The 66,884-nt window shown below is 53.4% G+C and overlaps 22 protein-coding genes across 22 annotated transcripts in view; 12 read left to right on the top strand and 10 right to left on the bottom strand.

Moving 5' to 3' along the window:
• The window catches only part of AYO21_10184 (hypothetical protein), a gene marked incomplete at both ends in the record, with an annotated part of 1,728 nt that extends 677 nt beyond the window's left edge, over window positions 1-1,051 (top strand). Inside the window, one exon of the mRNA XM_022660107.1 lies at window positions 1-1,051. This exon is cut by the window's left edge and continues 677 nt beyond it. Within this exon, the coding sequence (XP_022507596.1) occupies window positions 1-1,051 (1,051 nt within the window).
• A 525-nt stretch (window positions 1,052-1,576) lies between these two features.
• On the bottom strand, window positions 1,577-2,205 carry AYO21_10183 (hypothetical protein; the record flags this gene model as incomplete). The annotated part of the gene is made up of 2 exons (XM_022660106.1): window positions 1,577-1,838; window positions 1,910-2,205. The coding sequence occupies 2 exons, from the start codon at window positions 2,203-2,205 to the stop codon at window positions 1,577-1,579; spliced, it is 558 nt and encodes a 185-aa protein (XP_022507595.1).
• Window positions 2,206-2,809: 604 nt separating this feature from the next.
• Window positions 2,810-3,940, bottom strand: AYO21_10182 (hypothetical protein; the record flags this gene model as incomplete). Its single annotated transcript, XM_022660105.1, has 2 exons — window positions 2,810-3,575; window positions 3,633-3,940. The coding sequence occupies 2 exons, from the start codon at window positions 3,938-3,940 to the stop codon at window positions 2,810-2,812; spliced, it is 1,074 nt and encodes a 357-aa protein (XP_022507594.1).
• Window positions 3,941-8,619: 4,679 nt separating this feature from the next.
• AYO21_10181 (hypothetical protein) lies at window positions 8,620-9,750 on the bottom strand (the record flags this gene model as incomplete). The annotated part of the gene is made up of 2 exons (XM_022660104.1): window positions 8,620-9,022; window positions 9,080-9,750. The coding sequence occupies 2 exons, from the start codon at window positions 9,748-9,750 to the stop codon at window positions 8,620-8,622; spliced, it is 1,074 nt and encodes a 357-aa protein (XP_022507593.1).
• A 903-nt stretch (window positions 9,751-10,653) lies between these two features.
• Window positions 10,654-11,887, bottom strand: AYO21_10180 (hypothetical protein; the record flags this gene model as incomplete). Its single annotated transcript, XM_022660103.1, has 2 exons — window positions 10,654-11,822; window positions 11,872-11,887. 2 exons carry the CDS (start codon window positions 11,885-11,887, stop codon window positions 10,654-10,656), a joined length of 1,185 nt encoding a protein of 394 aa, XP_022507592.1.
• A 5,117-nt stretch (window positions 11,888-17,004) lies between these two features.
• AYO21_10179 (hypothetical protein) lies at window positions 17,005-17,535 on the top strand (the record flags this gene model as incomplete). The annotated part of the gene is made up of 2 exons (XM_022660102.1): window positions 17,005-17,187; window positions 17,329-17,535. 2 exons carry the CDS (start codon window positions 17,005-17,007, stop codon window positions 17,533-17,535), a joined length of 390 nt encoding a protein of 129 aa, XP_022507591.1.
• Window positions 17,536-20,811: 3,276 nt separating this feature from the next.
• Window positions 20,812-21,883, bottom strand: AYO21_10178 (chaperone DnaK; the record flags this gene model as incomplete). The annotated part of the gene is made up of 2 exons (XM_022660101.1): window positions 20,812-21,573; window positions 21,653-21,883. The coding sequence occupies 2 exons, from the start codon at window positions 21,881-21,883 to the stop codon at window positions 20,812-20,814; spliced, it is 993 nt and encodes a 330-aa protein (XP_022507590.1).
• Window positions 21,884-22,442: 559 nt separating this feature from the next.
• AYO21_10177 (hypothetical protein) lies at window positions 22,443-23,052 on the top strand (the record flags this gene model as incomplete). The annotated part of the gene is made up of 2 exons (XM_022660100.1): window positions 22,443-22,629; window positions 22,733-23,052. The coding sequence occupies 2 exons, from the start codon at window positions 22,443-22,445 to the stop codon at window positions 23,050-23,052; spliced, it is 507 nt and encodes a 168-aa protein (XP_022507589.1).
• Window positions 23,053-25,289: 2,237 nt separating this feature from the next.
• On the bottom strand, window positions 25,290-27,149 carry AYO21_10176 (hypothetical protein; the record flags this gene model as incomplete). The annotated part of the gene is made up of 1 exon (XM_022660099.1): window positions 25,290-27,149. One exon carries the CDS (start codon window positions 27,147-27,149, stop codon window positions 25,290-25,292), a length of 1,860 nt encoding a protein of 619 aa, XP_022507588.1.
• A 4,946-nt stretch (window positions 27,150-32,095) lies between these two features.
• On the top strand, window positions 32,096-32,404 carry AYO21_10175 (hypothetical protein; the record flags this gene model as incomplete). The annotated part of the gene is made up of 1 exon (XM_022660098.1): window positions 32,096-32,404. One exon carries the CDS (start codon window positions 32,096-32,098, stop codon window positions 32,402-32,404), a length of 309 nt encoding a protein of 102 aa, XP_022507587.1.
• Window positions 32,405-34,362: 1,958 nt separating this feature from the next.
• On the bottom strand, window positions 34,363-34,833 carry AYO21_10174 (hypothetical protein; the record flags this gene model as incomplete). The annotated part of the gene is made up of 1 exon (XM_022660097.1): window positions 34,363-34,833. One exon carries the CDS (start codon window positions 34,831-34,833, stop codon window positions 34,363-34,365), a length of 471 nt encoding a protein of 156 aa, XP_022507586.1.
• An 826-nt stretch (window positions 34,834-35,659) lies between these two features.
• Window positions 35,660-36,265, bottom strand: AYO21_10173 (hypothetical protein; the record flags this gene model as incomplete). Its single annotated transcript, XM_022660096.1, has 1 exon — window positions 35,660-36,265. One exon carries the CDS (start codon window positions 36,263-36,265, stop codon window positions 35,660-35,662), a length of 606 nt encoding a protein of 201 aa, XP_022507585.1.
• Window positions 36,266-37,184: 919 nt separating this feature from the next.
• On the top strand, window positions 37,185-38,258 carry AYO21_10172 (hypothetical protein; the record flags this gene model as incomplete). The annotated part of the gene is made up of 1 exon (XM_022660095.1): window positions 37,185-38,258. The coding sequence occupies one exon, from the start codon at window positions 37,185-37,187 to the stop codon at window positions 38,256-38,258; it is 1,074 nt and encodes a 357-aa protein (XP_022507584.1).
• Window positions 38,259-39,307: 1,049 nt separating this feature from the next.
• On the top strand, window positions 39,308-40,078 carry AYO21_10171 (hypothetical protein; the record flags this gene model as incomplete). The annotated part of the gene is made up of 1 exon (XM_022660094.1): window positions 39,308-40,078. One exon carries the CDS (start codon window positions 39,308-39,310, stop codon window positions 40,076-40,078), a length of 771 nt encoding a protein of 256 aa, XP_022507583.1.
• A 1,009-nt stretch (window positions 40,079-41,087) lies between these two features.
• AYO21_10170 (hypothetical protein) lies at window positions 41,088-42,791 on the top strand (the record flags this gene model as incomplete). Its single annotated transcript, XM_022660093.1, has 1 exon — window positions 41,088-42,791. One exon carries the CDS (start codon window positions 41,088-41,090, stop codon window positions 42,789-42,791), a length of 1,704 nt encoding a protein of 567 aa, XP_022507582.1.
• Window positions 42,792-46,714: 3,923 nt separating this feature from the next.
• On the bottom strand, window positions 46,715-47,649 carry AYO21_10169 (hypothetical protein; the record flags this gene model as incomplete). Its single annotated transcript, XM_022660092.1, has 2 exons — window positions 46,715-47,221; window positions 47,275-47,649. The coding sequence occupies 2 exons, from the start codon at window positions 47,647-47,649 to the stop codon at window positions 46,715-46,717; spliced, it is 882 nt and encodes a 293-aa protein (XP_022507581.1).
• Window positions 47,650-51,422: 3,773 nt separating this feature from the next.
• Window positions 51,423-53,978, top strand: AYO21_10168 (hypothetical protein; the record flags this gene model as incomplete). Its single annotated transcript, XM_022660091.1, has 2 exons — window positions 51,423-52,684; window positions 52,730-53,978. 2 exons carry the CDS (start codon window positions 51,423-51,425, stop codon window positions 53,976-53,978), a joined length of 2,511 nt encoding a protein of 836 aa, XP_022507580.1.
• Window positions 53,979-54,250: 272 nt separating this feature from the next.
• AYO21_10167 (hypothetical protein) lies at window positions 54,251-55,937 on the top strand (the record flags this gene model as incomplete). Its single annotated transcript, XM_022660090.1, has 4 exons — window positions 54,251-54,546; window positions 54,635-54,771; window positions 54,846-55,372; window positions 55,497-55,937. 4 exons carry the CDS (start codon window positions 54,251-54,253, stop codon window positions 55,935-55,937), a joined length of 1,401 nt encoding a protein of 466 aa, XP_022507579.1.
• A 174-nt stretch (window positions 55,938-56,111) lies between these two features.
• Window positions 56,112-57,256, bottom strand: AYO21_10166 (hypothetical protein; the record flags this gene model as incomplete). The annotated part of the gene is made up of 6 exons (XM_022660089.1): window positions 56,112-56,259; window positions 56,368-56,512; window positions 56,618-56,765; window positions 56,826-56,986; window positions 57,073-57,083; window positions 57,165-57,256. 6 exons carry the CDS (start codon window positions 57,254-57,256, stop codon window positions 56,112-56,114), a joined length of 705 nt encoding a protein of 234 aa, XP_022507578.1.
• Window positions 57,257-58,993: 1,737 nt separating this feature from the next.
• Window positions 58,994-59,878, top strand: AYO21_10165 (hypothetical protein; the record flags this gene model as incomplete). The annotated part of the gene is made up of 2 exons (XM_022660088.1): window positions 58,994-59,246; window positions 59,304-59,878. The coding sequence occupies 2 exons, from the start codon at window positions 58,994-58,996 to the stop codon at window positions 59,876-59,878; spliced, it is 828 nt and encodes a 275-aa protein (XP_022507577.1).
• A 4,193-nt stretch (window positions 59,879-64,071) lies between these two features.
• AYO21_10164 (hypothetical protein) lies at window positions 64,072-64,606 on the top strand (the record flags this gene model as incomplete). Its single annotated transcript, XM_022660087.1, has 2 exons — window positions 64,072-64,207; window positions 64,299-64,606. 2 exons carry the CDS (start codon window positions 64,072-64,074, stop codon window positions 64,604-64,606), a joined length of 444 nt encoding a protein of 147 aa, XP_022507576.1.
• Window positions 64,607-65,968: 1,362 nt separating this feature from the next.
• Window positions 65,969-66,829, top strand: AYO21_10163 (hypothetical protein; the record flags this gene model as incomplete). The annotated part of the gene is made up of 1 exon (XM_022660086.1): window positions 65,969-66,829. One exon carries the CDS (start codon window positions 65,969-65,971, stop codon window positions 66,827-66,829), a length of 861 nt encoding a protein of 286 aa, XP_022507575.1.
• Window positions 66,830-66,884: the final 55 nt, after the last annotated feature.

The raw sequence follows: 66,884 nt of genomic DNA, 5'->3' as shown, positions 1-66,884 counted from the left end.
CGCGGAGCCGCCTGATCACATCCAAGCCGCTATCGACCGCATTATCACCGCCGAAGTCTCACAGGAGCGCAGATCCGAACTCCGCGTCATAGCCCAAGAACTCCGCAACCGTTTGTTCTACTTTGTTCGGGCTGAGGCTAATGAGGAGAACTTTATCAAGCCACTTGACAATGCTATCGAGGCCCTGCGTCTCAGGAGCCTCGGTGTCATTTCAAAAGGTGACTGGCGAGTGGATCTTAAGCCAGTGGTGTACAAGCCCCGGAACTACGGTCACGACATTATGCCTAGGAGCCAGCAACGAGAGGTTGACGACGTCTCGGCTCCACTGGGGGAGCGCCAGCAGCATACGCCAGCCAACGACCCCCAGTCATCGAGCATACCACCTTGTCTTCCCCCTCCTCGGTCCTCGGTCAAAACCCCTCGTCCCGACATCTCAATAGGTATAGAAATGACGGCTCTCATCTCTTCTCTCGCAGCGGAAAATCTCACCGAGGAGCAGATCAGCGAGTTCCTCGATTGGCTCCAGGAAGAGATGGTACAGCGTGAGCCAAACGGGCCGCTAGAGTCAATACTGAATCCGGTACCCGGACCACGTACTTTGAACCTCGCCTTCCCATTTTTTGTTGTCGAGGGCAAAGCCTACTCGACAGGCCAACAAATCTACGAGGCAGAGAACCAAGCTTCGGTTTCTGCGGCTTGTGGACTCAAGATACAGCTTGATCTTGAAAGCCTAGTAAATTCCGTCGCAACAAAGTGCGATGTTCTACCTACAATGTCGAACACTGGACCGCCGCTCTTCTTCGCCATCTGCACACAAGGCCCCATCCACGAGCTTTGGGCCCACTGGACTGTAGCTGATGTTGGTTCTCGCAAGTTCGGCTCGAAGCTTTTGGCCAGTTGGAATGTGCTGTTGTTGGACCGGGGACAGGACCTCATGATTGCACTCAATAACATCGGCACTTGGGGTGCAGGGTCGTTTATGGAATCAATCGTGGAGCGTCTGAGGTTTGTGGAGAAGACCATGAGGTCCTGGAATGAGTCCCATGTCTAGCGTTGAGCGTTCGATGAGCGTTTTTTCGGTGTTTCCTGTTACGTCTTGCTTGTATGGTTTCAGATCAGGGAGAGCTGCACAACAGCAGAGGGAGAATGAGGAGGAACTCACCCTCGACACAGACAAGTCCATGGAGCAGGCCAAGGACAAATGACACAGTGGGCCAGGGAGGTGCTGATGGCCAAGGAGGCCACGACACGGAAGGATAATGACTTATGATTGTTTCACAGCGTACTTTTGTAATTCGTTCTTGAAGGCCGCGTCGATTTGGGACGTGCCTTGGGCCATCAACCATTATCGAGGCAGTCACCGCATACACCTGACATAATTCTAGAATGTCTCGGGCTGGAGGTAGGAATCGTAATCACGGCGCAGGGGCCCCTTTGTTATCATTCTAGTGCTGAGGTTCCCGACACCCTGACGAGTTTGCTAAGTTACAGGAATGAACGCCGTGCCCTTCCTTGATGTAGACACCAAACCTCATGATCCCACATCATCCGCCAACGTGATTTCCCGTTCGGATCTTCAGTGCAGCAAACGCTCTGCTCTCAAGCCGATGAACGTCCTCAACCGCTTGATCTTCTCCGCCATGTCTGAACCGGCAGGTTGTAGACCCAGCTGTTGTAGGAGAGCATCCATCTCATCGCCACTCATCTCGTCAATATCTGCAGACGTGGCTGGGAATCCCGGGATGGCGGCTCCGGTTGAAGGACTGACGAGGGGCGTGAGGGGGTCATTTGCCGTCCGAAGGTGGGTATTTTGGACTCTAGCTATGTTGTTGAAATCACTGGAGAGAAAGCTTTAGTGTGGGAACATGAAGGGGTGGGCGGGAGAGGTAAAGAGAATGTAAGTGAGTACCTTGCTGTGATTCTGGTGGCCAGGTTTTCGACGTGTTGACGGGTGGCTGCGAGCTCGTGCTCCATGGCTGCGAATCGCTCTCTGATTTCCTGTCTCATCTGCCCGATCTGCGCGAGGATGGCCTCGTCTTTAGAGACTGCGGGACGGTGTGGAAGTCTGTCCATGTCGGTGGCGGCAAACGTGCAACGATGTCTCGATGTGATATCCTGGTCGTGAGGGTAAAATGTAAAGGCAAAGTGCGATGGTGGGGAACAAGCCATGGGCCCCTCGGTACAGTTGCCTTGGAACTTCGCCATGGGGCGTTTTACCCAGCGCCATCCAATCAGCAGGTGCGTTGGGAATCGCGCAGTGACGCGGAGATGGGAGTGATGGAAATGACGTCGTGAAGGCCACGCGAACCGTGGCGCCACCACATGTTTGAAATCCGTGCCAAGAACAGAGATAAGCGCATATCAGCACGTGATGTTGACCAATTTATCCGGCCGAGTTCCCAAAATACATTAGTGTGGCGGTTCAGTATCGAACCATTCCCATTCGGGATACATCGCGGAAACGACCCGCTGCGCGCTTGAACGGACCTCTCATCAAGCCCTTTGGCGACTGACAACCTCGTTTAGTTAGCGTAAGGTCATTCAGATCCCATACCATGTTGTAGGTGGGCACGGAAGCAAAGGGAAAAAGGCCATAATGGCCGTGGGATTGTGCTGAAATAGCTATGAATTGCTCATTGCGGACTGTCTGGGCTGTCTGATCTATCTAGAAGAGAAAGACTGAGAACAACAACAAGAGTTCTAGTCAACCAGGAGCAGGAGTAGTTCCTTCCCTTTTCCTGCAAGTCCGTGTTGGTCACCCACTCCCCATGATGTGACACACTTGGCGGCATTGTTGTTGATAGATTCCTCAGTTGCGGGGTCTGAGATTGTATCCATGGGTCGGGCTGTTCGAACGAGCTCTTTCCACGGGCGGGCCAGAATCATCAATGCCTTCTCCTCCAGTCCCCATTTGATACTGTTCCTCGGCCACCTCAAGCATGTCGCAGAGTTCGCCGACGGGAATGAAAATAGAGACTTGATCGAGATCGTCAAACGTGCCTTTTGGTCTGCGGTAAGCGAAATCTTCGAGCGAGAGGCGCAGGCCGGCGTTCGTGTCTTGGTTCCTCTGACCATCCTTGCTGCGGATCTCCACAAGCTCGCGTCTTATTCCAGTGAGGCCCCCTTCCGGATTGAGTTTTGGTCTCCAGATCGACAGTGTAGCTCTCTTCCCGGCTTGATAGTCAAAATCGAATCCAACAACGGTACGCACAGCTGCATTTGTGCCCCAGATGTAATCTTCTGCGAGTTTTGCCAATTCCTTGGTGGTTTGAGAGTTGGCCACCTCGAGTATGCAGCTAGGTTTACAGACAAGGTGGTAGACCCATGAACCATCTGGCGAACGCTCGGTGTTCTTCTTCGCAGTCGAGAAAGGAGGCGGATAGTAAAAGGTGCTATGGCGGCGATCAACGATATGCTTTGCGAATTCTGCGGTCGTCGAGGCAATATCCTTTTGCTCCGAAATCTGCCTTAGTTGATATTGGATTTCGAAAGCAGATCGGGCCAGGAAGACCTCGTGCGTCTCGTGATTCGGCATCCTGAGGATGAAGGTACAATCACCTGCAGAATAGTCGTATCTATGATTCCAGGTCAGCGAAAGTTCACGTCAAAATCGCGGGAAAAGAATGCAATACCGCAGATTGTACACCTCAAGGACATCCCTCTCCAGTCTCTTCAGTTCTTCGAAATCCTCAGGAGATAGGTAGTACTCTGACCAGTATGGAGTGCAGGAACTAAGTGACTTGATCTGATGGATGACGTGTGCGAGTGCGGGTGACATGTCTTGTGTGATGGGCGAGGGTGGTGACTTTGGGATACGTGACGAGGATGCGGAACCATCACCGATCGAGCTAGACCGCCGAGTTTGATCTTGAGTAGAAGACTTGGGCACGACATCCTCCTGGGCCGGAGGGCCATCGTGGTTGTTTGCCATCGAAGTCATTGTGCATAACAGGATGGACTGACTGGTGATGAAGTTGGTAACATATTGAGCGCGACAGCTTTGGTTTAAATATTGGTTACTAGCGTCGAAATTCCTTCGGCGATGCACAGAGTCAAGCGCTGCAAGTGTCTTCGGCAGTCGATAGACTCATATGACGCAGTTCTGCACGACATTTCCACCGTCACTGTGATGAGATTCACGTCTTGTCCCAACCAAACTTTCATGGGCGGTAACGGGGACAATGCTTCATTGTCATGCCGACAGCCTTGATCCATGTTCTTGACATGACACCTTTGTCTGGTCACGGTTTGCTGCGTCCGTTGTCAAGGTCTGTTCTCAACCGTGACACAAGGCAACATCATCAGCTTTACTTGGATATCAAGAATCATGCATCATGCTCTGTAAGACAACGTCTACAGAGAATGCAGGATCCGCGAATCCTGTCACGTCCTATCCGTGGCTGGGCCAACCTGATTTCTACTACATTTAAACTGTCTACGTTGGTTGAGAGAGAGTGATCGATCCCTTTTCTTTCCCCGACCCCTGCACCTCTAATTCTACAGAGTTGTATACAACATTGTGACCCTGTAAGCTTGTAACAAGACACATTCGCTCGGCCGGTTTCCTCTCTGCCATTGCCATCATCTTTCTTGTCCGCCCGTTGGATTTCCGGGGCCTCTTTTCTTACCATAGGGCCGGGGCTTCAGAAGAATGAGTTTGCCTGCGGGATTCCATTTCTAGATGCAATTCTACGGGGTATGCGTACGGATATGTGCTGATACTCTACTACGACCTCTAGGGAATGAATGAACTCAGGATAGTGAGCGAACTACGAATTGGGGGTTCAGCACACAGCCGCCATTGCAGTCCAAACAACAACCCCCCCCCCCCCGGCCCTCTTCCCCCCAAAGATTCCGGATTCTCGCTTAACGTTCGGCAGATTCTGTCACTGCCAACCACCATCACCACCGCCACCACCAAAATTCACACGTTGTGGGTGAGACCAATTCTCCTGAGACACGATTCTGACTGACTCCTACTATTCCCGCTATCCCGGACCTCGTCGTCGCCTATCTATATAGCCTGCCCATGATATTAATCTCAGAGATCAAGTCCTGCTGTATCTCAAGCAGGACTCCTGATTAATGACCTTGTCTTGACTGGCCTGCCGCTTACGAACAGATTACACTTACCTCCGCTAAGGACAGGACTTTGTTCAGGAAAGATTTCAGGCAAAGCAAAACGGCCTGGCTATGGTCACTGGGGTTTCCGGATGGGTAGATATACTATCCAGGGCGAATCGATTGGTGGAGGGGTTTCCAAGTACACATTCCCACCTCATCCTCTCAAGGGTTTTCTATCGGAATTGAATTCTCTCGATGTTTCTGTGGTAGCTACAGTAGAAGAAAGTCTGCATATCCCTCCATAAATCGCTGTTAATCCCTCTCTACACGTTATTTCCGTAGTTCCTGGCGCGCTGTCGATGGGAGCGATTCCTATTCCCTCCGGCAGCAAACGAGCAGTCTCCCAGGAGCCGAGAGCTTTCAATAATCATGCCGCTCGGGATGTATGGTAATGACGCTCTTTGACATACTCGTCCGTCCGTCTTGAGGCAGAGTGCCCAGCTCCCCGTAGATGAGCAAAAGATGGATCGAGGTCTTGTGAGTTTGATCCGGCCGAATTCCAGTGAGTGGATATTCAAAGTCCATTTCGACACCGATCAGTCCAAGCCGAAGGCGGCAAGAGCCATGAAGACCGGATTTATAGTGTTCGCAGAGAATCCGGTCTTCCGCGCCTGCCAGATGCTAAGGTTTTGTGCAACTTGATTTCTTTCTGGTGGTCGTATCATTGATTGATCTTCGGCTACCAGTTGACTTCAGCTTCCGGAGAGGCCTCGTGCTGACTCGATCCTTGATTTGTTGCTGTGTTGCATGAACGAATGTCGTGACGGATATATGTCAAACCAGGCCTTAAGGTCTCTTCCTTCGGATTGATATCCTGGCTGCGCAGCCAGGCAACATTTCCCAAAGACCAAAACCTGGTTGCCGGTTCATTTTTGTTCTTGCTGTTGTTGTTTGACGCCGCATCACACGGAGCCGCGTGAAGATGATGCCGGGTGCCAATACTCTCTGCACAGGCAGAGGCAATCCTGCAGAAGGTGTCTCCGCAAGTAGTCCGTGATATTCAGACAGCAGATCCGACACGTCAGATACTTGACCTCCTTTGGATTCTCACTCGCAGTGCTCAAATTTGTCCCTAGATGTATATTTCGTGGCCGCAGCTGCCGTTTCTCCAGTACCAGTCAAAGACGTCGAGTGCGGGCTGCGTCAACCTTTTGATTGAGCTTGACGGCCTCTGTGCATTCCCTGGCCTTGTTTGTGCAAGACGGCCCATAATTGCGGTGAACTCATCGACGAGATCGCGCGTCAACGCCATGGAGCGGTTTGGCCGTGGCTGAAAGTCGATTGTGTCTCGGGCTGCTGGCAAATGCCATAGACAGAAGCCGTGGCCTCAACTCGACTCCCGAATTTGGCACGAATGGCTTTCGGTCGGATCCCGAGAGCACAAACGACCGCAGGCAGGTATTTCTCTTGGATTCTCTCATCTTCGGTCAACACCACCAAAAGTGCATTCGCCCTTTTGATGGATCAGGGTCGGGGCTCTTCAAGGACAGAGGATACAAGCTGAACGACCCGCGCGACTTGCCATGATTGAAGGGCAAAGCACCCGGCCACACCAGGGACTTGAGCAGAGGCTCCAACATGCATACCTGGTCGTCTCATTTGCTTCATACACTGTATCGCGTCCTCCCCCTTTCATTTCAATCTTCGTATGCCTTCCGATCTTCGTCTGGCCTGATGCGTTGGAGCCGCGCGGATCGTTGGTATGTTATGGTCCTCCTCTTGTCTCACTCGTATGCACTCCATCTCTTTCACCTACTGATTTGATACAAAGCCCAGCCGCAAATTGGCTCCAAAATATCACCAGCACAAGACTGGCTCGGCGGGTAGTGTCAATAGTCCCAGTCCCTCCTCTTTGTTCCAAAAGCTGAAAGCAGGTACGTGGATTCGTAGAGATTGAACATCTTTGCTCACGGTCACGTCTCGAAGCAGGCAAGGGTATCGTTGGGTCGAGGAGCAGCGGTCGACGAGGTAGAGGAAATGGATCTAGCGAGAACTCTCCCAAGCGGAGGATGCGTGGCGAGACATGGTGTTGCACTGTGGCAGGCAGGGTTAGTTCGAGGACCACGACGATAATGCAACACAGAAATGTCGACCACGGCGGGACTGTGGACGGGAAAGGGGAACAGGGCGGCATTCAACGCACACGAAAATTGGTGAAGACGATCTCTCGCTTTGTGGAAGGGAAGTGGAGGTAAGAAACTGCGTGATTCGCAATCTGACGGCGGCGTGGGTATCGGTTCAATCCAAGTCGGTACTAAAGCGGTCCGAGAAGGGGTCGAGCTTGACTGCAGCAGCGAGGTATAGCAGTCAAGCAAAGGAACAAAGGTCAAGACAGCAAGGTACGCTCGAGGCGCAGGAACGAGTGTCGAAGGATCTTGTTGGGAAAAGTGGCCACAGACCAATGTTGAGGGATGGTCTCAATCACTGAAGGTGCTGAGGGTCTCTGCAGAGCGCTGTCTGCTGAATATGCATGTTGCTGTATTCAAGTGTCTGCGTACCTGGTCGTTGAGCAAGGCTTTGTTGGAATACCCCTCTCTACTCTGCTCTGCTCTGCTCTCCGCTCCTTTCGGTTCCAAGCCCCTTTGTTGTCCTTGGTAGCGCAGCCTCGTCACTCTCTAACCAATCACAATAACCGTCGGTGCTGGGACCTTTCCTGCTGCGGACAAGTGGCTTTTCAAAACCAATTAGAACCCGGGACCCGTGGACGCCAACGTCCACCTAGTTCCAAACCCGGACAAGCTTGGGGCGCGGCGCCGCACGACCAATGCCTCTGCAAATTAGAGACCAAAGTGGATTTTCACGTGGCCGGGCCAAGAGAAAAAGATATATTTAACCGGATACGGCCATGCCAAGCCAAGCAAGCAAGTCGCTTGCTGTCTGCGCTGCACCGTGCGTTGTATTGTGGTGTGTCATGGGTCGCCCGTGCAACGCCCAATGGCTTGCAAGCCTTGATTGGTCTCGTGGGCCGGCTCCACCCCAAAGTCCGCGTTGGCTGCGCTCCCCATAACCCCCTGGGGGTACATATGCCTTCTCACATAGTGGGCTTTCAACTTCATCGTAATTTGATATACAGGCGGGACGATAGGGCAAAATGAGAAGAGAGAGGTTCCAAAGCCCCTCGACAGCGCCTTGGCTAGTGTTGACGCGTCCTGTGGTGTGGCTTGCAGGCTATATCGGGGAGAACGCAACAAGTATGAAACTGGGCGGCAGTTCTGATAGTTTCGCTATTCGTATCTCATTCTCCCGGCTTCCGTTGCGGAAAAACGTCAATGAAATCCTCCAAGAGCGCATCAACTTGTGTCAAGCATGTCAAATCTCGAGCTTTGCCCCTTCTTCTCCATCATTATAGCTGGTTACAGAGTGTTTGCTGCAGTTCCTGACGAGGGGTTCGGTCCTCTCGACATGGACAGCCTTTCCTGAGATTTGGCATGTGCCCTTCTCGTCCTCGTTGTACTATTGCCATCTCCCAACGTCTTTCCGGTGGCTGCGACCCAGTCAATTCCCTTCAGTCGTGGAGCCTTGGACGAGCTCGACCTCCTTAAACGCGTCTCGATTGTCGGACTCGCTGTTGTCGCGCAGGAGAGGCCTCGGGCAGCGATGCACCACCAGCTTTTCGGATGTTTCTAGAATGCTTTTCCAGCGTCGAATGGCTTCTTCACCAGGGTACAAGGGGAGGAAGTGCAATGGTCTCCGCTTGCGGACGAGGAGATCGTCTTCGGTGAACGACGAGCGGCTAATTTCGAGGATAGCCCGGTAGTCCCACAGCCCATTGTCAGGGCTTGGAGACTTGCCAAGCGTAGAGAGGCAGGGTAGGCTTTGAAGATGTTTGATGTAAGCCTTGTCCTTTTCCTTGGACCTGTAGACTGCCACGACGTATATCAAGTCCGGGGTCGGAGTGCTAGCGATGGCGGTTGTTAGCGACTAAACCCAAATCCTGTCGTTGACCAAGATTCACCTGGGAAGCCCCTCTGCTGGACCACAAAATACGAATTCTAACTTCTCGACCCAGTCTCGAAGCCCCGTCGCAGTCAGTGTCTTCTCAGTAAGAGGTTTGCTGAACAGGTGCGCAGTGCCGAGAAAGTCTGCAAGCTGTCCCAAGTCGCGGTTTTGCAGGTTCCACAGTTCTGAACCGGACCGTCCGCAGAAAGGGACGATGGCAGAACTGTAGAGAACCAGCCAAACGTTCATCTCCCAAGTGAACTCGTCGCAGACAAATTGCCGGATGGGTTGCACAGGTGGCTCCTGAGGCGAGTCCGTGATCTGGCTCATCCTGTCGAGGTTGTGCCGGAGCTGACTGCGCAGCTGGTCTTGTAGCCTCTCCAGGGCATTTGGTCGCTCGACGCCCTCTGGAAGAACCTGAGGAAAGGCCGCCACAAACTCCGAAGTGAGCCCACACCAGCTGATACCGTGTTCGGTGTGTGGATCTTGAAGAGACTCGTAGTCCTCTGTTCCCACTTGCGGAAGCCATGCCGTCACTTCTCTGGAGAGAAGATCTTCCAGCATCCGCCTATCACCGCACTCACTGTGCGAACCCAGCAGTGACGACAGGGTGCACATGACGAGCAAGGACCGCATCAATTTGAGCTTGTTATCATCTACCTCCATGTGAGGCAGGGACGTGTCCATATCTTTCTCCATCTAAGACGGTAAAGGGGGTTAAGGGAGGCGTTGGAATCAGGTCCGATCGAGGGCTTTCTCGATACCATGGATCTCGTCAGTGTTGTCAGGAATATATCGAGAAGCGGACGACTGTTGACTGGGAAACGGAGACTTGGAGAGAGAGGAGCAACTGGTGAAGGAGTTTTGAGGCGGAGCGATGACCGGAAGTGACGAAGGCTGAGTGTCCTGGCTAGTAAGGTGTGAGTAACAACGAGCCATGCAAAGCGGTGGATAACCTCTTGTGAACGTAGATGTCAAAGACACTGAGATGACTCTCCTGAGTCGTGCGGTGGCACCAGCGATGGTGTTTAGGTAAAGGTGAATTGTGATCTTTCTGAACAAAAGGTTGACGCTGGGATTTCAGCCTGTGGGACAGAGTTGGGAGAACCAGGGAACAAGGAGCCTTATTTGGGTGGAGTTTGACAGGCTCTTGTCTTGGTCACCAGGGCGCAGATAAGCTACAAAATACTTTGACAGCTGGCTAGTCTTGGGTACATGGTGTTCCCGCTTCTGCGGGTGGCTCGGCCTCTGCTACGTCAATGGATGGAATCAAGGCCAATTGTACAATGATGAACGATATGCCAGTTGATTCTTTCCATGTCTCCGCTTAGACCTGAGCCGATGTACCTCCAAGCCGCTTCCAGACGATGTCCATACCCATCTTTCGAGTATGAATGCTAACTAGAGGGGAATAACTCACCGTTCGGGAGGGCGGCTCTACTCTTATCATGAAGAAGATTGCCATCAATGGTCTTGACTAGAATTTGAATATATAACAATCGATTGAAATCTTGCGCAGGGCTCGATATCAAGGGTAGAAAATTAAACATTCCAAAGTTTTTTATCCCACATATGTCTTTACTCGACCATCTACATCTCCACTTCATCTACTCGGAATATCCAGGCATTCGTTTGGCGGACAGATTGTGCATCTGTCGCCTCCATCTCTCGACCAGTGAAGGCAAGGTCAGTATCGGCGATGCTGGGCAGCATGAACTCATGTATATCTAGAAACTGAGCACCATTCACTGCATCCAGCATGTTTGTTGCTGGCACGGCTGGCCATGGCCATCCAGGATATGAACCAATATTTGGATCAGTAAACGGACCAATAGTGAGATCGGTATTTGACCCAACATTCGTATCAGTATATGAGCCAGCATTGGAATCAGGACATGAGCCAGTAAATGCCGGCCATGCAACAGGCTGCGCTTCTGGAATGATCGGAGGTGCGTAATAGGGGACAATCGAATAATGGTCATCCGCCGCGGCCCCCGAGTATGATGGGACGTAGGCTGTTTGGTGGAAGGACGTGCTATCGCTCGGTGCGCCGGATTGAGCCAAGTCGACGTATTGTTGTTGGAGAGGCTGAACACCCAAGCTTTGGTCCAGTACGACGCTGTTGGCGTTGGGCATGGCGTCCAATCCGGGATAGTTGACACCGCAGTCCAGATTCGGGGCAATAGTCGAATACCCATTCGCGGTTGGGGGAGTGGGAAAAGGCGGAGCCATTGGAGCCCATGGTGCAGACCTACTCAAGGTGTCTTCTGCAAGGCCCACGGCGAACCCACGAGGCCAGCACTCTTGTTTTGATGCTTTGTCTCCGCATATAGTCTTGATCTCCCTAGCGATCTCAAGGGCTTTTGCGGCTCCTCTCGACCAGATTCTACCCCGTAAGACCAATGAGAACAAGAGCACCTCCAGTCTCAAGTTTTCGGCGCGACTGATGTTTTCAGGAACTTGTTTGACATTCTCTTGAGTTTTTTCCAAGGCTGCCAGACTCCTTACCAACTTCGCCAAGCAATCGTCATATTCGTCGAAGGGGGATGGGACATGACAGGCCTCGAGGAGAGTCGTAGTTGTCTCGAGTTCAATCTTGTAGAGTTGACGCACGTTGACCGGCAGTTGCTGCTTCGATGGGGGTGTCACGGTTGGTTCTCGAGGCAAACATGATGGAAGATTCAGCAGCAGGCAAGATTTGACTTCGGCGCCGGCCAACTCCCACCAAATCTGGCGAAAGGGAGGGGATGCTTGGTAGTCTTCGTTTTTTTAGCCCCATAGTATCCATCCATTAGACCATCCACTCACCTTTTTCTAGAGCCATCGCCTCGCGAACGAGGGACCCGAGGCTAATCCAAGCCTTTATCATGTCGCCGTAATCGGAGGACCTGACCGTATCTCGCACCAATCGATACCTCGAATAGAGACTCTTGAGCTTGGGGTCTCCAAGCGGGTCGTTGTCTTTGCTGGTACTACACTAAAATGATGGTCAATCGCGTCGTCTCCCATGATTCTGAGGTATTAAGCTCACGGGAACTTCATAACCGCATGTGTCAATGATCTCCTTCCTCACGCAACTCTCACAAGGTTCGCCACCGCTGCACTGTTAGAGTATCAACATCTCGTCTCATCAAAGGGGCGAATAGTGTTCATACTTTGTGTCTGATTTTTCTGCAGGGCTTGCAGGCTCTCCCGCAGCGCTGAATCTTCCAGGTGGCAAGCATTTCCGATAGCCAATGTAGCGATATGAGGCTGGGAAGAATAGGGACTGTGGGATAGAGTCTGGGTAAGAGCGGAATATATTCAGAGGCAGATATACGCAGCTGTGCGTCCGGGAAATTGCAGGGTATTGGTCTTCTTCTCGGTGGGAGGAGGAAAAAGGAGGAAGATGTCCAGGTATTGATCTGTCTGCCACCTTGACAGGCCAGCCCCCGACCTGGCCTACAACAACAGAAACAGGAGTGCCAAGCAAGCTGCCAACTTCCTCATAATTACCAGGCAGGCTGGCGTGCCACATAATACGCAATGCTACCCTGGCTTCGATATCGAAGGTCCCAGTGCTCAGTCTTGTTCTGATCAAATACATACACCTGCAGTCTCATGGCTTGATATGCCTGCGGAATCCGTCTTCGTCCTTTGTTGTCAATCAAGACCACGGCATCGAAGATCCGGGAAGGGAGCCGTCTGACCTTTCCTTGCCGCCGCGTGTCTCTATCGGGATTACATGGCTTCTCTTATCAGATGAAGACGAAGCATTCACTTGGGTTGTCTGGCAATCACTGCATAACGCTCTACGAGGATACCGAACTCCTGATCGCTGACCTGTATAGCCGTCGCCCTTTCTCTTGCTTGAAGTTCCTCACTATTGTGGCGCAGGGAGCGCGTGGATGCTTCGAATACCAGTAATTCTCTCTTTCAGGTCACTACTGTCTATGAAACACTCTGAAGACGACTGCTAACTTGCCGCAGATCGGAATCTCCCCCATTTCGAGCAGATTGTTCGTTTCCCTGCGCTCTGCCACGTTCGCCGGACCCGACGCAGTCTCTCCAAAATCCCTTCTTTAATCTCGCGTCGACTCACACGACGAGGAAATGACTCCGAATCGGTGCACATGTCGAGTGTCGTTTGAAACAGGGGGGATTGCCCACGTGCAGGCACGTCCGCCGAGACGAGGGTCTTGTGGCTCGGTCTGAATCAGAATGGCTCTCACAATGTTCATGAGGACTCTGAGAGTACAGCCCTTGAAGGTGCTGGGATCAGAACTGTTGATCCTGAGCGTCTCCCGGACCTGGGAGAGGGGTCAACTCGAGGCTTGATGGACGGGGAAGTCATCTTGATGTGAGACAAGAGGAGGGCTCAGGCGGCGGTAAGGTCGGCGGCGTCAAGCGTGAGGATGGAGCCGTGGAGTTTGAACGCTAGGGCAGAAACCCATTCTTGAAAAGTTGTCAATACTCACTTCCATCAAGAGGTGGAAGAGTGGTCATACTTCTGCTTTGTTCTTCTGGCAAGCTCCGCAGACGCCTGTTGTCGCACGCAGAACTCGGCGGAGAAGTCAATTCTTTGCTCACGGTCAGAAGGCATAAAAGGCAGAGCACCCACAATGCTCATACAACAATCTGTTCCAACTGAGAGTGCGCAGTTGTTGCAGCGTGGTCATCCTCATCGGCTGCTTGTCCCACAACCTTCAAGGCTCAGGGCGTCAGGGGCACAGCCGTGGCGGCGAAACCATTTGAACCCGCGCATAAAGAAGTCCCAGGTAGTCAACGGCTATACTCGACTGTTGCAGAGGGAATGCTAGGGTCTTGACCTCGCTGTCGACCTCGCCAGCAACGCTCACCTTGCCGCAAACACCCTCTGATAGCGCAGTGTCAGAACTCCTCCAGCCCTCAATGCCTAACTAGGGAACTCGCGTCCAATAACAACACGTGTGTGGTCAGACTATGAGACTTGGCATGGCTTCTATTGGCTGAGCCAGATATGGAGTTGCCAAGCCACGTTACCCAAACAGGAACTGGCGCTAACAAACCATCCACACCATTGACTTTTGCTCAACATTGACTGGACCGTGTCTGCTCGGCGGTGAGTACACATGACCTCGGAGCAGACAAACTTTGACATGTGGTCTCTACCTATACCCTACATGGCACAAAAGTCACGGGAAACTATCCTTGAATCAGATCAATCATCCTGCGAAGGGGATATACCGCCAGGATCTCTCCACGGTCCGGGGAGACAAAGACTCTCTTTTGCGAGTGAACGCTCTACAATATATGATGCCGCATTTGACTTTGAGAGCTGGAATTCACTGGCTTGTGGAAAGAATAGAGCTCAGTCCACTCATGTCCGGTCAGGAGCTTGGAAAGGGGGTTGAACTCACGGACCAACTGGCCTGGATAGGTATCGGCACTCGGCGCTTCTCCGTTTTCTCACAAAGTGGTATATTATGAACTCTCTGGTCGTTTACACTTGGACTTGTTGGGAAGCATCGCTCAAACCCAGTCCTAGTATTGTGCTGTAGCGAAATGTGGGCGACGGCCCTGGACAACATTGCGGTTTCCCCCTAGCCGGTGTTTGCTCCCCACTCTGTCCGGCTTCAGTGGCTACGGTCAGCAAGGTATGTTCCCCCCAGCGTCACCAGCACGTTGCTCAAGCTCATTGTTACCCACCCAGCGATTCCAAATTTCCCTAGCCCCCCAGAATATACTGGAAGGTCTGGGTTCTGTCGCTACATGATTTGGGATGTCTATTACAGATTCAAAGAGTGATTGGCGGCTCGCATCACGGAGCGGCTGAAAGGCTCGAGCACATATCGGCATCACTAATGACGTTGACTCTGTTGTTGTCTCGGTCTAGATACACATGACAAGTAAGTGCCGTGGGTCGAAAAGGCTTGTCTGTTTGAGAGTTGAACTCAACCCTTGAGGCACCCACCCCCCACCCCCGCTCTCCTCGCCTCTCCACATCTTACCACGTTGTCTCTCACAAGCTCGAGTGCCATTTTGGGCCCCGGCAGCTATCCAAGATGCCTTGTTTATCTTCTACAATCGGTCCCGACATGGGCCAGATGTGTTACTTGGGGGGCGAGTTCAGTTGTCAACGTTTCCTTTTACCCCCTCAGAGCTGAAATCGACTCACTACTGGGATGGCCACATTAAGATTATACGATGATACCCCATTCAACCAACTTTAGCTCTGGATGCACAAGGTTTAGCCGGGGGGTTTGTCGATCAGGGTCATGGCGCAAGAGATACTCTCAGCCGACCGAGGTTGCCATTCTCCATCACATGCATTTTGAAACGATGGTCCTGAGAAGGCTGGTCGCTGGCCGCTTTCCCATGACGGCTTTTCTCCTCGGAGATACAGCTGGCTCGGTCATTCGGGGACGCGATCAGAGCAGAGCAGCGTCTCACGTGGCCGGGTGGCTAAACTACTACCGTCAAATTTGAATACAGGTATCTCGTACCTCGTACTGCCTGCACCCGGTCGAGATCTTGGCACCCCAAAGTGAAAGCAGCGGTTCGCTGACCGCGGGATGATGGGTTTTCCGATCCCTCTTCCCTCCTCCTAGGGAGCGTGGTGGCCAAGAGCAAAGACTTGGCATTGGCGTGACGTTATTGTCCACCCAAACACCAAAGGCCGCATTATCTACGCCACGCTGATGACCCAGATCTTTAGGTATATTCTCTGGATTGTTTATTTTCGCTTGTCAGTAGATCTAGATATATAGGTGGATTGTTAATGGTCAAGATGCGTGCCTTCGTGGTAAGGTAGGCACAGGGGCTTCCGCCTCACCGTGACGTGGTGGCGTGTCATGACGGAAGATAACCTAGCCATGCAATGCAGTCTTGCCATCTTTCAGGTTGTATTGAGGCGCTCTCAGTGCGAGCGCACGCTTCCCCTTCGCACACGTCGTTCCTCGCGTCTATCTGCGGACCGAATACGGCATTTCCCTCCATGGTGAAGCTTTTCGCTTGTCTTTCCCGCCACGGGCTTTTTACTGTTGCTCTTTCTTCCATAGTGGGAGCTTTAAATCCCGTCAAATCGCTGTGATTCAATCATCACTATAGCCAATTGGCACTCCGGTGGGCTCCCTTCTCATCCACGGAGGCAGGCGGTCGAGTAGAGATCACCGGGGGCCTCTGTGGTTAAAGGGGGAGTCTACCAGAGTGCCAAACGACGACCCTTGATCAACAACAAGATCTTTGTATTGTCTTTCTGTTGCTTCTCGCCAGCATCGTCACCCGTCTGTTTGGAAATCAATTACTTCCCCGTTGAAATGCACGTTGTTACCCTGGCAGTCACAATGTCGTAAACACTCACACCTCTCACGTATTGTGCTGGGGTACGAGGTACACGGAAGCCGAACCGGCAACGTGGGAGACATGATTGTCTGAAGAAGACGAGGCAACAAAGGGCCGAGTATGTTCAATTTCCAAAGGGCTTCGGCGGTGTCCAACACTTTTCCACAGAACATAATCGCACAATAACGCAACGACAGACAAGATGGACAATCCATGCACGCAATTAGTTCTGCCCTCGTTTTCTTTTGTTGGTCCCGGACCTTTCTGTGTTCTACTTCTTTCCCTACGGCTAGGTGTCCGCAACGCGGTGCTCTGTCGATACTATCCAGCCTTGTGGTGTTACTCGGTCGGTACGCTCACGTTGGCACTTGACTATCACACACGCATCTTACTGCGCAGATTCGATACACCATCTGCTAAATCTCACAACGTCGCATTTCTGCGTGTGCGCGATGCAATGTCAGCAGGACAAAAGGCGACCCGCTTGGTGCTGGAAGGCCAGTCCGGGTCTATCGTTTGCCTCTTTATGAATTTCTGACAGACGAGTACTCAAGGAATGCCATCAGGTGTGACTCGTCTCTTTTCAGACACGTACTTTGGTATTATATATGTGTTTCTGACAGATTGAGCACTCGTGACATGGGCTTGAAGATCACTCGCCTCTTCCTCAGCGCGTACTGCGATATCAGCATGTCCGTCAACACCCATCCCTTACCCGAGCCGTCCTCGGCCTCGATCCCTGGTGGGTGGGTGGTCGTGACGGCCACGAGCCATGTCGACAGATACTGGCACAAAATTCCCGTCCGCTGGCGATCCTGCTCGGTGGGTAATCCCTTTGATCAACCTCTCCCCTCTTCACCTCTCACTCATTGTTCTTTCTTGTCCCATATATATATCAGTTTCAGTGTCTGGAACTGCAATACAATTCAATGTAAATGAAGGAATGGATGAATGGATGGACAGACCATGGATACCACCACCGCCGCCGCCGCCGCCGACCTGTCCTTTCTCTGCACGGACGGGACAAATCTCAACTTGCCTGTTCCTCTCCAGCACAGCCGCAGCTGTCTGATCCTCGAGTATCCCGACTTTGTCCTGAAAGATCCCGCGGATTTCCGGTCCTCCCTCCCGAACCTATCACGAACCACGATCGAGTCGCACCCGGCATAGGAGGGCATCAAGAACGAAAAAGAAATTGTGTATCGCTGCTCCAAGGCTGTCCACACGTGATTTGAATGTCTCGCGGCGACACCGCGCGGGATCAAGCTGCGAGCGGATGAAGCGAGGCTCGCTGGATCGATGATAGATCCAAGCACCCATCAGGAGCAGCCTCTCCCTGTCAAGACGAGGCTCTCCAGCCGAGATTATTGTCCGCCGTCCAAGGCCTGAGTGCGATCCACGGCAGAGCAGTCCTTTCCTGCCATTCGACACCTTCATCCGCGGAATCTGGTCATCGCGTCCGACCTACAGAGCGTGCGGTTCTGCGACTCGCGGGAGGTATGCGAGGAGATGCGGGCCGTGGTGGCATCGAATCTTTGGAGGGGTCTTCACTCGCTGGATAGATCTGGATGTGTAATATATTGCCGCTCAGCGGCGTTATGGCCCCTGGATCCGGGCCTTTTTCTTGTTCCTCTTGTCCCTGTTGCTCTTGCTCCTCTCGTTCTTCGGTTTCCGCCGAGGAGGAGGAGGAGGAGGAGGAGTAGTAGTAGGAGGAGAAGCAGCGGCAGCGGTCGAGGACTGGTTCAACCGATCAGCACGGAGACGGCGCCTCCTCAGACCCCGATATCCGACTGGTTGCAGCAGCAGCAGCCGCATCGGTCAGGGACAGGCTCACTCGCGGATCAGTCCAAGTCTCCAAGGCCACGATGAAGGCCGTATCTCATATTCAGTATGTCAAAGGGACACCAGAGCTGCGTTCTTTCCCTGCGAAGCTTCGGAGCCCCTTCAGACCAAAATACCTATTTTCCCCAAAGTTGCCCACACGAAACCTGCGTCTCGACAGTCCTGAGGAGTCATGTCCTTCGCCACTCTGTGACCTGCCGCTCTGGTTTGCGAGGCAGGAGCTCATAGGAGCCTGCTCCATTCGTCGAGGTTGTGGATCTGTGGATGGTGGACCGGGAGAAGGAGAGCGCTCAGGCGTTCCGGGGACACAAATATCGGATAATGAATGCATCAAGGTCTTTGGAGGAGCAGTGATCTTGCGAGTCAAGGGTCGAACAAAGTCCCACGATATAAAAGGAGATTGTTGCAGTCTAGTATTCGTTCTCAACGTACACTACTAAGAGGTGTGTATACAAACTGCCTGCACCTCGCCCCGAATTAGGATGAGGGGTCTGACGCCGCCCTGTACTCAGCTACGGACACGACATTTCTGATTGGCGTTCCGGATGCAACATCGTGACAGCCACTGTGGCTGCTGGGGTCCGTTCAAAGCGGCATCTCCTAGCCACCGGTACAAGGCTACACGGCGGGCCTCCTTCGTCCTCCTAGCCTTGGGAAGCCATTGATGGGTATACTCGCGATAGGACGAACAAGGTTGATCGGTATATACATAGTAACGTGATGGCTGGCACCTTGAACCTATATTTGGCTATATATATCGAACGGCCAGATTGCCCGTAATGCCTTTTCGGTCTTGATCGCTTCGTCGTAGCCCGAGTCCCCAGCACTCATTATGGCTTGTGCCACATTGGAATAGAGGCGCTTGTGCTGCAGTTGATCCACGCTCTAGACCTATGCGGGTATCTAGCCATCGGACGAGGTGGTGAGATAGTCTGCCACTTATTGACGTAGCCTGTGGACCGTAACGAAGTATCGGTACTTGCGTTCATGAGCGGAGGCGCCCAGCATCGCGAAGGGACACTTCCCACTGGGCCCCCAGTCTTCCCGCTCGTATGAAGTCTTGACCAGGATCATGTCGAAACGCAACAGCACCATCGTTCCATGTTCGACGCGAGTATTGATAACAGGCGGAGAAGGCGTCCATCTACGGATTGCACGCGAGCCAAGTGTAAGAAATAGGTTTCCCATGTATCGATCGAAAGCTCTCGCGCATGCCACGCTATCAGCATATGTCGGCTTATCGGGCTGATCAAGGTAGAGTCTCAGAGTCAGGTCTTGTGGCAGAGCCCCGAATGCCGGTTCGACACTGGACGACTTCTAATCGATGAAGCACTTGAAGATCCGTGACAGGGGTTCCGAAGTAGGGTGGTCGACACTCCAAGCCATAGTCATGCAGTAGGATTCGAGATTCCGGCATCGATCAACATGTTACTCTAAGCTCGATAACTCGGCTCTGATCAAGGGTTTATAGAGCCTGGATAAAAAATCGCACGTTAAGATATGTACATAGGCCGGTGTTTAGCGGATGCTGGTCGTAATATCGACGGCCTCTAACATTGCAATCTCGTTGTCCAGCCATCGTCCCATTCGTAGATGTCTGTCATAGGGTATTCCCGAATGCCATTCCACTCCAAGTGGAGATCGAGCTGGCGCCGGGATAGAATCGGACCACTTATCGGCGACGGGCGTCAAGGCTGAAAGAAATGTAACGGGCCTGCTTGGTGCGTGGGATCGTTCCGGAGCCATCTACCTCCCACGATCTTGCAGCCAGGGTCCTCATTCACGCTGTCCCGCCGATCTTCGGGGGCGACGATGAACCAGCACGTCGCCAGCAGCTTCGAGCAACATATAACCATGCGATGCAATGCGCAGTTGACCATCGCTGCCGAACGATTGCGATTTCTGTAAGTGGAATAACTTGATTGATTAGGCAAGGATCTCTACATAGTGGAAACTATTCGGCTAACCTTCCAGATTAGGGTTAGGGCAACAATTTCGTGCCTGTCAACGGGGCGCTACGGCTTTCCTACGGGAACGGCCGCACTGAATGCCCTTCGGGCAATTAGAAGATTCCTCCTTGGCCCCAGTGGGCATGTCCTGAGAAGGGTCATTCTTGTTGTGACGGTTACCCTAACCCTATCGGGAAGGTTAGCCGAATAATTTCCACCGCGGCACACGACAAATCCGCAGACGCGCTAGATAGATTTCCTTGATCTAGTCGATACTTTCCTCCGACGCGTTCCGACCTCGGTCTGCCCCCAACCGAGCCACTCCTACCCGCCCTCACATTTCAACCCTGGGCCCAATCAGGCTATCGCAATTCTGGCCCGTATGGGCAGATTTTCTGCCACCCGGCTGTGGGTGGTGGAGAGAACGCGGTGGAACCAGAGGAGGGGAGTGCCCCGATGGAGACACTCGAAATGGACGGCCCCGAGGACCCGGTTAGCATCATCGCAGGCATCCTCGAAGAGGTCAGAGTTGCGGGTTCGGGGGCCACCCATGTCAATGATAACCGATCCGATCGGTGTGGTGGCTGCCAGCATTGCATTATCATCGTCATGTATCGCTGGATGTTAGTCTTGATGAAAGCGCCACGACCGAATCTCAGAAGCCCAGGGCTTGTGTGTGTGTGTGTGTGTCGCCAACCTGTGTCGAATCACATCTCGCTAGCTTTGCCATTGCGCCTCTCGCGCCAGCATCGGGTATCGGAGTATTATTCCCATTGTTATAACCTCTTGGAGGAACTATTCCTGAGTTGGCATGCACAGGTGCGACGGTTTGGGAACTGGAGGGAGTTCCGCTGTCTCTCAGTCCTCCTTCAATCTGCTCTGCACTTTGTTGCGTAGAATCATGTAGCTTCATGTGGGTGACCTCTCGGGCGTAGAGCTTGTGTAGCGTCCATAGTTGGTCCAGTTGGGATTCCGGAATTCGGTCACCGATGATTTGGAAGATACGTCTGAGGGCGGCCATCGGTGCACCACACCAAAGACCTGGCTCTTTGAAATGATCCGACCCTGGGATGACACAACAGTCGGGGAAGAAGTCCTGCATGGTATACCGCCGGTATAGGCCGCCGACCGCGTGAGAAGACACGAGCTCTTGTCTCTTGAGATATTCTGAATACATCTGTGGTGTGGGAACCATTCGTGGAGGAATATCTCCTTGCTGTTGCGCAGTATCAATTCGATTCTGATAGTCCTGGCGCTCAAAATCGATGAAAAATTCTAGCTCCGTAAAAATGAAAACGAAGCCCGGTTGGTTGATATCGTCAAGCGCTCGGTGGCACGAGGGACAGAGAGGAAGACCGTTTTGCTCATCTCCGAGACGATCAAAGGTCAAGAGACCGGAGGCAGTATCGTGGCTGAGCTATTGAAAGTCAGCCAACTAGATGAATCACTGGTGACCCAGGCGATAGTATCCCCTTGCCCTGCTTGCGACGACATACCGAGTTGTCCCTCTTGCCTATCACACGAGCAATATCTGGCGCTGACCGACCGTAATGCCAGCATTTCATGCCTCCATTCCGCTCAAAAATCTCTTGCTTAGTCCTCCTCGAGAAGCGTGACGCTGACGCTGTGCTAGACGCAAGTATGCTTTTGGCGTCACTTTGCTTCCTTGTGCGGCTCGAGCTGGACGAGTTCGATTCGGCAGATGATGGAACGGGTGGTGGGAGCATTTGCAGGAGCTGAAGGAGGAAATAAAATAGCGCAGACTGACCGAGAGTAGACGCCTTGTCAGAATTCAGCTAGTCACTAGGTAGTGATGGGGCATCCGCTCCTGGTTGTTATTTCTCGTCAGACTGCCACTCATGTTTTGACACCAGGCTCGTAGCCCTCCTGCGCGACATGTCCTGCCCAGAAGGACAACTGTCGATATAGACGCCCTCTGCTCCCATTCCGCTCGCAATTCTCATATTCTATCTACCTTTACTGACACTTCGTCCAAGTCTGTTACACCTTACGCAGAATATCAAGCTCCGCCAACCCCCACAGCCTCGAATTCGTCCGCGCTGTGTGCCATGACCAATGGTCCACGCCCCCTTCTTCCGATTCCAATGTCTACGGTGCGAGTCTTGTATCAGTAAAGTCCACCGATACACCGGCCAACGCCATCCCTCACCTCCTTCTATTGCAAAGCATACTGTCACCCTCCCTGCCGATATGACCACCACGACCACAAGCCCCGACCCATAGCCGCACTTGATCTACGAGTCGAATCCCTACACTGACCTCCCAATGACCGCCTACGGGGTTACGGGCTACATCCACCGGCTCGATGAGGACCGAGTCGCCAAGGTGGCAAAGACATCCTCGCTGGACTATCATGTCGGAACGCCGGTCTCTGATGACACGGAGTATATAAACGAGGTCAACCGCAAGACACTCGAGAACGAGGTCGCCATCTACAGACGGCTGGGCCACTGTAAGGGAGCCGTATCGTGCGTCCAGACGTCAAACTATGGGATCGAGTTGGCTTTCGCAAAACAGGGCGAGCCCTGGAAGACTACATCAAATCTGCGCCTGAGCCGCCGGAGCCCTTGAGGCTGGCTGGATTCCATTCGTCATCGATACACTCTCTTACATCCATTCCCGGAGAGTCTTGGTGGGCGACATTGCCCTCCGGAACATCTTGGTCAGCGATGGACAGCTCAAACTGGCAAATTTTGGCCAGTCTATACTGATAACTATGTCGACAGATATGGACACGGTCTGCGGCAATGATTTGACAGCGGGAATAGACATTCTCCATCTTGGCTGGGTCTTCTTCTACTCGATCGCTGTCTGGCGCGTACATCCATATTACTTTTTCGACAGAGAACACGACATGCGGTGGCCGACTCCGTAAGAATTGCCTGCGACAGAGAACCTTTTCTGCCGGACCACTGTCGAGGGATGCTGGCGTGGACGGTATATTGAGATGGAAGCACTGAAGAGTGACGCTCATGAAGCACTCGTCGTCGGCACAGAGAGCATTCAACCCTTTTGACTGTAGAGCTTCTTCCAAACCGCCATCGAATCGATTCAGGGGAGATTCATCTATCAGCCTTGGCTTGACACGACGCCCTACCAGTGAGTCCCCATGACACAGGGGAGGGAATGGGGGCGAGGAAGAAGAAGAAGAAACCAATCAGAATCAGTGATGGCGATGGAGTCGGTCAGGTATTTCTGATGCCTTGAGGGATATATATATATATATATATTACATCATGTATCTATCTCCTCGACAAGGTTCCCAATCGATCCAACCTATCTTACCCAGCTGCCGTGAAATAGACACCTACGACTGCCAAACTCATGCTTGTACGCAGAGGAAGGGTTAATTCCGAGCGCCGCAGTCCTTGATACCTATCATCAGGCTGCATTAATAGGAAAGGGGGGCTCGATGTGAAGGTAGCCGGGCTACATAATCAGCTGCTGTGCTACCAGCCTACCACGAATAGTGCCGCCACTGGTGCTAGATGGAGGTACATGGTGCCACTACTGTAGGTAGGTATGCATTATTGAAGATGCATTATCTCATGCCTTGCGCGTCTTGCTTGCAAGGACCCCAAAAGGACCCCCAGGGCACGCGAGTCTTGCAAGGACATCTATCCATTCCAAGACGAATAAAGTGAGTGAAACTCGCCAGAAGAACGTTCTTTTCTTTTCATTTGTTTTCAGTTTCAAAAGGGACGAATGAATGAATTCGAGGCCAGACCAACGACTTGATATCGACTAACCGGGTTCTGGAAAAGCCGGGACATGTTCCGAGGACGAGAGGAGGAAGAAAACGAGGCAGGCTTCAAAAGACATACACGATTGATGATAATTGACGTCCTGAGGGGGTTACTGCACACACATCCAGATACTCGGAATGCTTTTCACGTACTTGGGTACATATATAGCTACCCGGGAAGGGGAGGCAGAGAATCTCAGATAAAACATTCATCAAAGTGGTCTATTAGCACTGATTTACAATCATTATCTTAAAAATTTTGTAGTGAAACTGCCACAAATAGTCCCAGCAAGGACAGAAACTTCCACCCTGTGTCCAACGATGTCTGGACTCTGAAGTTTTGAAAGTGGACAGCAGGCGGACGGCAAATCAGCATGAGCATCAGTATGAGCATGCACATAACCCGCGGAGCAATCCATCGTTCAACACCATGTCCGTGACGAGTCTCCCAACAGCATGTCCTGGCGGAATCGTCGAACGGCATATCCTCCTGGAGGGCAAAGGGGAGCGCTTCACTCTGGCGGCCAAACATCGGAAGTGCCTGCCACGTGACATGATGACATCCAGTGGCGTTGAATCACGTGCCCTCATCCTCATCCTCATCCTCATGCTTGGGCATGCTCAGTTGCGATTGCGGGTGAGTTCCTCCCCATCATAGATGTCCCTCGCAGCGTGCACTTCCAGCCTATACTTTCCCCCGACCCTCCTGCCGACGGAGCTTGACTGTTGGGTCGAGGTCATGATTCATCAGCCGGAAAGATGTCGCTAATCCTCTCGAGGTTGAGGACGACAACCTCGACACGGAGGCGACGAGATCATATCTCGTCAATACCGGACACCATCCGTTGAGGTGGGTGCCGAGGGGAACCAGTTCTCCAGAGATGCGGCCCGATATGATCACCCTTTGTGGTATGCGAGCTCGCCGGACTTCTTCCGCGACGGCTTCCAGACCTCGGCCCTTGCCCTCGTATATCCGAATGCGAGGCAGTATCTTGGGACGGCGACGTGCATGGCGTTTAGATGACGTTATAGAGAGCCAAATTGATTCATCTTTGAGAGACTCCTAGTCTATTGAAGAGAACCTAAACGGCAGAGTATAAAAGAGGATAAAGTAGGGAATACCGTGAAACCTCGTACGGTAGTCTGCCCATTTTTAGCTGTTTATTTAATGATAACGATACTAGCGTGGTTGCAGCCCCAGTTCCTTGGCCAGCTTTGGAACGAGGCCACTCCGAAGTCTCCCACGGCCGTCCTTCAACAAGTCGGGATGTTAAACCACACGGAGTTTGGATAGTCGCAAAGTAAATCCAGAGTAAGCGTTTTCATCCGACAAGGAACGAACTGTCTGTGCAGCGTTCCGGTAAAAACTAAGCATTGCTGCCTCTCATCTTTCGTAGCACCGCGAGTCCAAAGAGCCGGCTGCCGCGAACGACTTTGAACAACTGCTCGACTGCCGCCGAACTACAGATGGACTTTGCCATCTGTAAGATTGGAGTCGTCTCAGCTACCTTCTGAGCGGGGAGATTCGAACCAGCGGCAGTACATCTCCTTTTGCCGCCTGAGCTTGCAGCAGACGCTGGACCTCTGCGTCTTTTTTGGGGAGACCTCAAATTCTCGTTTGACTCAGGTTCGTCTTCTTCGTCCGCAAGAGGCAATCCAAGCTGTATCTCGCCTGGGGCGCGGAACTCCAAGTACTCATTGGGAATAGGAAATCCAGGACACTTGCGTTTGCATTCAGAGTAGCCGTCAATGCTCCAACCGGGGGGAGCATAGTTCACCGCCTCGGCACGAGAATAGCCAAGGGTACCTCCGTGGTGGTATATATCTCCAGACACCACAACGACCTCGTTTGGACGCTGTACCACAGTGACAAACGAGACACCCATGGCTTTGAGCTGTGATGTCGAAAACCAGAGAGAGGCATGCCGCACCTTTTGCATACATTTCCTTTTCTTAACAGCTTCTTCGATGAGGTGGCTATGCATTCGAGCCACTATATACCAGAGCTTCAGACCCTCATACAACGCGTTGAGAGACAGCAGGTAGCCGTCTTCACGGTGCGAAGAGAAGAGTGATCCGTTGCCACCCGATATATACCCATACGGAGCATGAACCCCGGCGATGAATCTTCTCGTGCGATCGAGTTCGTTGTGTTGAAGGGGATAGATGGGCGAAATGGGTGGCAAACCGAGATTTTCTCGATCTCCGGGTGTCCAAGCCGCAAGATCGGTCAAGTACTGCATTTTATCCATAGCCTGACGGTCGGTAACACGGCGCTCCAATGTCTCGACATACTCATCATGCGGTATGGGTGTGAAGTCAAGTTCGCCGAGATCCAACACCTCATCTTCTCGTTCGCTCCGTGCAATGTAACGGGAATGCTTGTTGTAAGGCCGGGACTTGAATTTGGACACACCCGGAGGGTGGTTGAGGATAGGCCGCAAGCCTCTCACCACAGCGTCCGGTAATACGTACTTGAAAACTCCGGTGTCGTAGGCGCCCAGTTCCTTAGCCCGGGATATAAGCAATGGCAGATCCTTACACTGCTCGGGGCTGGGCAAAAGGACGATAACTCCGTCCTCTTCCCGATGAGGAATCGTGGTTCCAGGCGGAGGTTGATCGGGCTGAGAAGGGGGAGCTGTCGTTGCCCCTGCATTAGGCGCTTGGCTGCTCAGCGTAGACGTCTTTTGAGTGCGTGTCACAATCTCCCTGGCTCTTTGCTCTATTATTATGACGCCGTCGCATAAATCGTGACACTGGTTTGGCCTTTCACCTGCCGTGGAAGGTGGAATTTCAGCAGGACGAGTCTCGCTTGAAGGGGGGCCTTCATCTGAGGCGTTGTCTGACCTCGACGGGAGGATTTCAGCAGGGCGCGTCTCGCTTGAGGATGGGCCTTCGTCTGGGGCGTCATCTGACGTCGATGGTAGGACTTCGGAATGGCGATTCTCGCTTGAAGGTGGACTATCAGCCGGGGCGTAATCTGGCGTCGGTGTTTGAGGTGGAGGGGCAGCGGATGCAGCTCCAGCTTCCCCGTGGGTAGCACAGACTTCAGCCCGCCTCTCTACATGCTGCAGGCCGTCCTCTAGCTCTCCTATCAGGGTGCGGTATTCGGTCCAGTTCGTTTTGTGCGGTGTGGCCTTGGCCGAAGACATCTCCATGTCCACCATCGTCGCGAGCCTGTCAACCCGCTCTTTCACCCAGCGGACGTCTGCCAATACGTTGTCCATCGTGTCTTGAGCGATAGGCGGAGACTCCGGTAGCGAGAATGACGTGGTGTAGCCCTGCAGTAGGGAGGTCGGTTGTTGAGATGGGATGTGTTTTGCGTTTTGCGCTTGGATTGTTTGGGAAAGGCGTGTCTTGGCATCAAGGCTGGGCGCTCAACAATTGAAGCCGAAAGATGGCGGTCACGTGCCCGCACACAACCTACCTGCAGCAGGCTGCAATCATCAAGATAATCCTGTCTCGCAAGTATCATTGGCCAAAACGCATCGCACCAACCTGATCATGGTTCCGAGTACTTGGACTCGGCAAGAACAGAGCAAGCCGGGATCGCTGGAGGCGTCGGATCCGGGTTGGGGACCGCCGTCACGTGGAAAGCGGCGGAACGAAGTCGTGACATGGATGGGCATTATCAGACAAGGTTTCTGCTGCAGCGGACTCGCATTTGTGAGCAGCACACTGGCTGGTTTGCTGACGCGGTGCAGGATCTGATCTTCCTGGAGAAAGGCGAGTCCATCTCACGATGTGTATCAAGAGCGCCTTCACAAACCTGATATCGACTGTGACGTTGCGTCCATCTGAGCTCTCGACGTCGAAAACCCATGATCAAGACCGGGTTGGGGTCTCGGAAAGCGTCCACGCGCTGGATGATATATTTTTGAAAGCATCAGTCCCGGTTGGAGGACGTTTGGCTCGGACCGACCCCGTACCCTCTCAAAGCCACCCAAGAGCGAGAGTGATTCTCGTTCTCTTGAAACGTGAACGGCAACTGTAGTGATGATCAGAGTCGACGTGGACGTGGAAGGTCGTGCCTGACACACAAGTCGGCTCAAGGGCAAAGTAGTCACCAGAAGAGAAACACATCTCGCGACACTCCATGTCAAAAGCAGTCACATTGACACAAATGTGTCAGTGATTCTCCAACAATGTCGGCAAACTGGAACTCCTTCCAGCCACCTACCTGGCTTCAGCCTCGGGAAGAGTCTGAGTTCGGTTGATGCGTCGTCTCTTCCACACCTACCTCTTTCATTTCTCGAATGATACGATCAATGTACCCTCCTGTACCGCTTCGATAGAGAATCCGCGCAATGGCATGACGGATAGCAAGAGACCAGCGGTCAGCGATATCAGAAGGGAGTGAGGAAGAATGTATGGCACTTCACATCCTCCAAGTCTTTAGATCTGGTATTGCGGAATAGATATCCATCAACGTCTTGTGAGCTATAGCTCGTGTCTTCCCCTGCGCGTCTCCGCTTCGTCGAGATCAAACCTGCGTGGGATCACGCATATGCAGCGATCGCGATTGAGACACAGCTGTGGCAGGGATGCAATGCGCCGTGAAGAGCCAATAACGGGATCGGAGTTTTGCATCGCGGGAAGGGATACAGGGGAGGGTTTGGGAGTATTCTGACCAGAGAGGCTTTCACTTGAATGAACATCAGCATCTCGTTATCACATATGCATGAGATCCAACAAGCGGCGGTAAGGAATCGTCCACGACGAGGTCTGAGAAGGTGAACGGACTCCGTTGGAGCTCGATCGACTGCCCATAGCTCCAAGGGATCCAAATCATCAAAGTGAGACCAGCCATTCGGGCAAGTGTGGCTGATGGTCAGGCGGGAGAGGTCTGTTTCGAGGGACGCGAGGAGGCGTAGTCTGATTTATGGAGTAACACGGAGCAGGGGGAGGTGTGAGTCGGCTCTGCGGTCTGCTTGAGGGGTTCACATGGACAGATGAGATGGTTGAAGAGTTGGATCACTCGAATTGATGAATTGGGCTCGATAACAGTGGGAAGAGAAGGTTGAAAAATCATGCAGCGATGAAGTGAAGTTTGTAATGGTGTGATGGGGTGGTCAGCATTAACTACGATTTAACGAAAGGTTGTGGCACCCCAAGTGGATCGGGGGGGGTTGAGATGTGAAGAAAGGGGAGCCAGACCAGCACAACCACCAGACCCACGGGTCGGGTAAACCGGCAAATTGGTTGGGCTTGTTATTTAGCACCGTCGGGCCCAAGCTTCCATTGGGCTTCAAAGTCTGACACCCAAGGCCTCTAGTGGAAGAGGGAAGGACGAATAGTATTTCGGACTGTTGGGGCACATGAATCAAGTCAGGCAGGGTGTCAGTCCTGAAGAAGATCATCGCCCGCCACCCGGCTCTACCCTTAGTGTGTCTGGCACAGGCCTTGGCCAGCCACCGCCGTGAATATCTGTGTTTTTGATTGTCAAGGTACGTGAACATTATCAACACTAACCTATCAATTATTTAATTGTACCTACCTCATACATATTTCCGACCCGCCCTGATGCCCAGCGGCAGCCCTGTGTTGTCACTTGGGAACCTCAACCTCTGGGGCCACTCAGCGGGAAGGAAATCTAAGGGGACGTCATTAGCGCCGCTCGGCGGCATCATATCACGTGATGAGAGACGATTGTCTTCACACCGCGAACCGCTGTGCGCCTTTGTCCTCCTTTGACACATTCTCGACAACCATGCTTTCGCTGGCCTGTTCGCGTGCTCAAGTTGGATCAGCTGTGCGCCCCGAAGTATAAATACACCAGGCGCCATTCGCCCATGCCGAGTCAGGTTTGAAATGTCGTCTGTGTTGGGCATTTGTTACCAATTGTCCGCTAGACAATCTGGTCAATTCTTGAGATCTTCGTCCTGGTTTGGCAGCACAAAGATCTAGGCTGCGAATTTCTTCTCTCAGGCGAGTCAAGGCCACTTCTCACTAGTCCACTGATGCCAGTGCCGCCACAGCGAACAATTGCATTGACCGAAGCGGGGAAGGCCAAATTGAAGGACTTTAGAGATCCTGAGACTTCGCAAGGCGAGACTGAATCATTATGATGTATGCTGTCTTACTGAGGAGCCGAAGTACCCAATGGTGCCTCGATGCGCCCCAACACTCGTCATCTACAACGTTTCGTGGAGAATTACATAGGCAGGAATGTTCTTGTCTACACCATCCCCAAAGGTTTGGTGCGTCACAGTCTGAAATCCCAGCTTAAGGAGGTCTAACCAATGCCAGACACAAAATTGCCAGGTGACCTTGTTCTTGTCCACTCGTTGCAGCCAGCGCGAGAGATGACCCTTACAGGTTTCTTTTTTCGTCCTCCCATGGTAGGCCGGGGCTGATACCCGCAGAACTGAACGCGAAGATCGATAGTTTTCTTACCACCAAAGCTCAGAGTATGACGAGAGCAGGATGGCAGGAGAAATATCCTTCAGCAACGGAAAAATCATAACCTGCGCCATTCGCGGCATGTGGCGCTGTTCCCTCAAGACCGCTGGAACGCGATGCGATCGTCAGATATGGTTGGAAATGAACCCCAATACCACTGCTGCAGTGCTCAGTGCTTGTGGATATTCACGGGAAAATCAAGAAGCTTTGGTGCAAAATAACACGTAAACTCGTTGTTCTCCAATGCAAATCACTCTTCTTCAAGCTTGCCATCGATCCGAATCCCTATTTGCTGCAGCACTGCTGTAATCTTTCTTTTTGATCCACTCTTCAGCATCAAAGATTGTCGCATAGGTCGCATAAAACTAGCTGAGGACAGTATTGAATTCCGTAGGGATATTTAGGAGTGTATGGAGAGTAGGCAAAGGTAATGTCAACCGTGTAGCTTCATCGGACGCAACGATGGGAGCGCAAATAGTTGAGGATAGTCATAGAAGGCGAGGAGAGGTGAAGGGAGAATTGTCCCTGGAGAACGATGTCAGTTTTGTCTCCGTGTAGTATCATCGGAGAGTCCCTTTTTTGATGCTGATAAGTACAGGCCCGCTAGTCTCGTCCTCTTCGCAGTATTGATCAAAAGCATCTCTCCATATATGTTACATCAAGAGAGTGTTGGGCCCGAACAGAGGTCCATTAAACGCTGGAGAAATGTCAGTGCGCAAGTGGCGAGTAAATCACATCGTCGATACAGGCTTGGCCTTCCTTGGGACACTCTTGGGTACACTAGACCATCGCCTGACACCAGAACGCTGCCGTTGACTATATCGTTCTCTACATAGGGAACGAGATCCGATTCTGGTGTAAGTTGAAGTCGGTACACAGTGGCCGCAAGGCGAGAAGAGGAAGGGGGCGGAAGTCGAGAAACCACGAAGGGGCTGTTGCAAACTTTCGGCAGTGCCGAGATATGCTGCTGTATGAGGAGAATAGAGAACTATTTTTGAAGCGCATTGTGAATGTCATGGTAGGTTGTCTGCGTTGTCTCGACTGCGCCCGCAGCCCGCAGCCCGCAGGTTACATCGCCGGCGAGACGTCAACAAGGGAGGTTTGCCGACACGGTGATGAGCGGCTAAGTTTCCCTGATAAGTATTCTGACACTAGTGTAGTGACGCCGCGAGGTTAATGACGTAGCCTCGCGGCACGAGAAAACATTGCCTGCGATCGATCGTGACATTGTTCCTCGTCGGCAAAAAGCACAACGCATTGTCCTTGCCTGAGCGTCTGAATGAGACCTTGGTTGATATGTCGAACTCCTTAATCCGTCGTTCTCTCTTGACCCGGATTTAGTCTACGAGAAATGCCCTCCGCAGCTCCTCCCTCAAAGTGTTTGCTGAGCCACCACCTCCAATTCCTCTCCGCCTCTGTACCTCGTCCATTAGCGCACATCGGTGATTCTGCGGATAGAAGAGGAGGTTCAATTCGAAAATCACAACGAAAATATCCAACAAAGATCGCCTATACGTTTGTCTTCATGCAAGAGGAGGACAGCCAAGAATGCGTGACCTGGAAGATACGTGAGTGAGATTCGAGCACTCCATCTCCGGCAGTAGATTACTTAGCAACTTCCGCCGGAATAGCTATCATTGGGCTTTCAGATCGGCCCTAAGGTGGAAGAGCCGGACAAGGACGGCGTACGATACCATGGAAAAACAAGGTGACCCAAGACGGGATACATTGGGAGTTTGAAAAGGGAACTGTGCCTCTCCGACCAACCAACATGTTGTTAGTGCGGGTTTTGATCGACAAAGTCAACGACCCGTCCCGTCTTGATGCGATCTTGTGCCAAACCCCTGTGAAAGACGGGGCGAAGGACTGGAACTGCGTGGCGTGGCTGAAGGATGCTTTGGAGCTTGTGGGCAAGGACAAAGCTGCTCTCGGAACAAGCGTCATTGCATGGGATACTGTTCGGAAAGCAGCCATGGAGTACTGCAACCAGAAGAAATCGGCCGGACGGTTCTCTACACGGTATGATCTAGAGAAGATTCCAACCTACGACCTTCTGGAGCGCAAAGAGATAAGTTCTTGAGAGGCCAACTACAGAGAATTCCTCCCACTGCCGCGGCCTCGCCTTCTCCATTCCCGGAGCTTCAACCTTCGGGCCTGAGAGAGTTTCGACGCATCCAGCCCAAGATAGAGGGTCTGGATTGATTTGACGCGCAGTTGTGTACTCCCAGTGCTGTGGCCGCCAGCCACAGCTCCCCGATCAAAGATGCCGACTATAGTCTCCGTGCACCAGGATACACAAGCCATTCAAGTATCATGACTAAATACAGGCGGAATCCATTCCTACTCTTAGTACTTTAGCGTCTTTTCGATCTCTGGGAGTTCCGGCGGCGCTTTGTCGACACCACCGCGGAGGAAGAAATGGAAGTGATCGCTATCGCTGACTGGACCACAACGCTGTATTCCACATGGTTACCTGCAATCCTACAATGTGCTCCGCCCACGCTGGCCATCTCTTTTCCCAATGCCTTCATCGATAGCGTTCTCGAGGATGTGCACTTGGAAGCGGAGGAGGATTTGACAAAGACTGCCGCGCGATTGCTATGCTCTTTCCGCCGAGCTTCTGCACCACGATATATGTAACTCCATTCTATCGAAGAGCGCAGTTTCACTTGCGGGGTCGGAATCGGTTGGGTTGTCTTCACCGCCGTGAAGTCCCGAGACCTGCCATGCTCGATGCAGAGACAAGGAAGAAGGCGAAGGACAAGATGCTTCTTGGAGGAACGTAGGACGCGAATGGCGGTAAGGGCTAGTGGACGACGCGACTATGTGTCATCGATTGAAATAAACAAGAGAGCTTCAACCTTGGTAGAAGCAGACGTATGATCTCCCTGTCGATCTAGTATTGCATGACCAGTTGCCGCAGTTTCAGAGATTCAGAATTCTGGTCTTGGCAAGTTGGTCACGTTTGCATGCCTGGTCGCCGCAAGGCCGTAAAGCAGACATCGACCAAGGCGTTTGTTAGCTGCGGTTACATATTCTCTTCGGCAGTTGATGATCGGGATCCTTCGACACTGAATACCACTTCCTAGACCTGTACCGAGTCAGGCCGAGCAACAGCAGAGAACAAGTCGACAGAAGACTGAAAAATGCGGCTCAATCGAGAGCGCTTTTCTGTGCGACGTGTCCTGCGGTCCAGAGGATGTTGACAACATCGTTATCAGGACTCGGTCAACCAGGGACCCGTGGTAGGGAAGAATGGATCTGGACCAGAATAGTTCAATAGCGTGTCTTGCACTTTTTGGAAAATACTTCTCATCGCTCTCGCAGGCAGGAAATTCCTCTCCGAGACTCCGAGAGGCCTATTGAGCGAAAATTCGCGAGTTGATGATCAAAGAAGGTACTGTATCTAACAACAGGTGTGAAGCAGAAATGAATCGACGTGGAATACCCTCCCGTAGTAACCAACATGAGTCTCAGGACGTGATATTGATACTCGACAAATTTGGAATGTTTACCGAGGTTTACGTCACCGCCCCTTTCAGACTAGTGCGGCTTCAGCCTGCGCCCGTCGAACTCTCGCCGCGTCAAGATATCGACACCGTCAGTCACATCGTCAATGGCACGAAGACATCCCCTCAAAAATGGACTGGATGTCGCTGCAGCCCTCAACGCCCTGCGAGCATTCGCCCGCCAGACGTCCTTTGTGGATTATGGGGTAGGCGTCAAGATGTGTAGCGACAAGGCCGCTCTACGGCCACTTGCCTAAGCCCTCGGCCGGAAAGTATCAACCCCATCACTGCAGGTGAGAGAATACTCGTGGAATTCCCATCGACTCCCTCTGGGAGTGATGGAAACGCTAACGCAGAACCTCCGGGCTTGATGGACGACAGGCCGGCACGAAGCGTCGTTTCTTGTTGCTCGAGTTCCCCGTTTCCCCCCCCCCCCCCCCGGGGCACATTCCCGCTGAGAGAACTTTGCGCCGCCGTCTTCCCCCTTTTTTGCGCCACCTCCATCAATCGCAGTTTGGTGAGCACGGACTCACACATCTTCGCCGAGGAGCTCTGTTGGCTCCCCGCCTCCAGCTCCCAACGTTTCATCTGCGCCGTCGTCCTTTGGCAGAACAGCGACTTCGATGAGGTCGACAGCCCGGCCGAAGGACCGTTTCCAAATCGAGGCGGATAATTGGGATGATGGCTTGGTGCCACAACATGTTGAATAGAAGATAATAGGCTGATGCCGCTTGTATCGAGAGACAAGCAGATACTCAGTTGAGAACAACACTCCGCAGGTCCATCTGGGATGCACTATCGGAGGTTCCCGCAGGCCTTCTCCACATCGTGTGTCGAAATCACTCCGGAGATCATGGACAGAGCCCGATCCCGGAACCGGTTGCTCCCAGCTGGTGGATGGTGGTCGGTTCAAGATCCGTGAGGCCTCTCGGAAGACTCGCAGAGCACATTTACCCCATTTCAATCCCATGACCATGATCACGACGGTCACCTCGCCCATTATATCCTCTTCACACACCACATATCGTGTCTCTCTTTTGATTATGACCTACGTCCTGTCCTGTAACGTTGGGCCGACCCGGAAGACGTGGCGCCACCACCTTCCCGCCAACTCGAAATGGCCGGCCTCCACAGCGACGACGATCGAACTCTACCGATACTACAATGATTCAAGAAGAGCTGAGTTTTGCTACAATGACGTGGAGTTATCAGAGGAAGAGAAGAAGGAACGAGACAATGGTGTGCGCGCGAGGGACATGGAACAAGCGCAGACAGGATCAATGGTGACCAGCCATCGGCCATGCTGAACAGAACACAACGTGTAAGGTCTGAAGGACTTGATTCTCTCGCCACAATAGAATTAAAACGCCACGGTTAAATGTGCGTGTGTATATGTCTCGTGCGTGATGCGTGATGAATGCAGAAGGTGGTTGAATACCTCAATGCGTTGAATCACCTCAGTGCGGAAGCGTTCAGCCTTGCAGCCTTGTGCGTCTTGACCAATCACGTCTCGCCAAGCTTTCTCCCTCTTCGAAATCGAGTTCTTTCTGACACGACACCAAATACCGACACACTCCTGCAGCGAGGTTAGCTGGGCGGTCTATCTGCAAGTCTATGCTCAATAGAATTGATGGAGTATTCCATATCTTTCCTTGAGGCATAAATCCAGAAGTGCAGGAATTGCCAATCTGGTTGGTTCATTGGGTGGTTGGCAGCGCTTGTATCTACATACCTTGCAGTATATACCGGCATGCTCTCCCTCTCACTTCCTCCCTCTCTCTCCTTAAGACAGTTATCTCCATGCTTTTCTAAACTCGCAGTGACTATTACAACTTCTTTGCCCACTCCACCGAACCGACCACCTCGGCCTGCTTCGCAATGACCTTCAACGCCGCATCGTGTATTTCCGCGTCCATATCGAGGCAGAGATCTCCAAGCACGATGAGTTTGTAGTCCATGTCCGCGCCCTGACGCACCGTCGACATGACCACGCCGCTCGTGCTGATGCCGGCGATCACCAGCGTCCCGATATCCATGCTCCGGAGGATGACGTCTAGATCGGTACCATACAGAGCCGACACGCGCCGCTTGGTGACGACGATGTCTCCCCCTCCCTCGAGCGGCGCGACCGCGGCGTGGATCTGCGTTGACGGGTCACTCTCGCCGAATCCGCCGCCTCCTGCGCCGCCGTGGACTTGGGCCAGGGCCTGAGCGTGGGCTTTGACCCGCGCAAACGACGCGTTGCGCGGTGATATCTCTGGCAACCCGGCCCGGAACGCCACCCGCACGTAGATTATGGTCACTCCGGCGTTGCGTGCCGCGGCGATCGTGTCGGCGAGGCGCTGCAGGAACGGGGTCCGGGCCTCGAGGGGGATGCGCTCGACGATGCCGTTTTGCACGTCGCACACCAAGAGGGCCGTGGGGGTCGTCATTCTTGTGGCAGAGGAGGGCCAGGCACTTCTGCTGGGGTCTTGTGTCGCGTCTGGGTCTTTGCTTGGGTCTTGACGTTTACGACGGGTATCTGAGATCTGTTCCGGTTTCGACACTGGATTCTCGGTCTGGGTCCTTCTTCCTCTGTCTTTCGGTGGCCCGGTCCAGGTGCAGGAAGGATTCAACAGCCTTGGGCCCTTGCCGTGCTGGGCTCTTAGTCCAAGAGTCAAGACAAGAAGGAGATGCGGCAAAGATTCAAACAAGACGCTACAAGCAAGCTGTGTGATGTGATGGTTTGATATATGATATCTTGAATATCTGCAGTACACAGGCAAAAGATAGACAGGCAAAGACCCAGAAAAGCGAAGCAAGCAAAGAATCCAAAAGTCCCCCGAACGAAAGCGGTGTGCAATACATATACCTGCATGAAAGGGAGCCAACCAGGCGAGAAGCAAAGCGACTCATCCGGCCCGGGATGGTCCTGGTCCTCTTGTTGCCATTGGCTGCAAGGGGCCGGTTCCGGGATGAATGATGCAACTGCAACGCCGGATTAGCCGCATAATCCAGAATCAAATCACGTTACTTCACCCCCCGAAAGATTCTGGTGGGACTGGTAAAGGCATCGTGGTAGTTTGAATCTCTAGAGACGAGCTCGACCTTTGCGGACGGAAATCCTCGGCATTAATTATTGGGCAGAGCGGACATCTCCAGCGCTGCGGAAGTCACCGTCCATCATGTTCCCAATCATTGGCACGCCCTGGCACATGGCACCTGGGTACATCTCGAGAAATTCTACAATTTTGTACAATACCTTCCCATCTCCAGCCAGTATCTCGTCCGTGTGGCTCAAACTGACGACCTGACTCCCTGACGACATCCAACCGACCGACGGAATAAGAGACTGGGAAGAATTGGTCAAAAATGGCAGAAAAGGCAGAAAAAGCCCGCGTTCTCCTCGTGGGCAGCGGCGGTATAGGCACCATGACGGCCGTGAACCTGGAAAAGGGCGGGTTGGCCACGGTGGCGGCGGTGCTGCGGTCGAACTACAAGGTGGTCAACGATGCGGGATTCACCATCGACTCGTGCGATCACGGCAAGTTCAGTGGGTGGAAGCCCTCGGAGATCCTGTCCCAGGTGCCCGACGTGACAGCGCCATCATCACCGACCAAACCTTTCGACTATGTCATTGTCACTACAAAGAATATCCCTGATGTCCCGCCGACCGTGGCCGATTTGATCCGCCCGGCAGTGACCCCGGGCCATACGGTCATTGTGCTCATCCAGAATGGACTGAATATTGAGAAGCCATTGCTGGAGGCGTTCCCGACCAACGTTTGTCTGTCGGGGGTGTCGTTGATGGGTGCCGACGAGCTGAGTCCAGGCCACATCCTTCAAAACGACGTCGACAGGCTGTTCATTGGTCCATTCCTGTCGGGTAACATAGATGAGCAGACGCAGGTTGCTGCCGCGCAGGAATTTGTACGCATTTACTCCGCCTCAGGCAAGGTCGAGTGCTCGTATCAGCCGGACGTGCTGTTTGTGCGTTGGAGGAAGCTCATGTACAATGCCGTGTGGAATCCCATCTGTGCCCTGACGGGACTGGACACCACGCGCTATCGACTCGCTTCCGACGCACAGGACCCCGCCAACCCCCTCGACTTGCTGGTGAGGCCAGCCATGAATGAGATCCGTGCGGCGGCCAAAGCAGCGGCCAATGTCGACCTGCCCGAATCACTGGTGGAGGCCATGGTGGAGTGTGACCCCATGGAGATATTCTGTGCTCCGAGCATGTTGCAGGATCGGCGGAAGGGCCGCTTTATCGAGTACGAGAACATCTTGGGCGAGGCACTGAGAGAGGGCGAGAAGGCAGGGGTTGCGATGCCAACGATCAAGTGCCTGTACGGTCTGTGCAAGGCAGTTCAGTGGCGGACCAAGGAGCTGAACGGCTTAGTTGATGCCCAGAAGTTGCTTGAGGCCAGAACAGCAGCCACCTAGGGGATCTAGGGGACTGAGAAGTGCCCTTTGGAGTCTTGAGACGCCGACAGCCCTAGCTAGCCTGGACGAAGGTGTCTGGGTGCCCAATCAGAACCACTGCCGGTGGAGTTGCGGCGGTAAAATGCTTTGTTCGAAAGGCGGGCCTGGGCCGATCAATACCGAGTCTGGTCAAGGGCTGGTGATTGGGGGGTCATGATGCGAGTCTGTAAGCCTATGGGCCTGCATTAGCGACGTAGCAATCGTGGAGAGAAGACTCTGTGAGCAAACTCAATCGAACAGACATAGTGCGGCAGAACACCACCACCCCCGGATTCCTGTTTCTTGCTTTTTGGTGATTTGCAACCTTGAGCTTCTTGGACTCTTGGGTCTTTGGACCTTTTTCTCATCCCTTGCGTTTATTGTCCAGATCCCACGGAAAGAGTTTTAGATTGGTGCCGCATCAGCTCAGCCGCTCTTGTGGAGGAAGAGATAGCATGCAAGGGATACCTGACGTCCTCTCTAGTTGGTTCCTCGTAAGTCTCTCGAATGCACATGCTCTGACGGTCATGTACCTGTTCCTAGCCTGCAGCCAGGGTTCATCCAATACGATCAATGGTCAACTCGGCTCCTCCACCTTCCGGACAGCCCTCTGCTAGGTTGTTCGAATCTTGATTAGCTGACTTGAGCTGTCACTTGGAGGTTGGCCAGGCTAGACACTAACATATCCAGTTATTGAACTAGTGGCCGCCACCCTGATCTCATGCTTTGCTGGAAGAAAGGATAAGCGAGCCCCGATCGTGGTTTTATGGTGGTGATAGATGATGGTCGATTCAACTTGCGGAGAGTCTTGCCGTGAACATCCACTGGAGCGCGCACTCATGCGTCCACCCCTTGCTTGGAGAGGGGGAAGGGGGACAGAATATAGAGAGAAGGTTCAATGCCCGGTGGCAGATTGGTATCCCATCTTCCATCCATTCCTTTTGTCCTCAGCCCAGCCTGACTGACATTCTTGCTTCCAGCTTGGACCATCCTGTCTCTGAGCCCGCATCAGCCAACCTCGTCTATCAAACATGGGTGACAATCTAAAGCGAATCTCCTTCATCAATACTCCCGAGAATATCGGACCGGCAATCATCTTCGAGAACTTCCTCGCACAGGAACTGCACATCACCGTGGAGCCAGATGTCAACGAGCCGGGCAAGGACTGCTGGCATCAGCCAGCGTACCCGCTAGATCTCACACCCCTTGATCCTTCACTGGGAAAGCCTTATCCCGGGAGCATCAAGACCATGATCTGCAAAGACGGGGCTCGCCCAAAGCACATCGGTATCCCCGGAGTCGTCGAAAAGAGAATCCAAACAATCATCTTGCACAACGAGCACCGCCGGTACCTTGACACGGCGGCATTTCCCAACCTGCGAGCGATCGTGTGCAGGGAGGACGACGACATCTACGCGGCCACCCACCTGGACCGCGCGGGATGCGATCTCTCTGACCGCTTCACGACCGAATGCGCCATCTACCGCCAACAAGCCGAGATCCACCGCCAGATCATGCCGCAGCTCCCCGGGTGGATGCAGGCCCTCGTCCTCGACCCAGCGAGCAAAGTCGAGCTCTCGATCCGCATCACGCTCGACTTCCGCTCCCCGGAGGAGGAGTCGCCCGCAAGCTTCTACTGGGACGGCGAGCAGATCAGGGAAGTCGAACAGCCTTCCTGGTTCGTGCCCCTGTGCATCCTGTATTCCTGGAGGGCGGGGCGGTCGTACTGGACCCTTCAACCGCCCAGGGACGTCGGCTTGGTGTTTCACGCAGCCAGCGGCGGCAAGGCCGGTCAAGAGTGAGGACATCTTACATGTTTATGGAGACATCGGGTCTTCACGTGCAAGGACCAGCAGAGAACTGGCATTGGTGCATATCAAAGAGGGGGAGGGACTGTTGTTCGCGGTATAAAAATCCACATAATCGAACACGGGATGCAATACTTGGAAGAGGCGACGGACTGTGGGAGGCATATATTGCTGCTTTGACGACGTTTCCTCTCGCTGCGACGAGGAATATGCGGGGGATTGGGGAGTTTAACGTACTTGATATGGCATCACGCGGAGATATTCTTATCGAGTTGAGACCTCAATTTTAACAATGTCGCTTACTTCTTTAGCGGAGAGACCAAGTAACTTAGTCTCAACGTGGCCTTGAGTGAAAATAGCTTGTTCGCGATCGCGTCGCGGGCGGCGGCGGCGATGAAGGGCGGGAGTGAGCATCAGCGGAATAGACGTGTCGGATTGGCGTCGCATGGGGCTCGGATCGATTTGAAACACACCTAATGAGGTTAAGCACTGAAGGATGGTGGGATGATGGGCATCAGCATATCCCCTAGGAACACATCCGAAGGGGGGGGTTGAAGGGATCCTGGTGGATGCCTATGGGTGCCTGTAGGTGCGTACGAGGGAGCCCTTATAGGCACCTCGGCGGTAGATTAGATAGCTAAGACACCCACTAGAGGGGTGGCAGTGAGGGGGACCATTTGGGGGGGAAGTTTCAGGTCTCAGGCGCGCCTATAAATGGGATGAGCCGTGATAAGCATCGGATGATCAAACCGCCGACCGCCCCACCCATGCAACCCAAGCCAATTAATTTCAGGAAAATGCGCCTATCAATCACGAATCCCCTGAAAAGGGATGGATGCACCGTGTACCTCTACATACAAACCTGCGGCAAAAATGGCCCTCCTTGCACGCTCCCTTTTGTAATTCTTCAATGTCTTCTTCACCTTCGACCTCGACCTCGACCTCTTTGCTCAGAGGCTGAAGTGTGTCTTTCTCTATTCCTGGAAATCAGACAACAGAAGCCATGTCCGTGTCCCTCCCTCGAGCGCTGGGCCCTGTGCGGCTTCTCCTCGTTTTCGTCGCCCTCGTCTCCCTCTTCCTCTTCCGATCCTACTACCTCCCCGATCCTGACTCGAGCGCCGTGTACGGCTTGAGTTCTCCCGCGTCGTTCCGAGAGAGCTCAGGCTCTGCCTCCTCCGCAGCTGTCGACGATGTCGCCGATGTCGAGATCGAAGACGGGTACTTTGAGGTCGAGGAAGACCTCGACCTGGTCAAACAACCCGAAGAGTATGCGCCGACGAGCACGGAACACCCCTCGACCTCTGAACCTGAGCCGAGCCCTGACACCGATTCCGAGCCTGAATCCGCCTCCCATCGCGAATCCAAGTCCGCATCCAAGTCGGACTCCGAACCAACTACCTCCCCTGAACATACCCCCGCGTCAACCCCCTCCTACAGCTCCGACAGTCACATCCCGCCCTGCCGCCAGTTACCGGGCGCGGACAAGGTCGTGGTCATGGTCAAGACTGGGGCTACCGAAGTCTTTGCGCGTGTCCCTGAACAACTCGTCACTCTGGCTCAATGCGTGCCCAATTTCATGATCTTCTCAGACATGGAGCAACAGGTGGGCGAGTTCCGCATTCAAGACGCCTTGGACGAGATTGGACAAGAGTACAGAGAAAACCACGACGACTTCCACTTCTACAACGAGGTCCACGCGGCCCATGTTGCGCACGGCGACGTGAGCGTGCTGGGATCCGACAAGGCCTGGGCGCTGGATAAATGGAAAAACATCCCCATGCTGCACAAGGCCTACCTGAAATACCCTGATGCCGAATGGTTTGTCACGATCGATGCCGACACATATCTCAGCTGGGCCAATCTCCTGCTTCTCCTCGACCGCATGGATCCAGACGAACCGCTCTACGCAGGCTGCGTCTATTGGCATGGCCCTACGGCGTTTGCGCAAGGTGGCACAGGCTATCTGTTATCCCGCAATGCGGTCAAGAAATTCGAAGACATTCGCACACCTGAAAAGATTGCTGATTGGGAAAAGGAGACTTCTACAATCTGCTGCGGTGATGTGATGCTGGGGGTGGCCATGGACCAAGCCGGAGTCAGCGTCAGCGGTGCCTGGCCCATGTTCCAAGTCGACCCTCCCTCCGGCTTCATCTGGTCCGATGGTGTGTGGTGCACTCCGGCAATCACCTGGCACCATGTGCATTCGTACGAGGTGGAAGCGCTCTGGCAGTTTGAAAAGGAGTGGCTCAACAAGACATGGGACGACGAAGACCCCGGCGCCGTTCCCTACCTCTACAAAGATGTCTTTGAAGATTTTGTCCGCCCCCACATCAGCAAAGAGAAGAAGGACTGGAACAACCTGGCTGCGGACAAGACATTTACGGAGCCCAAGGAGGACCATGTCAAAGAAGACAACGACTGGGATTGGAAGAATGATGAAGAGAAACAAAAGATGTGGGATGACCTTTCGGAGGCCGAGAAGAAGTCCGTCGAGTCCTTTGAGGACTGCCGCGTGGTCTGCGACAAGGATGTGCAGTGCATGCAATTTGCCTGGCACCCCGGAACCTGCAAACTGAGCCACTCTATCAGGATGGGTCGGCCGGTCGACCCCAAAGAGGAGTACATGTCGGGCTGGATGACTGAGCGGGTCGAGAAATTCAGCGCGACCCGATCAGAGTGCGGCGAGATTTCCTGGAAGGTCGGCTAAAGGCGCAGTCCTGAATCTTCCCGCTACGATGTCCACGATGCGACGACACACTTTGCCCCCCCACTGCGGAATCCGCAAGGCCACAAAGACTGGTCGTCGATGCTCGCAAACTTTCGAGAGTCCTTGTCCCTTTTCTGTTGCGGAAGCCTCGTCATGTTGTCGTAGGCGTTTTGATATACACACGATGGTTGCAATGTTTCATGAGCCGGGTGTTTCTGCTTCTTCACTTCAATACCCCTTTACGGTCGATCGGTCCCGGATGTCGGATGCCTTTTGTCGTTTTCCAACCACGATTCTCCTGTACATATATATACAAGTTTGTGTTATCGACTCGAGGATACGAGTGACACTGCATTGGATGGGATCTGCCAACTTGTTCTATTTATTTGAGTGGGTATTGCATGCATGGCCATACAGCATCATAGAGCACTTGTGCCTTTTGGATTCGTCCCTGGGACCTGGAAGGCGTTTCATCAATCTCGTCGAGATATATCTGAGATACATTTAGCCTTGCTTGCGGGTACGCATGGGGTGGGACGGCATGGGAATTGAATTGAATTGAAGTTATGTGCGTACATCATACACCGCTGTATCGCAGGTCCAAGTTAGATTTTATCCTCCGGAGATGTTTTCCCAGGCCGGCCACCCAGCTCCCCAGCTCGGCCCAGCAGCAAAAAACTTATCACAGAACAGCTCAACCTACTGGGGCTGTGACAAGGAAAACTCGCCCTGTTTTGGCAGGGTTGGTTTTTCCCCGACCGACCGGTTTTACTACGGAGTTTATACTACAGTGCGGTTGATGTCGACTTTTTAATCGATTTCGGGATTCGAACTCGGTATTTTTGATTCGGTATCGTGAATTTTCGCCCTTGTTGTGTGTGCGTAAAGGGGGTCTTTGCGTGGTGGAAATTAGAGAGAGAAAACTAATATACTTGTGGTTTTTCGGTGCTGGGACCGGTACCGGTACTATCGCAGATGTGAAGATGTGAAGATGTGAAGGCCTCCAGTGGGTGGGGGAGGGGGTACAGGATTGCACAGGTCTGGGTCTACCTACGTGTATGTGTACGCCATGCCTCGGTACGGAGTATCGTGGTATCGAGGTCTCGATTCAACCAAGATATGCATTCAAGAAGCGGCCATTATGGATTGATATGATGGACATGGCATCAGAGATATAGATGTGCATTTCTTGGGGTACTCATTCTGCTTCAATCTATTATCTATCTCCCTGTCTCCCGGTTCCGGAACGCTGGAATGTGTATGTGTACTTGTTCTTGTATGTATGTCTGCTTCATGACTCGGATCTTTGTCAAGTGCGGCCAATTGCACCCAATGCACCAACCTTGGCCTTGAGCACTTGGTCTCTCTCTGCAAGATATCAGATGTAATTGTCCGACAGCCTGATTCTTATCTCGACAGATGGCCTCACGGTCTCACGGCGACGCGGCAACCTGCGATCACATCGAAGTGGCTCTCAACTCCAGCCAACCACCCGCGGCGAAGAAGGACGTAGCATTCGTAGGGTCTCTGTTAGACGCCTCGCTCTGTATACTCTACTGCTCACTAACTCACTCCCTCGACAATCACAACCCTGCGGTGTAGTGCATAATGTGTCTACCGTATCTTCCGTATTCTCCGCCGTCCGCAGCATCCCCGGGCTTGCTCGTTTTGTGTTGCGTTGTGGACTCACTCGGTAGGTATTCTTCGGTATATGTTCTCCCGTTCTTCGAGTCTCGTCTTCCTTTCGATCGGGAGGGAGTGGAAGCGGGAGTGGAAGCGGGAGTGGGAGTGCGGAGTTTGACATGACGAGCACCAGTCGCAGCACCGGGACCAAAACCAGCCTCTGTTTTGTGAGGTCCTCGCGGAGAGGAGGGGTTTCATTCGACTTCGTGTAATGGAACGTCGGATGGGTAGGGAGGTAGGGAGACGTGGTGCCTCGAGGATGCGGTGCGATGCGGTCACGGGCGCCCGGGATCCAGGGAGGGTATTGCCGCGGGCGTGTGCGGACTTGGAGGATGCGATCCGATGCAGTCACCGGCTGCTAAAAGGCACCTACCTGGCTACCTGTAGGGAGGGCATTGCTGCGGGCGTGGGAGGATTTGGGAGTCGTCGTTGTCGCTCACGATTGGCCCTTGAGGCCATTCTTGAGGGGAGCTTCAGGTTTAAGTCACGTGGCAACGTGCCGAGGCTGTGCCTGTTGAGGCTTAGCGCCACAGCGACGCGACAAGCTGACAAACTCGCAGCCTCGCCATGAAATTCAGCATGACCTCATGATTGACAACACCCCCTTCGAAGTTCCTGGCCGCGCCGCACATGTTCAATCAATCAAGCAGGCAAGCAAGCAAACGTGTGACATGTGCTTTGTCCATGACCTGACCCGTCCTGTACGGCAATCGAGACACCATGTCGAACAGTCAAAGGTCAATCCCTGCTGTGACCGCAGACGTTGCTGGCGTCCCAGCTCCCCGCTGCGCCGCACCCTGACTTACGGCGCTGTCGCTCGTGTGGTGAAGACGTCGGTTGCGCCATCGAATCGAATCAATTGATCTATCACGCTTTACACCCTGCGCCCTTCTCAGTGACCTACCCTCCGGCCGAGCTTGCGACGAGGCATCCGATCTTCCTTCCCTCCTCTCCCCGCACCCTCTTTATCGCGCAGCAACCCCGAGAGCGGATTTGAAAAGAGACGTTTAAGTGCATAAAAAGGGATTGTATATATTGGGAAATGCCTTCTGGGAACTTGGACGGCCGACTAGCCCGCCGATAAGGCCTCCGATGAATTACTTGCGGTGCCTACCTCGCACTTTGGATGCCTCGAGATGGCTCCTGATCACAACACGGAACAAGGACATGGCGGATAGCCTCGTGCAAGGCGAATCACCGATCTCCGGGTACTTTTCTCGTTGCTCGAGGCGAGGTTGCTGCTGCAGGAGGAGGTGACGCCGGAGACGGTCTGGCCTTTTGACGAGACCGGAGCTGGCATGGCTCGCGTGTATACTGCTGGCAACCATCCAAGCGGCGGCATTGATCATTCGGAACGTGGTGTCGATTGCGGACTATCTGAATATCTGGTGAGGGAAATATGAACAAGAGAATCCGTGCGTTTGAGCTGGCGAACACAGGCAGGGCTTCACAAGACCATAATTCACTCCATGTCTTGACAAAACAGCCCAAGTTGCCCAAGCTTCCTCAATTTGGGATATGGTAAGGCTACTTGCGTTTTTCTTGGCAATGATCACAGCCCAAAGACGAGCATTGTGGTCGCAGACGTGGACTGGCGTAATAAGAGTTTTCGGACCTAGCTAGCATATACAATACATGCGTTTCTGCATCCCATCAGACTATGGCTCGGTGTCTCGAGGACTCTGCGGCGCGCCAAATCAAACCGCCCAAAATCCTGACACTGTATCGTCTGCGTGCATTTTTCAAGCTTTGCCTGGCAACAGACTCGCATACTATTCATTTTGAGAGAGGCCCGAGCGAGACAGGCTCTGAGCTACTTCACTTCGCCATCAAGGTCGATCCACGTGATCGGAACCCCCTCCCCTCCAAGGCTCCGCGCCACCTTCACTGTTTCGCAACCCACCAAGGGTTCAACGTCGTGTCCTGGACCTTTGACTCCCTCTTTCGCTTAGCGCCTGAGGTTCTCCTCGACTCAACCGTCTTCGCGAGGCTCTTCTATCGATGACGGGATCCTCGAGCTGTGACCGAGTGTGCTGTCGTGCATAGTCTACTATTCCTACTACGGATAGATCTCTGATGGCCACTCCGACCAACGACGGCGGGCTCCTTGCGGCTGCACTTGCGATCGAGGTCCAACGAGCCGTGATCTGAAGCTTTGAGTGATGCTCTTCAGGAATAGGAGATGGATCCCAGCCCCTGATGTCCTCAAAATCCCCGCCAGGTCTAATTAGATCTCTCTGTCAACCCTCCTGAGGCTCAATGAACTCGGCTCCACGGAAAATCCACTTCTGCAGTCTGTTTCGCGTTCGCTCAAATAAAGTTTCATAACAGAGAGCCGGCCAGTAGAGACGAGGATACGGCATGACTTTTGCGACCCCAAGATCTAAGAATTTCCCACCTCCATAGTTGCCAGGGTGGACATCTGGGACATATAGTTCACACTGTTCTGCAATGTCGACATTCTTGATCATGAGTGGGAGCTGATCTGCAGAAGCAGTGGTGTCGACCAGTTCTTTGACCAGTGCCCAGGGAGTGGGATCTTCCCAGATTCTGAACCGGGTGCGGAGGGCGTCGAGCTGGGGGCCCGTCAACTTTATCCATCCATAGCACTTGACCGCAAATGTGCCGTCTTCGCCCATATCTTGTAACCGGGCAAAGGCTCGGCTTTCGCCGCCGAACGGATCGAGAAGAACATGCTCGTATTTGGGTTTCAGCCTCGACCAAGGATTGCGAGTATAGGGGAAGTACTAGGGCCATGTCAGAGATATCCCTCATCCTCAAGGAGCAGCGTAGTCTCTACAAATTTGACGGCGTATCGGACGCCATTGATTGAAGCAGATACGACAATGCCCTGTTCGCCCTTGCCCAGAAATTCGAGGTATTCGAACTCCTCGTCAGAGGCCTTGAAGCGCCTCAGCATTGGATCTTCAGACGGGTTTCTGAACGGCTTCTCCGTCATGGGCTCCTCCGAAAGGCATTTTCCGATCCAGAATCCATCGTTCGACTCTGGCAGGTCCATGTAGAGATCAATCTGGCTGGCCGGCAACGAGTGCGGTGTCCAATCTGGGCGCTTGACGGTCGACGGGATTTCATGAACAAGATCGGGTGTAATGAAGGCTTGGGAGGAGACGAGTGACGCAGGGACATCATGATCGAGACTCCAGGTCGTCTTCATTACACACAATTATGCGGAGTAAAGAGCTCAGCCTGATGATTCCAACATTGAAATAATGCTACTAAGGCTTACCGCCAGGCGCCAGTGGTGGCCTGTCGGACATACCAAAGGGGCCTGACTATACCCCACTGGTGAACCTCACCACGCGTACTTGGCCTGTGCAGCGCCATAACGTCATTCCGAGACAGACAGGGACTCTCTTGTTCTGACAGGATGTAAAATGGCAAAAAACTTATCACAGAACAGCTCAACCTGCTGGTCTGTGACAAGGAAAACTCGCCCTTTACAGGGTTGGTTTTTCTCGACCGGTTTTACTACGAATTTTATACTACAGTGGTTGATGTCGTCGATGTCGTCGGAGGTAGGGAGGACCGGGGGGAGGAATCGAGGCCCTGATGCCCACTAACCCGGAGTTAGGTTTGACCTGACAGGACCTAGATTACATATGCCGTGATCGGGACTCGAACTCGTGGGAACTTCGGTTTTCGCCCTTGCTGTGGAGAAGGGGGTCTTTGCGTGACAGAATTTAGAGAGAGAAAACATATATACAAGTGATTTCTGGTGGCTGTTGTACCGGTACCCATGTGCCTCTGTGATCCATTGACCTGAAGTCCTCCTTTGGTGCTTGGCAATAGGCAGATTAACCGCTGATTGGACCAAGAGTGCCAAGGCGCTAGTGTGGACACTTCGTATAGGGTCACGGAAAGCGAAGTATGCAGTTCGGAAACGAGGTCATGGATCACTATGGTCCAGGCCCGACGTGGGCAGAAGCCAGGGTAGAGAAGCCCGCGTGGAGACAGACTTTGAGATTGAGAGTATGCTTCATTCCGTGCGGATGACAAGCTCTCGAATCATGACTAGAACAGAGGGCTCGTTACATCGTTACATTGTCATCACCAGATTACACCCTTGCAATACATATGGGTCGTTGCGTCGTGATCAGAGCAAATCAACAAGCACGAATCTCCCCACCATTTTACCAGCCCTGATGTCTCAAATGAGTGAGATATCACAACTCAGGAGATCTATCTGCCTTGATGTCCGTTCCGTCAAAGTCCCCGAGGATCCTATCGATGTGGCGGCCGGCGGCGCTCACATGAAGGATATGCGTAATTGCGCTCTGAATTGCAAGCAATCACAGATTGGGAGGATCGATCGCGTGTGTCTCGGCCAAGAAACCAGTGCGATCGACTGGGAAGATTGGATGTCAGAAAAAGTCCTCTGGAGTTGAGTCAATGCGGTACGAATGTAATCTATTTTCTGTGCGCTCAAAGAAGACTTGAAAATCACCGAAAAGTGGATGTAAATCGTGGGTCAAAGTGATGGCGTTGCCTGGACTGTCGATATTTGTGCCGTCAATCAGCTGGTCGGTACCATCGTCGAACAAGATTGAGGTCGCGAGAGCTGTTCTCTTCGATTTAGTTGGCTCAGCCGGGAATCGCGTCAAGCGGTAGGCTAACTTATTAACTCTGGCATTTTACTCTCGATAGCCATCAATGGACGAGGGATGATATGCGCGACCCCTAGGTAAGCGAAGATTCCACGTTCGTGATTCAAGGATTTCCCGTCATTGTCTTGTGCCCTCTCCTGTCCATCACGGCTAATGCGCTCCACTGCCTCCTTGTCATCAAACGTACGTGATATCACACAACGGTAACGATCATGGGTCAGACATTCTCCTCGCAATGTTGCTACTCATTGGGGAGTGTCTGAAGGCGGCTGTGTACTTTGGAGATCGGACAGGTGTGTAGGCGAAGATTGTGGAGTGTGCCTTCTTGAAGCTTTCACTGAATGATGCTGATGTCAGTATATGTACAACGCGTCATACGGATAATAACCTACAGGGCAGACAGAAGTTCTTGACGAGGGTGCCTGCAAACGCAGCCAACTGAGGACCATGGTCACCGTTGCGGACGAGTTGCCATTCGGAAACCTCGGTTGGAATTTGTGTATGCTGGAAGAAAAACGCAAGGAATTTATCCCTCGATGTTCCGGAACGACTGTATTCGTGCGAACGAGAGTGACTTGTTTATAAGGCACGCTGTTCGATTGGAACGGCTCGTGGGCTTCGATGAGAGTATTGGAAATGTGCGTGGCCTGGTCTCTCTGTTCGGGGCCCGACTGCAAGCTTGGTTCCGAGACATCTACCCCTGTCCCGGGAGATGTTTGCTGGCAATGATGAGGCAAAGGTATTGCTAGTTTCTTTCAACAACCTCTCGTTACTATCGCTCCGCAGGGACGCGGCAGCACGCACAGCGAGCGTGGCGGATTTGGAGAAACACTGAATACAAGGAAGGTTGGCCGAACACACCCCTCACTTCCGCAGGCTTTGTACCATTTTGGTTCTTTGCGGACAGCCCCTGTCGACAACAAGGTCAGGCCACAGTATGATGGTGATCTAGACGCCTGACAATGTTCCGGGCCATACGCTATGGCTTGGAGATGAGTTTCAACCGTGCTCTGACCTGTGAGATCTGTTGAATTGCCCTCTTGATGACGCGAACGTTCGTTATGTACCTGTTCAAGATATTGATTTATCTGCTTGGTTCAACGGCCTCGAGCTTGCGCCAACGATCGTCCATCCTCCGTTTTGAACCCCTTCCTCGTGCTCATGCGAATCACCTCGACGGCTCTGGCCTCTCGCTCGCCCTTGGGTACGTCTCCGAGCCTGCGCTCAGAAGAGGCAAATTGTTGTTTGTGAAGAGAAAGGAGTACACTGTATAAATGTGGTAACCTCGAAGCGCAAGGTGCCGGGCAGGGCAATTTCTTCTTGCAAGAGCTAGGTTGTGCTGAGGGGATTTGGCTGGCGTTGGACATTATTCTGACTGGGCACGGATACGCATAGGAGTTGCGACACCAAGTGCTGCACTGACGGTCATCTGTCAGTCGGATGCCATTATATCCTGGTCTTTCATTGTACTTCGCCGGTAGTTGTCACAGTAAACCCCTGCGACCAGATCTAGCTGGGTCGACGAGGTAGATTGCCACCCTTAGTTTCAGGGCGTGGTGGTTAGCCTATACAGTTCCCAGCAAAAGAATGAAAGCAATACGGTTCGGTCAGCGACCAAAACTCGAGATTCATATCTCTCTTCACTTCATCAGCATACATGCTGCTCGTCGACTACATTCTCATGCATCTGCAGACTCTTCTGCCGTTATACATAAATCCGCCCGCATCCACGTTGAGGCGGGGCTTATTGTGGATAGCGAGGATGTGACAGCATTGACAGCAGCGCCCTCTCCAAGTCTGTAGTGATTGCACCTCCTCTCTCCTTGACTGCATGCACTGCACAGTCGTTGAGGCCGAGTACGCAGCTCCGGATCAGAGATAATCCTCATTCCGAAGTCACGTGAACAATGTTAATCACGTGAATAGGAATGGCCTTTGGTATCCTCTGGCCTGCGCAGTTGGAGTACGCCAAAAACAAGAGCCGCAAACCCCGCGTGATCTGAAATTCCACCCACGTCAGTTCCTTCCGTGCCAATTTGGTTCGATCTGATTGGGTTCGCGAGCAAAGCATGGCCTTGCCGGTCGCATTTCAGAAGTCCCTTGTTGCTAACACATTCGCAAACCAGGAACCCGGCATTCCATTCGTTCTCAGACACCAGCTCTGATCTCCTCTCGACTACCCTCACCTCTACCTCTGTTCCTTGCATCCCCTGGGAAGCCCTTCCCTCGAGTCCAAGAGTGCATCTTGGAGCCTTTCCTCCCCGAAATGACATGAAACTGGCGGAGTTTCTGAGTACCCTTCTCCTCGTTGATTGACCCCACGATGGCCGACCCAAAATCATCCTGCCTTCGGTCTTCTGACCCTTCGACTCCTCCCCGGCGGGTGTCTCAGCAGAGCGTCCGATTCACAGACACGGATCAATATGTCCCTCTGATCCCCAGCCGGCTGCGGGAGACCACGATTCTCTCACCAGAAGACAGGATGGCAAGATCCAGCTCAGAGGGAGATTCAAGTGATCACCGCGGCCCAGAACTCCCCCCGCCGACCTTGACGGTCGACGAAAACACGCCTCTCATCGCCGAACCAGAGCCCTTAATGGACGAAGAAGGGGAAGATGTACAAGGAGAACTCGTCGAACCCTCGTCGCAGTCGCTCTACGCTCGGAACAATATGCTAGGGGATTATCACCACAGCCGCATTTGTGGTCTGAAGAACTGCAATCATGGGACCTTTTCTCCCCGAGCCCCTTCGGTCGACGAAAGCGAGGGGAGCAACAGCATCTCCTTCGGTGGTCGATACGCCGACGATATCGCAGAGGACGGGAGTCCACGAGACCCGGTGCGAGGCATCCTGGGTGAGGCTGTAACCGACACGCTCACACCTGGTAAAAACAGCTTGGGCACAACCAGATGGCTGGCCGAAAGACACGGGATTAAGAGTCACCGGTTCATGTACTTCTCCTACTACTTCCCGTTCGTCAAGTGGGTCGGGCAGTATCGATGGAGCTGGTTACAGGGTGATCTGGTCGCTGCTCTCACGATGGCGTCCTTTTACATCCCGATGTCGCTGTCTTTCGCCGCAAACCTTGCACACGTTCCACCCATCAATGGACTTTATTCCTTTGTCTTTCAGCCATTGATCTACGCTTTCTTGGGCACTTGCCCCCAGATGGTCGTTGGACCTGAGGCAGCAGGGTCTTTGCTGCTTGGCCAGGTGGTCAAGACATGCATCGACAGTGGACAGTCCCACGATGATGATTCCGAGCTCAACGCTGAAATTGGCGGCCTGGTGACCGCAATAGCAGGATCCATCATCTTCGCCGCTGGTTTGGCTAGGCTTGGGTTCCTCGACAGCGTCCTCAGTCGACCCTTTCTTCGAGGTTTCATTAGCGCCATCGGATTCGTCATTCTTGTTGACCAGTTGATTCCCGAGTTGGGTCTCACCGACATTGCGAAACAAGCGGACGACGTGGCACATGGGAGCAGTGCTCAAAAGCTGGTATTCCTGGGTAGGAACATAGGGGATACTCACGCTTTGACGGCTGCGGTATCCTTCGGAGCCTTCGCCATCATCATGGTCTTTAGGTATGTTGTGGCCGGCTTCAGGAGTTTCATGGTCTAACATCACAGGTCTCTGAAAAAGAACATGCAGCCTCGATATCACTGGGTGGCATACTTTCCGGATCGGTTCATTGTGGTCGCCCTCTCGGCTGTTCTGACTTGGGCATATTCATGGGACAAGCAAGGCCTCGATATCCTCGGTGAAGTCAAATCTCCAAGCGGAACGTCCATCCAATTCCAGTGGCCCTTCCAGTTCCGACATATGAAACACATCGACACGGCATTGAGCACGTCCTTCTTGATTGCATTGCTGGGGTTCTTCGAATCTTCTGTCGCGGCAAAAAGCATCGGAGAAGGGGGCCAAGTTAAGCACATAACGCTCAGCGCGAATCGTGAAATGATTGCTCTGGGCACTGCGAACATTGTCGGGGGCTGCTTCATGGCATTACCTGCATTCGGTGGTTATGGAAGGAGTAAAGTCAACGCTTCGACCGGAGGTACGACGCCAATGAGCAGCATTCTCCTCAGCCTCATCACCTTGATATCAGTGCTGTTCGTCGTTCCCTATTTCTACTACCTACCCAAGGGCGTTCTTTCTGCCATGGTTTCGGTCGTCGCATACTCTCTCATCGAAGAATGTCCTCATGACATCAAGTTTTTCCTCAGAATTAGAGGCTGGACGGAGCTGTCACTCATGACGATTATCTTTGTGGCGACGGTTTTCTATTCTTTGACCGTCGGAATGGCACTCGGCATCGGCTTGTCCTTACTGGCATTGATCCGCCACGCAACGAAGCCCAGGATTCAAATTCTTGGAAAAGTGCCTGGGACGACAAACCAATTCGAAAATGCAGAACTTACACCCGAGAATATAGAATATATCGAAGGTTGTCTGATTGTCAAGATCCCCGAACCCCTCACCTTTGCGAACACCGGAGAATTGAAAAATCGACTCCGGCGGCTAGAGCAATACGGCACCAATGCTGCTCACCCTTCCCTGCCACGAGTGCGCCACGAGGATAACAACCGCAATGTTATATTTGATGTGCACGGCGTCACCACAATCGACGGCTCCGGAACCCAGGTCTTTACTGAAATCGTGGAGGATTATGTCAGGCGTGGCATTCGCGTCATTTTCTGCAGATTACCCCAGAGACGGAGTCAAGTCTACAAGCGGTTTGAAAAGAGCGGCATTGTCGACCTGGTGGGCGGTACAAGATACTTTGTGGGCAGTGTTGAGGAGGCACTGAGGCTGAGTGAAGCGGAAGACCTGGAAGAATATTTCGAAGAGAGACTGCACGGGCATCAGCATCATTAGAGTACGGCAATGGGTCCCACGGGGGATTTTGACCCATGTCGAACAGGCATCGCGAGCATCGACATCACCGGAGGAAGCATGCAAGGGCAAAAAAAGTTCGGGTTAAAGAGGTATCGTTATATTCCTAAAAGCATGGCGCGGTCTGGCATGGTCTGGCAGGGTGGGGGAGTGAAAAGCAAGCACGTCGTCATGGGGACTCTATCTGTTATTTTGTGCTGTAGACACCTTCTTTCGATCCTACACGCTCCTACATTCAGCGAGCACACTAGAAAATGGCATATCTCGACAGCTTCATTGTTTTCAACTTGACTTTGCTCTTCATTTGCCTTTTGCAACCCGTGGACTCCATCATTCACCTGCCACTGTACAGGAGGGGAGGTCGCTTCTCGAGCCACGAGTCCGCCAACCTCACGCATCTCTCTTCAATCCTCGAAGCCGCCGAAGCGAAGTACGGCCGCAGCTACCGGGCTATCGAAGGGAATCGGCTTGTGCGGAGATGGCACGCCAGCAGTTTCGAGGATGAAAATGATCCGGAGGTGGTTGATGTCGTCGGAGGGGTGAATCGATGGTAGGGCAGAGCGTCTTGGATTGCAGTCCTTGGGACTTTGAGAAGAGAACTGAGATCACTGACCTCACCTCAACGCCGGGGAGTACAGGTATACGACGGTCGAAGTGGGCGCGCCAAGGCAGATATTGGAGGTCGACATTGACATGCTGAGGCCTGATTTCTACACCATCACGACGGCTAGCGACAGCGGTGTCAAGTACAACGCGTCTGCATCGCAAAGTCACGGTAGGTGAAGAAGCGGAGGTGAGGAAGAGAGAGAGAGAGACGAGGAGATGGAATTGATTGTGTGGCCTGGCTAGGAATCCGCCACGGCAGAGCGCACCCAATCTGCGCCCGCGCCAGCGACGAATTTCATTTATCCCCGAATCTGCCAGCGCTTCGACTCGAGTTCCCCGCATGCGCACCAGCAAAGGCATCACGGCAGAGCCTCGCACACTCCGGCACGTTCCTCGGTCTCGCACCACACGTGGGATCTCTTGCGCGATTGTCCTCTCCTCCGCTCCTGACGCAGCTCAGAGAGCAGGATGCCGTGCCGAACAAGGTCTGGTCGGTCACCTTGCTGGACACGGAGACCGGAATCCTTACCCTCGGCGGAACCATCGCGAAGGAGGTCGAGGAAGCAAAAATACGCGGAGATGTCGAGCTGAAGCACTTTGGCCAGGCTGGGATCACGGCGGAATGGGTCAGCGAGCAGGTCCAGGCGCAGTTGCAGGCGATGATGCCGACTGAGGTGCCGTGGGATCAACATTTCAAATGGACCGAAGTGCAAGGAGCAGCGGGCTGGTGGATGGCTTTGATGAGGGGTGTATGGATTCACGGAGCAAAGGTATGTATGATCAATATCCTACCGGCCGTGCGTGGACCACTCTTTTAGCTCTCTGGTTTGATTTGTGCTGCGGAGAGATCATCGCTGCTTTTTGCTGACATGCCCTTGCCTTCACGCGCAACAGATCCTGAGAAACCAGCCCGTCATCTTGGACATCAACGTTCCCTTCATCCTGGCCCCTCCCATCGCCACTCAACGCTTCTACGACTCGATCGGCGGCACGAAACGCCTCCCGGCCCCCTTCGATGTCTTCTTCGCCTTCCCCTGCTTCAACCAGGTCAACATCGCCCTTGAGATTGCCGGGATGAACATCCCCGCCATGCAGGGTCAAGGGACTTGGGAAGACGGGCTGCACGGTCCTACGGGCGGCAGATTCAGTCTGGGAAAATTACAAGATGGGTCGGGATACTGCGTGGGCAGCGTGGTGGAGACAAGGATGGGCCAGAGAAGAGATGGGTTTGAAAGCGGCATGAAAGACGTGTGGGTATTGGGCGAACCCTTCTTCCGCGGACTCGGGGTCACCTTTGACATGGACAAAGAGAGAGTAGGGGTTAGGGTCTATTGAGAAATGAAACACAAGGCGTGGTCAATGGCGGCATGGCCAGGGTCAACAAGAACCACATTCCCAGGCGTCAAAGTGTCTGCTCAAAATAACTTTTAGCAATTCAGTATCACAGTATCACGGCCGTTATTTCTCTCGTTTCGTTCATTCCCTCTTCTCCCCCAAACGTCCGAGAACCTACTTGCTCTCCTTGACAATCTGCTTCAAAGCCTTCTCGTATTCCTCGACCTCCTTCGCTCCTACGAGGGTGATATCCCTCCGTTTGCCCTCTATCATGATGGTCGGCACGGAATCAACCCCGTTGCCTGCCTGCTGACGAACCATGCTGGAACGCTTCATGTCAGCTCGGAGCGGGCCTTTGTGGGACGTCCACGGGCGACATTGTTGCCCGAGCATGGAAACACCTTCCCCCGGGCTGCGGAGAGAGACTCACTTCTTCACATCCATCATCCCGTCGTTCTTGTCTTGGATGAATGGAAGGGCTTCGGATTCAGGGATTCCGGCCTCTGCGGTGGCTTTGAGCAACGTCTCATCGGAAGAAGGGTGCTTCTCGTTCTCGAAATACTGGGAATAGAGCGCTGTGATGTGCCAAGCAATGAATGTCAATGGGTGACACTGGAGCAGAATCCGGCGATACGTTTTTCCGAAAGCCGCTCGCGGGTATGGTATCGCGTGCCACTTACAATTGATGATCTTGTCGGCCGTTTCGGGGCCCTTTTCCTCTTGGAAGTGCTGGATCACGCGATGTGCGTCCATGGTGTTGGCAACCGTGCCGCCGAACTTGAAGTTGATACCAGCGGAGAGGCCATATGCCGTCATCAAGGCCATATACTGCCGAGACCCTATGGATGAGCAAACGGGGGGGACTGCAGCCGTCGAAAATTACCTTACCATCTTCATCTTTTCTTCCGAGTCGCCATAGCGGGATTTCTTGTACCAATCGTACTTGTTTTCGCCCTCCTTGGTGGCGTCGGGATGCAGCTGGTATGGGAAGTACTTGACCACGAAAGTCACGTCCTTTGCATCGTCACTTTGCCGGAATCGACGGAGGGCTGTCCACAAGTCAGGCGGAATGGTCCGTTGTGATACAATGGACCAACCAGGGTCTGAATGAACAGGGCTCCAGGGAAGAACCGACCTTCGTCAAGCCTGCCACCTCACATATCACATGCGCGAGTCAGTCAGCCCTCCGGTCCCGCGGAAAGGACGTCATTCAGAACAAGACTGTACCGTCGTTTGGCCAGATACGTCCTGCGAGTATGAGACACATTAGCCCGGTTACCAATATAGACAACCCAATGCATAGTTTGATGCGGCGGCATGATGACGGTCGACGGGATGACGGATGTCTCACCAAGGGCAAATGGTGTCCAAGGTAAAGGATATCTGTGCTTCGTACGTCATGTCGTTTGCGGGTCTCGGGGTGGCCTTTGCGTAACCACACTGGTCGAGGATGGAAGCAGGGGGGTGCACACGTTTCAGAGCGTTACTACCTTTTGAGGTTGGAAATTGTCTATATCGCAACCCCGCTTACGGTTGCCGGGACATGGTTCACGTGATACACCAGACGAGTTCATGGCCGCGAATGGAGCATGTTGCGGGCATCATCGCTCGGTATCTATTGTAAGGTGCGTGCACTTAGCTTTCCAAAAAACTACGGCGAATCCTGTGGTGAGTATGGTGAGATTGGTTTGGTGCCTTGGTGTAAACAGCCAGCATAGCCAGGCATTTCATGGGATGGCTGAGGAACCTGCCAGGATGAGTTGGCTCTGTACCTCGTAGTCCGCAACCGGAAGCCCCGAGAATCCCTTCTCACAAAAAAGGGACAAAAGGAATAACATGGCTGTGAGACAAAACAAAACAAAAGACGACACCTGCAGGATTCGCAGCTGCGCTCTTGAAGGAAATGCCTCGACTAGTATAGCAGGGCATGAAATTCCCAGTCAGTCAAACTACTCACGTGATAGTATTTTCTTAGCACATAATTGTGCCAAGTCGGTAATCGGCGAAATATTTGTGCGGAGTCGAAAAACTCACGTGAAAACAACAAACCGGAAGGGGAAGAAAAGCCACAAAACAATCACTCGCTCCTGCAATCAAATCCTTTCAACCATCAAAAATCCTTCTATTGAACCAATTGTTGCATCTCCAGCCTGCCCGTGGACAATATTCCCGTGAATTAATCCCAAAGGAATAGGAGGGCTGGTGTTTGCTCCGGTCAGCCTCCTTGTTGGCCTGACACCGACTATCAAGCCACCCAGCCTCCCCTGGAATCCCTCACCGCCACCGCCAAGATGGTAGCGAACTCCGCGTCAACGCTATTGGCTCAACACTAAAATCTGAGACTCCGGGTTCGCTCGCTTCGCGCTTGCTCCTAGTCTAACCATGTCCAGCCTCCCCAAACATGACTGGACCCTAGTGTTGTTTCACCGTGAATCCAGCCTCTTCCTCCCTGGACCATGCATTGACGTCCCCAGCACAAACAATGCCTGTTCACCTGCCATATTCTTTGAGAAACCCCCTGAAACCGCATATACACTGTCCCAGTATACAAACGGCGGTGGGCCAATCCGTAAGGGGGAAGAGGCTGGCGGCACCCACACCTGGGCTCGCCTATTCAGTCCCAGCCCGGTTTGCTCTCCTTTTCTATTCTCCACCTGACGTTATGCCTACCCAATTGAACTGGCAGTCATTGCCCATACGGACCACTATGATCCCCTTTCTGACTCTTCCACCATCATGATCCTGCCTCCTGAACAGAGCCACTATCGGCGGCACACCGAGTAGGCTTTTCCCAGCAACACTCGAATGAGGGTACACAGCTGGAACTGTCAACCTCTCCTGTCGTGTGCATGACGTTGCGTTCTCCCCTTTTACAAAGGTATTTGAATCCCTTCCAGGCCGTTGCGTTGCGTTCCCTGTTCTTCCATCTTGCAAATCATTACTCCCAAGACCAAAGTCCTTCGTTGAAACACGGTCAATCGTTCCCAGGCAAATCCTTACATAATCCCCTCCCCTCACCTCGTCAATTATTCCTAATACGTCATCTTCCCCTCACCATGAAGTCCGCGTTAGTCCTTGCTCTTGCTACACTTGCTGTCGCAGCACCTGGCGGCGGTCAAGGAGCCGGCTGGGGTCAGGGCGGCGGCGGTGGCGGCAGCGGCAGTGGTAACGGCAACGGAGGCCAATGGGGAGGTGAAGGCGGCGGCCCCGGTGGTCCGGGAGGCCCTGGTGGTCAGGGCGGCAAAGGCGGCGAGGGTGCTGGTGACAATAGCAACTGGGGAGAGTGGTCAAGTCAAGGCGGACACGGAGGTCAGTGCACTTGCTCTACTGTTTGTTCTACATGACGAATGCTAACTCTACTTCCAGCTCCAGCTCAAGAGAGCTCCCAATGGCAGGACTGGAGTACCTCGGCGGCCCCAGCCCCTGTGATCACGACAACTTCTCTTCCTCCGGTATTGACCACGTCTCATTGGCAAGATTGGACTACATCTGCACCCCCGGCGCCTGTTGTTACGACAACCTCCGCACCTCCTGCACCGGTTATTACCACATCTCATTGGGAAGATTGGAGTTCTACATCCGCAGCCCCCGTCTCAACAACACCGTGGAGTGACTGGACTACACCTAGCTCTGTGGCGCCCGTCCCAGAGACGACCAGCTCGTGGGCCGACTGGTCCTCCAGCGTTCCTGTGGCTCCGGCTCCGGCTCCATCCAGCAGCGTGTGGAGTGACTGGTCTTCAGCACCCGTTGTCACTCCAACGCCGACCCCTGTTGCTCCCGAGACGACCCCAACCCCATGGTCGACCACGGTCGTTCCGTCATCAACAACGCCCGTGGCTCCTGTGGCGAGCACATTCCTTGGTGCGGCTGCCCCGGCCGCGACTGGTGGCATCAAGGTTGTCGGAGCAGCAGCCGCTCTGATGGTCGTCGCCTTGCTTTGAGAAGGTCAATGACCGTCGGGTACCACATTCCTTCACGGTACTCGACCCACAATTCACCCCGTCCGATGCTTGTTCCCAACCAGCTTGAGGAAACATGGAGACATCGCGACATTCGGGTTTTCTTTTTCATTTCTTTGGACAGCAAAACTGCTTGCTGCTAATGACGACCTTAATGAGGAAAAGGGAAACAACAAGACACCCTTTTCGATTACCACGAGACTCATGATCACTCCTTTACCATGAGGATCCCACTGGCTTGGAATCTGGATACTGGGAAAAGGGAAAACGACCCCCCCACGGAAAGAAACGGGGGCAGGCAAAAAAGAAAGTATATGGGGGGAGACCGGAGATATATAGCCCGCCTGTGGCTCACATCTATATCGCAAGACCCCAGACGTTTTTGAATGAAACGAAAACATGGCATTTGTTTTATCTTGTACGAGAATAGAGATTCATTTTGGAAAGTTCTTTCGTGTGTTGGACAACATGCTCCGCACACCGCACACACGGACATGCGTGCGCAGGTTGTATCAAGGCCGGACTTTATCTAGATCATGGCGATAGACATATACAATGATGCAACATTACTTCCGGTCTATCTCTATTTCCATTTCCAAGCCTGAGGGTAATGCTGCTTCAGCGTGGGCTGTTCAAAGCTGATGTGTCCACATTCACGCTCGGTCCTTGGCATTCTGGCACCTGCGATGATGCTGCCAAGGCGCTGACAAAGCAAAGTCCGCCAATTGAATGTGGCCTTGGCATTTTGCCGCGATGCCGTCTCTCTCGCTGTGAAGGTGAATGGGTGAAGACAGAGCATGGGTGAGCGACTCTATGCTCCTCTACTGCGCATCCACAATATTCTATGGAATGTGTCGAAGTTGTACCAAGGTAAGTGCAGATGTGGCGGCGCTGAATACCTTGCCAGGGCGGAATTCCTGGTTTGCTTGCGGAGACTGTTGGTCAGCCTCGTCTCCAGAGTGTGTTTGTTGCCGCACCACAGCTTCTCGGCCTGATCAGCCAGCTTTCCAGCCTCATCCGCCCCAGAGATTGAGTGCTCAGAGTCCTCCTTCATGCTCTATGCCTGGAGAGAGCCAGAGAGCCAGAGAGACAGAGAGACAGCCCATGGCTCTTGCACGTCGACCTCGTCTGAACCTCCAATCCCCGTCCCTCAACGTGACAACGACACGCCCCCCAAACCCCTCTAGTCGACGCCACCTTGTGTAACGCAAGTTGTCGGTCAATGGGTGGTGATGCGCGCCTCGCTGGGATTTGTCCAAAACCCTGGCCCGCCGCGGGCTGTGGTGTATGTGATGGGTGATGAGGCAGTTTCTCCCGCATTAGCGCTTGACCACCTGTCTCAAGGGTGGTGAACAAATGACGGCACATCCCCCCTCCTCCTCCTCCAGCCTCAGAAAAGGCACACCGCTTCTCAGAAAACTTCATCAAAGACGTTTCGAAACGACTTCTCTTCTCACAGGATTCGGTGTTGTCCCTCTTTGCTACTATACTTGACATTGGACCTTGACCTTGACGGCGAAGAGCAAGCGAGCAATCAGGTCCTCTCTACATCCCTCTACGCCCCTCTATATCACACCACACCGGGGCACAAGACAATGGAAGGCCACAACTGGGTCCTCATCGCCCTGATCATCATTTTCATGTACGAAAAGTCCCCTTCCTTCCCGGAGTGCAGTGCGGTGCGGTGCGGTGCGGTGCGAGGCTGGAAAGCCTGATTGATTGCTTTCTGTATTGATGCGGTGATGTTCTGAAACTTGCCGATACTGACACTGACTCGGACAAACAAAAGCATCGCTCTCATCTTCTTCCGCCCAGAGAGCGACGTGCCAGTGTCCTCCCTCGGGCCTTGGGATGGGTTGTTAAATCCCAATCCCAGTGGCAGTTCCGACGCCGACACTAGCGGACGGAGAATGGGGAATGGAGGACCAGGGCAAGGGGATCACAGCAACCAGGCCGGCAAGTGCGGCGAGTGTTGATTGCTTGCTTGGTTGGCCGCAGCCTTTCTTCCTCCTTGACCACGACGCCACGCATATCATACGCCCTGGCCCAATCCCGGGCGGCGGCGACAGTGAACGTCCCCGGGGGCCGGGGGGGAAAAACGCGGCCGGAATCAACACTCAGCATCTAGACGATGGGCAGACCGAACATCACGCATCGACGGATCAACTCTCAATCCTCAACCGAGGCGAGGCTAGGCTATACTCAAGAGGTGGCATTTCCCCGACCGGACAAGGATACTGGCAATGGACAATGACAACGGAACACAGACAGATATCTGAGACTTCCGGGGGTTTGGGTCCAGTTTGAGAGACTCGAATACTCCCGAGTGTTCGGCGGAGGGCTCGGGGAAAAAATGTAGGGAGGAATGCAGCTTTTATTAGGGCAGGGCAGATATTGCTTTCATACCCTATGCTTCTGTGCATTCATGCTACATAGTCATTCGTATTTGCTCGCTGTCAATGTCCACTTTCATTCCAAACAGTCCGCGAAGCCGAGTGAGTGCCCTGACCCGATACCGCATAGCATGAGCGGTGAACACGGAGGGATATCCAATGTGCCGCAGCAGAAGCAGCCTGCTTTAACGACTGTGTTTCCTTTTCTCCTTGATTCGAGGTAATTTGCGGTCATTCCAACTCTTAACATGGACCGATACGTGCTGGTGTTCGTGGTGTTGTTGTTGTGGGATCTGATTCAGCCTCTTCGACCGCCTCGTCCTTGTCCGTTGTGCGGAGCTGCCTGCGCCTCACGTGACCCCGCACTTCAATGGGTTCCCTGCGAACGGTAGCCTTTTGACGTACGCCGACTGCAAATGGGTCTGCACCATTGTCATCTCGGACTCTGGAAGAATTACATCTCACTCCACAAGTCCCGGGGAGGCATTGGACGGTCTCACCAATGAGTGGATCCTTGAGGAGAGAATCTTTGACTCGGAGAACTTCTTGCCGCAGGAAATCCGCAATCTCGACCACCGTCTCGCGGGTGTGCGATGCAGGCTCTTTTCAAATGATCTCTACACCAGAATTCATGCGTGTATCTTTCCATTGTCCTTTGAGGTTTTATCCGCGTTGTTGTACACTTCGAATGTAGCTCGAGCGAAAGGGGTCAATGGGTGGGCGGGAGACAAGGGCTGCGGCCGCGGCGACGGGGCTAAACACGCACGCGTTGGAGGGAATGTGCGTCGGGCAAGGTACCGGGGAGGTAATCAGGATATATCGCGAGGGATCTTCGTAGAGATACGTGCTGGAGTGGCTGCGAGTTGTGAGTTGACGACCGGACCGATCAAGGAGAGGATTATCTGCGGAACAGTCATTTCGGACTGTATTTTGACTCAGGAACTGAGAGGTCCGTCTGTACTCAGTAAATTTGTCGCGAGTCACCACTTTTGCTTATCTGCGATGTGGTTGATTGGACACTTCTATACTTCGTTGCCGTGGGCTGGTCTGGTCTGGTCAGGGTGAACTGAGAGAACGTCCTTGGGTTTCGTTTCCGAGGGGTTGGCGTTGCAGGACTCGACTCATTTGCATGGCAGCCCACGATGGAGGACTGAAAGCATCCTAGAGTCGGGGTCCATGGCCGTGAGGCTCGTCATGATGTTGCTGCGTCGCAGTTTTGAGCACATGCCATGACTTGTGAAGTAATCTCGCAGCCTCACGGCCTCAGAGGTCCGCATTGGGCAAGTCTACCGGGAAGTCTCTGCGTCATATGCTATGTTGGGTAACTTAGCCGGAAGCCTCTTCGGCTCTTTTCGACGACGCACCCAAAGACATACACAAATATATGGCCATGGAAAATTATGTGAAGATAGCTAACGCCTCCTCATTCAATTGCCATAAGCAAGATAGCGATACAGTCCGAACGAGCGGGCAGAATTGGCCAATATCTCATCGAGTCTGGCACAGTAGGTGAGTCGCCGGCGCAAACAATCCAAGTCTTGGCATATTTGTTTGCTATGGCCATCGGTACTTGGTATAATATTCGAGGGAGTCTGTTACGTCATGGCTTCAACGCGTCAGGTTGCTCCGCATCCCTGCTCAGCATGTGCTTGCAGCCTGGAAAGGACCCTGCAAGCGTCATGGCACAGCAGAGCTATGATGTAGCCATTCTCTACTCGCGTCCCCCGGGGGCCCTTTTATCGTCCTTCGCATCCCTTCCTTCTCATCCGTTCCTTCTAGATAATGAGCACAACCCCCGAGAATCGCATTCAACTTGTCGACAACAGCACCGAACCTCAATCAGCAGCGACCATGTCCACCGCACAAGAAGATAAGGAAACCGTCCAGCAACAGGGCACAGAAGGCCAGGAGAAGCAATGTACGTTGTCTATCGTTTCCCACTGCCTCTCCCACTCCCACTCCGACGACCCGTGGCAGCGTTAAGAGTCTTGCTTACTGACTGCGTCCAGCGGGCTCCTGGGTATCAAAGCCACAGGAACTAGGCGACAGCGCGGGCGAAAAGGTCGAAAGCGCCCTCTCCCCCGTCGGCAAGTATGTCGGCGCTGGCCTCGAAAAGGCCGCCGGTCCTGTGGGCGGCGTCGTTGATCCGGTCGTCGGCGGCGTCATGAGAATGGGAAAGGGCTGGGGAGACCAGCTTGGGGTCGGCTACGGGAACCACGAGGGCGGTCCGGCCAAACAAGAGGAGGCTGAGGGACAGAGAATGAAAGAGCAGATCGGGGGCAAGGAACAAAACGCAGATAATCCGCTGGGCTTGTGACCTCCTATCGAGATCCCCTCTGTCTGCAAAGAGGAGGTATTGGGTTGCAGCTGTCCGGAAGCGCTGTCAAGAAGCCGCGAGTGACAGGCATGCGGGTTATTGGCGTCGATTGCACACGGCTATATGTATACTAGGACTCGCAGGCTGTTGGCAAAAGAGCAGGATGGAATTATACCTATCGGCGGTGTTGTGATGCATGGTGTCGCTCCTCTTTTCTGCGACGGCTTCACGCCTCCGAAACCGAGATACGATCATGTAACGAGGCTACGGAATAAACATATCTTTTCTTTTGGAAGAGAGAATCCCAGATATATGACTAGGAAAGTCGAGGGCGGCGTGGCAGTACAATCTGCCCGGACCTCGCGCGCTCCGCACCTCGACAGTGTCGTTCTTTAAACGACTCCATCCTCAACGTCCCTGGACTCGAGACCACCTCATCTTCATCCACCAGCGTCGCCGGGGTTAGTTCATATCTCGTTCACCATACATATACATATATATATATATATATATCCGCACCGACGGCATTCGCTACAAGAATATGCGATTTCAGACCCGACCTCCTGTCTACGCATCGTTTCAAGGAGGTGTTTTCATGCTTGTACATTCTCACCGTCACTGCCGTCTTTGGCAATGGCCACTTGCTGGGCAATGAACCCCTTGGCGCCTGTATGCTTCTTTTCTGTCCGTCGAGCGTCATCGGTCACCAGGAGATCACTCTGCTACTCGAGGTCTGACATCCAAGTCTGCTGCAGAATCAACGAGAGGATGCCTTTGGGCTTCCAGATCCTAATGGTGGCCAGCAAGCGCTCTCCTTTGATCTGAGTATACTCGATGTGGTTTACCGGTCAAATCTTTTCATTTGGGTCTACGGTTCCGTACTTGCACTTAAGCCGACAGTGCCGAGGCCGTCTGGTCTGGTGGTCTGTCTGTGTTGGAGAAACATCGGCCTTCTGTGCCTTGCGTGGGCGGGTCAGGTGAGGAGAAGAGCGTGAGAACACATCCGATGAGAGGACATTTCCACGGTATAATACAGTGTTTTACTACAATTTATACCCCATCACCCCGAGATCTTTGAGAATCTATGTCACAGGGGACGAATCTTGACCCTCTGACGCAACTCTGACTAGTCCTTGCGCTTGCACGGGGTCTCACTACGAGATATTCCGTCAGTCAAGTCAAACTGTTTACGGTGAAGCGGCTTTCCGAGCTGCGTGCAGCTGTGTATTCCCCCGCCTCCCACGAGCCGGAAAGTACAACGGATTCGTGCGAGGAAACCGGCAACAGCAGCAAGAACCAAGCTAGCCAGTGGGCGAGTGAGTGATAGGCAACAGAAGAAAGATTGCCCCCAAAGAAAAAAAAATGCCGATCGATTACGTCTTCCCGAAACCACCACGGTCGTTGGCTGGAAAAGTGGCCATCGTCACGGGTGCGGGCGCCCACGGCGACGGAATCGGCAACGGGCGTGCGTCTGCGATCCTCCTCGCGGATGACGGGTGCAAGGTTGTCTGCGTGGACCGCGACATCGCACTGGCGCAGCGCACGGTCGAGATGATCGAGGCCGAGGGCCACCACGGGGCGGCGATCGCGATCCACGCCGACGTGACGGACGAGGCGCAGTGCAAGGGCATCGTGGACACGGCGCTCGACAAATTCGGCAGGCTGGACATCCTGTTCAACTGCGTGGGCGTTGGCGGCGCGGCGGGCACGGCCGTCGAGGTGGACATGGCCGCGTGGGCCAAGTCGCTGGAGATCAACGTGTCGAGCATGGTCATGATGGCCAAGTACGCGATCCCGGCCATGGCCAAGAACGACGACGCCTGGGGCTACCGCGGCAGCATCATCAACATGGGCAGCGTGGCCGGCATCCGCGGCGGGACCCCTCACCTCCTGTATCCCACGAGCAAGGGCGCCGTGGTGAACATGACCCGCGCCATGGCCGCGCACCACGCCCCGCAGGGCATCCGCGTCAACTGCGTCTGCCCCGGCATGGTCTACACACCCATGATGTACGCGGCCGGCATGACCGACGAGGCCCGCGAGGCCCGCAAGAACCGCAGCCTGCTCAGGACCGAGGGCACGGGCTGGGACGTCGGCTGCGCTGTACGGTTCCTCGCGGGGCCCCAGGCACGGTGGATTACCGGCCTGATCATGCCCATCGATGCGGGCGCCACGGCGGCGGTGGGAACGGATATTCCGCGGTCGGCGAGTGTTAATGGTTGAAAACAACAGCCAGCGAGCATTGGGGGGGGGAAGGGCGGAGGGGAAGGGCGGAGGG

The sequence above is a fragment of the Fonsecaea monophora genome (genome assembly GCF_001642475.1).
Source record: "Fonsecaea monophora strain CBS 269.37 chromosome Unknown Scaff112, whole genome shotgun sequence".
Classification (NCBI taxonomy): Eukaryota; Fungi; Ascomycota; class Eurotiomycetes; order Chaetothyriales; family Herpotrichiellaceae; genus Fonsecaea; species Fonsecaea monophora.
The sequence above is the reverse complement of the archived record's forward strand: the minus strand, read 5'-3'. Positions and strand labels throughout refer to the sequence as shown.